The sequence below is a fragment of the Lepidochelys kempii genome, chromosome 2, assembly GCF_965140265.1.
Source record: "Lepidochelys kempii isolate rLepKem1 chromosome 2, rLepKem1.hap2, whole genome shotgun sequence".
Taxonomy (NCBI): Eukaryota; Metazoa; Chordata; order Testudines; family Cheloniidae; genus Lepidochelys; species Lepidochelys kempii.
The window spans coordinates 89,650,044-89,722,132 of NC_133257.1; the positions used below are offsets into that span (position 1 = coordinate 89,650,044).

The 72,089-nt window shown below is 42.2% G+C and overlaps 1 protein-coding gene across 1 annotated transcript; it reads right to left on the reverse strand.

The window, feature by feature from the left end:
- Window positions 1-1,499: 1,499 nt before the first annotated feature.
- APCDD1 (APC down-regulated 1) lies at window positions 1,500-41,430 on the reverse strand. Its single transcript, XM_073331606.1, has 5 exons — window positions 40,899-41,430; window positions 26,425-26,608; window positions 22,356-22,887; window positions 6,760-7,081; window positions 1,500-5,077 (listed from the first exon to the last, which is right to left on the reverse strand). Exons 1-5 carry the CDS (start codon window positions 41,221-41,223, stop codon window positions 4,626-4,628), a joined length of 1,815 nt encoding a protein of 604 aa, XP_073187707.1. The 5' UTR covers window positions 41,224-41,430; the 3' UTR covers window positions 1,500-4,625.
- Between the last annotated feature and the right edge of the window lie 30,659 nt (window positions 41,431-72,089).

Genomic DNA, 72,089 nt, shown 5'->3' on the forward strand with positions numbered 1-72,089 from the left:
GGCCAGACCCCACGAGGAGGCAGGGCGGGAGCACCATTCAGCTTTACTTTGCCCCCCACTCTGCTCTAGCCCTGCCCCCAGCCACATCTGTGGCCCTTGTTCCGCTCCTGTCTCAGGCCTGTCCCTGCGTCTGATTGCAGCTCAGCTGCTGGCCCCTGCTCTTGGCCACTGGCCCCTGGCCCCCTCTCAGCGGCCGGCACCCGGCTTCCAGTCACAGCCCCTAGCCTAGCTGCGACTCTGCTCCTGGCCAGGAGGGAGAGGGGTGCACAGACACATTCTATTACTGGTAAGAGGGGGACACAAGAAGAAAAGTTAGGGGACCACTGGTGTAATGTGTGGTGGTAGGACTTAATTAGTGAATTAATATAAGGCAAGCTGTTACCACTAGATGGCAATATTTTCTTATGCCTATCCACTATTTTGTTTGAGAGAGCTTAATTTCTTCCAGTGAGTTCTAAATTACCTAATGAACTGCTTAAAGATTCTGGTATGGAGATGTCACAAGATCAATTGATTAAGTCTTTAAGATAACTTTAAAGTCACAATACATGTGATAAAACTTTGGGGTCTGTATTTCATTTTGAAGCAAAATATTTGGTATGTGGAGTTTCATGGATCGGAGGTATTATGGTGGCTTATTAACACATTTACTTACTGGAAGATATGACTGAATCTAGAAATATATATTATTATGCAGTTAATCAAATTAAACTAATGCAAATTTACTGTTTTATTGTTTGCCTCCTATAGTCTCCAAAATATTAGTGCTTGTGGTTGAGAGGGAAAAAAATTATTTGGGAATATGGTTAGGATTTAGAGAAATCAGTGAAATGTCTAGAGACATTTAATATATCCATTTTATTCTCTTTCTGGAATTTGTCTAACCTGTGATATATATGGCCTAATGCCATACTGCTTATATAGACAAATCTATTGAATTCCATTCAGTTTGCTTATATAGATTATCTCAGTGTTAATTTGTGCTGCCATTACTTTGCAAACACTTCAAGATGAAAGCCTTTAATGTATTGAATGAAGAAATGATTATCCTGTGCAGTTTTTGCTCTCATTTTTCAGTAGAATTTCTTTTAAATTGCAAAGACCTGACTAGAGCTGGGAAAAGTTTTTCCACACACACTTTTTTTTTTTTTTTGGGGGGGGGGGGTGGGGCGGGGAAGGGAGGGGAGGGGAAGCAAAGGGGGATGCAGATTCAGTGACACCAAAATGTTTCAGAAATTGGTCTTGATTTTGCTCACTCGTTTCAACTGGAAAAACATTCTGAAAAAAGCTAAATGTTTTCTTTCAGCATTTTTGCAATGTTTCATTTTTTGTGTTTGAAAGGACTTTTCATTTCAAAACTTGCTTTGATTAAAAAAAAAATCAAAAACATTTAAAAGTTGTCGAAATCAAAAGAGCACATTTTGTTTGATCCAAAATGAATTTTTCTACCTTTTAATTTGCCAAAATAATTTGACTTCAGAAATAGAGCTCATTTATGAAAATATTTTGTCTCACACCCTTTGTTCTGACTGGATGACTGTACAGTCCTCTTAGGCCAACAGTATCATTCCTTGTTGTGTGCTTTCAGCGCATATTTCAGTCCATTTTATCAAAAGAACCTGAAGAGTTTTAGTTTGAAACTTAAATAATGATACCTGTGTTCATTCATCAGAGCTCTTTCTAACCTCAGCTGAGGTGATCTGAAGCAAAATACTCTTTACTAGATAATAAAATCTGTTTTCTGCAGCTAAATTATTAGATAAAGGGGTTCAATCTAGCTTGGGTGTAATTTACCAAGAGGCTTTTTATCCTTTACAGGTGGAAAGGAGACAAAACACAACCATTACAGATAAGATACTGAGGAATTCTTAGTTCTTCACTGAGTCTTTTATTTCAATCAGTATTTTAACAAGTGCTCAAAGTTCCCTGGCAGTTTAATCTGGAATACTAAATTGGGAAGAAAAATATTTTCTATAACTTTACAAAAATAAAATTATAGTTTTTTTTTAAAATCCTGGGCTTTAAGCTAATGCACTCCACCATTGACAAGGATGACTTTACATCTCAAAATATGGACTCCCGCCATGTTCTGACCTACGACAGCAGGCACAATGTGTAAACTGTAGTAAAACACACAAGGAGTCTTCTGATCACTTTTTTTGTCTTTGTTCCCTTTTGTGCTTTGAGAGAAGTTAGTTTTTAAAAAAAATACGTGTAAAAATGATTTGCACAACGGCTTCTTTCTCTCGTTGGTTATATTCTGGGTTTTTTATTTTGGGTGCAATGACTTCTTCTGGGCCGGAATGTAACAATGTTGCTACAGAACTCCAGTGTCAAGTTGCACGGCTGCGAAAAAACCCTTGTTTTATCCTTTCACTTTTTAAAAGTATTTGAACCTATATGATATACATTACTCCATTCACAGGTCCTCCATTACTGAGCCTTTACACCTTAGGCTGACAGGCTGTGGAGCCACGTGACACAAACTATAGATTGGAATTTATTTGTATTGTGCCATAGGTGTACATGGTGCTATACAACTTAAATGAGTGTGATGAAATTAAAGGATCAATAACTTGTGCAATTCTCAGCTATCTCATTTGCATATGTGACCTAACCGCATACATCTTGTAGAGAACAGAGATGGCATATTTTACTTGTAATTTTGAAGATTTGTTCCTATCTCAGCCATGTAATATTGAAGACAAGCTAATGGGTAACTAATAATAACCATATTTAAAACAATATACATTGTGTATGGACACAGGGAGGCATTTCTTTTTTTCATTTGAAAAAAAAAAAAACACAGCCGATGAATATGCAAAGGACCTTGTTCATAACTATATACCTGGACATTATGTTTCACAGGCAATATTAGAAGTGAACTGGAAAAGTCCCAGATTGAATTCCTATACTAATGCAATATAAAAATGTTCATCTAGTGATTCCTTTTTTAACCATATCTATGGTAGTGAAAATATGAATTGTGCATAGATGTGAATTAAACTTTTGTCACATCAGCAAGTGGTCTAATTAAGAAAACTATGCAAATCCAACTCCTCGCAAACTGGTAATTCAAAGTCTGCCATTATTACTATTATTATTTAATTTAACCACTTTGGTTTCTATTAGATAGTCACATGGAAAGAAGGACCAGATCACCTAATGAGTCTTTCCCACAAAGTTTGTCTTTAAGTGCTGAGACCATGCCTGGAAAACTCGGGTGAAGAGGGGGCAATTCTACAGAAAACATTCTGGGGCCTGTGAAATAGGAGTCAATGGGGGAGTCTGAGCATAACCATCACCCCTGAAATAGGGTTTGTTTCCCTGCTGATACTAGACTCAACTGAATTAGTTCCCCATTTTAAACAGATGCCCTTCACATGATGTTGTGGAGGGGAGCTCTCCCCTGAGTGTGCCCCCTTTCTTCCCAGCCACATCCTCCCAACCCTGTAGAGCCTCAAACTTAATGTGACCCTGTGTAGGGGCTTGTGTACTGAAAGGAAGGGTGGGAGTGCTCTGTATTTGTGAAACCCCATTCCCTCTGGTGAAATTTGCTCCATCTTTTCAAATTTTCTGCTGTTTCTCTGCTCTCTACGTTGAAAGGAGGAAGACATGATTTGGCCCATGGGGGGTATGTTTGCTGCTAGAATCCTTTCTTTACTTCCTACCTACTGCCACTTTACAATTCTTAATCTACTTTAGCAGACGGGTGGTTTTTTTTATGATTTGTGTTATGGTCCCAGCCCCTTCATTATTTTGTCTGCCCCTAACCAAATGAAATTCGAGGCAGGAACATTGCATAGAAAGGGTATAAGGGGTAGCGAGTACAACAGCATGGAGCAATCCACTAATACTTCTGCAACTTACATATACTGTGCATATCTGCTGAAATAATGTTTTCTCTATCTGATTTCGTAACTAGTTAGTAAATACAATGGGAGGGATGAATCGCATACCTAATGTAATTGAATGAGAAAAATACTTACATCCCACTAAACCTTTGGTTGTTTTTACAAGTTAAACAACGATATGTAAAAATAGCTTAAATTACTTTGGATGTTACTTAGGAGAATTTTCCATTTAACTTCTGACAGGAGGATAGTTTTATATATTTTTTTTCTTTTGTGTAAAACCTGTAAGATAGATCCTTGTAGGGTTTCTTTATATATACATATCTACAGCAGAGTCCTAAAGAATAAGACTAAAGCCATTATCACAGTATTAACACAATACTATACAGAGTGATTCCTGATAGTTAAATTCTGATGAGAAACTGAGTACTAGGGGGAACTGAACCACAACAGCAAAATGGCAGAGCCAACCGAAGCAGGAGCTTTAGGTTTACCATAGTAGTTAAAAAGCCAAGTACGTCTGCAGTCGTAAAGTGCAATTACTGTTGTGCAGTCATGTCAGGCCAGGGATCAGACTGGACGAAGTTCAAAGCAAAAACATCAAACGAGTGCCGTTCAGGATTCAAGGAGGGGAAAAAAATAAGGAAAAGAACAACAGTTCTCAGGCATTCCAGTGCATCAAGAAAATAAATGTCCTTTTCTTTCTGAAAAGAAAAACCCTCAGGCATATGGAACCCTAGTTTTATAGTCATGAAAAATAGATTTTTCCTTTCAACTGAGAATGTTCCAATGTGACACAGTACAAATAAACAACATCAGGGTAAGGACAAATACACTGGAGTCCTTTTTTGGTGCCTCACTGCTATAGCGGTCTATTTTGTTCTCCTCTGATGACTCTTCAGGTCTCGGTGCTGATGAAGCACACTGAACTAATGGCATCTGATAAGAAGTGGCTCTCTTCTCTGGTCTGTCTGGACTGGACCCATCACTAGGTCTCTGGCCATTATACAATAAGTAGCTACCCCTGGCATCCTGCTCCATTTTGAAGATTTCATACTCTGTGTGTGGTAGGCGGATCCCCAAAGCAACACAGCCATTGGTATGAGTAACATCCTGTTGTACTCCAACTTGCCATGATCCCTCTGCTCCACACTCATTCCCATTGAAGACATTCAGTAGAGAGGCTGTAGCTATATCCATGGGGGTGACTTTCATGTGATTTACTGTAAAGGAAAAAGAGAAAGCTAAATATCTCTGAGGGACAAAGCAAAAGTCAAGGTGACAGCCCTGAATTCAGAGATGCAACAAAGGGCTTGAGTCTCTCGATTGGTTGGTTTAGCTATAAAGACAGAGGAAGAAGGATACAATAAAACTTTACTCAGAATTTTAATTAATATTAGTTCCACGGGCAACATGAGAATTTTTAAGATAGTCCACAAAGATAATGACCTAACAAATTCCAAATGGACACCTCAAACCTCAGAAAATGTAACAGTTTCACCATCTCTCATAGGCTATCCATACCATCATATGAATTACATCTTTAGGTCTGAATTATAGAGAGATACCCTATCCCATGTCTTAAAAATAACCGCAGTGTATAATTTCAAACATAAGTCTTACAACTTTCTGCAATTCTAGCTATGCTGACCAGATTTCAGTGGAGTTTGGCATGTAAGCGCTGATTTTCATCAGCTCAATTGCAACAGACCTGAAGAAAAGCTAAACTGAATGGGTTTAGGGGAACTTAAATGGAGTTTGCACTACGGATGAATTTGGCCCAGTATGTTACATAAAAAGAGAACTGGGGTTTTCAGTGGATTAGCATTGTCAAACTTCACCAAAAATAAAACAAAATCCTTCACAACCCTCCAGAAATGTAAATTCTGCTGTAGGATATTAGCAACGTATATGTGATTCCAGAATTTTTTTAAAGCAGAACTTCTCAGAATTTTCATGTTGAGATTTTATAACCGTGTATGTGTTTGGGTGGTCTCACGATCCATATTATTTCCCAGGTGCTACACAAAGGTCAACTGAAGAAAACTAACAGTTCATCCTCTTGGTTTTCTAGTGCTGGATTCTCATATGTTCAGCAGCACGTTGAACAATACATTATAAATAAGCAGCATGGGTGAAATGCTGACCTTACTGAAGTTTTCACCCCACGTAATTATTTCCAGGTAACCAACCACGGCTCTGTGTTGCTTTTGTGAGCAGAACCTCTGCCAGACTGGAGCAACCCTTAGGCTCCTTTGGAAATTCTGTCCTAATCTGTTAGTTCCTCCAGTCAGGCTCTTTCCTAAATTGGAGACATAGGAGAGTCTAAAAGGGCATATGAGGCTTCTCAAATGTTATTTCAAGTTAGACCACAGGGGCCTGTGAATCTTGCCAGATCTCAAGCTAAGCAGAAAGGTATAGTCAGTGCTTGGTGGTGATTCCATAGGTGACATTGTCAATGCTGAAGCAATTTTCCAGGGTGATACCAAGGGGGGAGGGATTGTCTTTTTGTCTTAAGATGCTAAAGCTACTGCTCTCTTGCTGTGAAAGATTCTACAGTATTCTTTATAAGAGGAGAGTGCTTTCACCACATTTATCTCACCATTTGGATAACTGAATTCTGCCCATATGCTTCAATAGATATTCTTCACTTAGTGACTGAAGCTGTTTTGTAGTTTTGCTGTGCATTTAAAAGTTACTACATTTTGTCTCAGAAGTTGCTGCATTTCTGTGTGTGTGTGTGTGAGAGAGACGTGACCCCTCTGCATAGTTTGCATATCAGCTTGGGAAGTTCTTGACACTATACCAATTTTGAATTCTTATCATTGGCAACTTTCACCCAGCTACGAACAACCTATCTGCTTTCTCAGTGATGGAACAAAACTGCGCAACGTAGCGGTCGTACCTTTAAACACAAACTCTGTTCCTCCCATCACTTTGGAAGAGTACACTCCCCTGCTGTAGCGCCCTTTGGCATAGATGGTAAAGGTGGGGTGCTTACAGATGGGATCAGAGTAGTGGTAATAATGACCTTCCCAGGTGTTGTTGTTGTCGTGGAAGATGAAGTGCCTGGTGAGAAAGAGGACTTCAGGACGCACCTCACAGCGCTGGCTCACCCATTCTCCATGCAATCCAATAGTCAAATCGGCCTTTGGAGGTAAGATTGGAGGATGATGCTCATCTGACCGGTAAATGATTCTACATGCTATACAGGTATGATCATGATTCTGAAACAAAGTGGAGAAAAACCCTGTTAGACACTCTCCTCAGTGAAGACCATGATGTTTGTGTCATGTTGAAATCAACCTCACATCTAAGGATTTCAAATGTTTGCCTCATTTTACTGTAGATTCCGTACGTCAGAGTGATGTACCTGAAATATGGTGCACACAGCATATTTTGCAGCAGGGAGAAGGTTAAGATATTAATTTCTTCTCATGGGTTTACCTTGAACAAATATTTTATTTCAGGTATTTATTGTTTCCTTCATTTGGAAGGGAAAAAAAACTTTGAATCTATAATGCTGGCAGAATGGCTAACTCATAAGTAGTTGCCTTAAAAACCTGCTCTTCATTTCATTAAAAAGAAATGTTCAGCTCTGACTTTTTATTAATTACCTCTTTTTAATGATTAACTTTAGATGCGGTGGATATGTACATACATCCTCCTAACTTTAATTTGGTTAGCAGTCTGGAAAATTAATATCCTGCTATTTAAACTTTAGGCTTTCGTGTAAAATATCAACGCAAAAATATTTCATTTCCAGGGTACCTGCGTGAAGGGACTCTGTCAATTCTCCTCTCAATGACATGCACGCAACTCCACTCACTTAAATGTAGTTGCATAGGTGTGTGTAAGCAAAGTTTGGCCCTAAACTTAAAAACAGAACATCAACTTTCTCCTGTGTGCTACTAATAAAACACCATTGATGAGTAAACTGTGAGAATGTATTTTTCACAACTGATTTACTTCTTGCTTTTCACTCATTTTGGACAGTCAGTCTCTATGGATAGAAGTTCCATGCTTGAATAGTAAGAGTATAGCTGCAGAAATATACTACCAACCATGTGACCAGGGTGGTCAGGGTGACTGTGAAATGCTCAGGGAGATTAGAGAGGTTACAAAAACAGAAAACACAATAATACCGGGGGATTTCAACTATTCCCATATTGACTGGGTACATGTCACTTCAGCAGCGGATGTAGAGAGAAAATTTTTTGACTCCATTAATGACTGTTTCTTGGAGCAGGTAGTCCTGGAACACTCAAAGGGAGAAGCAATTCTTGATTTAGTCCTAAGCAGAGCACAGGATCTGGTCCAAGAACTGAATAAAGCTGAACCACTCGGTCAGAGCAATCATAATGTAATTAAATTTAACATCCTTGTAGGGGGAAAAATACCGAAGGAAAACACCACAGTAGCATTTAAGTACAAAAAGGGAAACTACACAAAAATGAGGACACTAGTTACACAGAAATTAAAAGGTACAGTGACAAAAATGAAATGCCTGCAAGCTGCCTGGAAACTATTTAAAAACATCACAAATGAACATAGAAGCTCAAATGATATATATACACCCCAAATACAAAAAACTGCAAAAGGACCAGAAAATGCCACCAGAAAACAGGAGACTAAAAGAGGCAAAAAGGCATCCTTTAAAAATTGGAAATCAAATTCTGTTCATTCCCTCTGAAGCATCTGGCATTGGCCACTGTCAGAGGACAGGATACTCCTAGATGGACCATTGGTCTGTTCCAATATGGCCATTCTTATGATCTTATGGCCTACTATGCAGTGTCGTTGTTGTCGTGTTGGTCCCAGGCTATTCGAGAGACAAGGTGGGTGAGGTGACATCTATTATTGGACCACCTTCTATTGGTGAGAGAGACAGGCTTCTGAGGTAACACAGAGCTCTTCTTAAGACGTTGGTCCAATAAAAGATATTACCTCACCCACCTTGTCTCCCTTATGGCCTAGTGTCACTTTTTGGTGCTCATATACTAGACAATGATGTGGTATGTGGGTCGCCGTGTTTACATGCGTCTTCATTGTAATAAAAAGAAAATCAAGAAAACATTTCTAATGGATATTTTAACTCCTACATTCTGGCCCAAGACTACCTGACATATTATCCTTTTTATAATACAAGCACCTAGTTCAGGATGGGCTATGTTTTAGTGCCATTAAAATCAGTGAGAGGTATACAACTGATTTCAATGGAAACACACTTTGGCTTGTTTATCTAGCACAAATCTTGACATTGCAAGGTGTGAAGCACCTCCATTGACCCCCCCCCCCCCAATGGAGATGAGGGCACTCAGCAGGATTCAGCCCTGTATGGACATGTGGGTTGTGATTCTGAGCTGTGGCCCCACCAGGAGCAGCACAGAACTCATTCGGGGGGGGGAGGGGGAGGGCTAAGGTGAGTTTAAGCTATTGGTGCCCTCCCAATCCTGGCCTGCTCCATGACTCCCAGTGTAATTTTGACAGCTTTGGGGGCCAGTGTAAGTTATGGCAGCTGCTCCATAACTGCTCCAGTTGCAGAATCTCCATTGTGCTGTGGCCCCATCCCCTATGTGAGGACGTATGAAGGCGGGGCCTTGGGAGGGCAACCTTAGGCGGTCATCTTCAGTTCCAGTACTGGAGAATCCCCCCCCCCGCCCCTTAAGCCAGCTCCCATGCTTTTAGAGCTTTTTTTGCACTGCTCTGGCCCTTTTACCTGATATGAAGGGGAGCTAGAGCTGGGTTGGTTTAGCATTAGAAATATGCTGTCAGAGGCCCTCCACAGAAACTAAAATGAGTGTGTATGTATGTGGGGGGAGGGGGAGTCTCAGTTCTCTTTCTAATGGATAAGTGTTGACACAATGATCGAACGATTACACATCAGGTGCATTTTGGTATGAGATGCAGTTTGTTGGGTGTGCAGTAACTGAACTAACATGCAGAATGAACCTTCTCTCGCTGTCCAGTTCAAGGTCCCTAGTAGGGAGGAATTCAATTTCCAAGGCTCCCAGTCCTCTAACATCGGAAGTGAAAACTCTAAAGACTTTTATGTAGTTTCTAGCACTGTTTGTGACTTCACAAAGTTTTAGGGTTTTGGGTTTTTTTTTGGCAAGAGAGGGCAGTTTAGCTATTCTGCTTTCAAACTGCAGATTACTCAGCTGCAAGAGAAACTTTTTCTGCTTTTCTAAGCAAACTTTGAACCACAGTTTCTTGAAGGATAAAGTATTATGAAACAAATTCTTTTAGCTAACATGAATTATGTCTATAAATAATTAAATTATGCAGAATAACTAGAGTGCTGTTAGATAAAAGCAAAATTTTCTGCTCTAGCACCTGTTGTGTATTTGCGATATACTGTTTGTTTACATATCGTCTTTGGAGCTGATGGTCGTACTTCTATAAAGGGCTGCTGAAATACAGAATGCGGTGGTTGGTACTTTACACTAGACTGAAAAAACTTCTATAGTTAGAAGGAAACGTACAGAACACACAGTCTTGTGCCTTTCTCCCCTTTCAAGGAACATACCCATATAAAAACAGAAAAATGCCACTGAGTAATTTCACTGATCCAGTGGAGCTACTAGAGATTTGCATGACTGTAACTGAGAACAGAACTTGGTCCTGAATATTTAGCTTACATAAACACTAAAAAAGCACCAATAATATGAGGATTGTGAAAGTGTGGCATTTTCTGAGGCTTGAGGGTTCTATTTGGAGTTTGTTGGTCCAATGGTTCAGTGGTTAGTCTAGAACTCAGGAGACCCAAGGCCAATTCCTGGCTGTGGCACAGGGTGCCTGTGTGATCTTGAGCTAAAACAAAAAAACCAACCAGACTTCTCTGTTTCCCTATCTACAACTTGTGCATTCTCTGCCAAGCACGGATGAAGTGAGAGTAAATACATCAAAGACACTGTGGTGCTCAGATACTATGGTAATAGAGGCAATGGAAGGCATCTAAGATAGACTGGAAGTTAACTGGCTTTGTGTCATCCAGTCTAAGTTAAAAGAACTTGAAGGGCAGTGAGCAGATCTCCACCTCTCATTCAAAAACCTTGCTAGCAGTTTCAGCAGAGGAGCTCAGGATTGAACAGACATGAAGACTGAACTGCACTCTTCCCTATTCGTGGCTGAGGCATATCGGCAAGGGAGAATGGGGGAAACTGCAGAGCAGCTCTCTGAGATGTGCAGTGAGTCTCTAAGCTGTCAGTCCAACACCTTTCACAAGCACTCATTCACTTGATATTCATTTAAAAAAAGTATTAGCCCATGAGCAATTCTGAACCATAAATCTTCAGGAGAAAACTTTCTGATTTACTTGAAGACAGATGAGTTTCATAACTCCCAAGCAAGCCTGGTAAGTTTTTTTATGGTAGAACAGAAGAAGGAGGAAACAAGTTTCATCAGATTTTGTTTTAGGGTTTGTTCATGAGCAGGGCTATAATATAAAGTTTCTAACCTTTCTTTTTACTTATGCTGGCTGCCTTCTAGTGGGAGCTCTACTGAAGACACTGCTCCTTTGTGATTCAGATTATTCCCTCCAATCCCATATAAACCCCTTTCAGATTCATTATAGCTTTGACTGAAAATTGTTTTAAGAGAGCTATGAACTTTTTAATAGCAAGTGTATGCTTATACATTGCTCCAAAATCCATGAAAATGTAGCTTTTGTCCAATTAATGGAAGAAAGACATTTAGTTTTTGTTATAAAGTGAATGGATCTAATTATGGAGTAATTATTTTTGAGGGTGGCTTTTTCTTTTTTCAATGTTGCTTTCATTTGTGAGATCTTTCTTTTCTAGGCCAACTGCTTTTGGCTCTAAATCAGACTGCTTAAGGCCTTGTAAAAATCACTCTTTCCATATGTCTTTAGCAAGGGCAATAGGATCTAGTTTCTAAACACAGACATTTAAAGAAAACCTTAAACAGCATTCTCCAAGCACAACTAAAATAATTTCTAATAAAACACTCGAGCATAAAATAAGCTAAAATGCTTTAAAATGAACTGTGGATAAGATGGATAGCTCTTGCTTTACAAAAAAGTAAGATTGTGTGTGTGAATAAATATTTCTAACAATGGGATCTATCCAGAAGAAACAGCCTCTACCATAGCTGCTGCCAAATGAAAACTCTACACGCTTATCAAGCTATGGAGCTCTAGGGGCTTTTTCCTATTCTGCAGAGGGCTTGTCTTTTGCTAGTAGCTGCATAATGCTGACTCTGTGGTTACCTAAATCTTCTCTGTTCCTGGTGACTTTTCTGAGTCCGATTGTAAAGTCAGTCAGGCAGGCCACATAGACTAAGGCTGGTTCCCTAGCTGACCGTTCTGTTCAGGAGCTCAGGGACAAGAGAGGATCCTAGTGATTTGAAGATTACCACCACTACCACTCTTCATTATTCTCTGCTGCTGCTTCCACTGAAAGGTTGATCGGGAGCCCTTGCCTTCACTTGGGGGAAAACCCCATTGAAACAGCAGTAGGAGTGGGGTTCCTTGGACTTTTTCAAGTTCCCTTGTGATTGCGAGTTCAGAAATAACCTTTCCCCGTACATTTTATTTTTCTTACAAATCCTTTGGCTGCCAGGGACTTGTTATTCTCGGAGCTGGTCATGGTGGTTATGCCAGTGCCAGGGTTATAGACACTCCATCAGGGAGATGGCTGTTTTCTGCACCCCTGAGCGATGGTAAAATCTTAAAAATAAAGCCTAATGTTTCCTCCTTGGAGGGTATTTGCCTGGTCTGAACTGAACACCTTCATACTTCACTCCTACTTTGCAAATTAAAAGCCCTTTAAGCCCTTTTCAGAAAAGCAGAAAATTTTCTTTAAAGTAGAGAGGCAGCTGGAATTCAAGTGGAATCCAACAGCCCTGCCCTCCTTTTTATGGCAATGAGATACATCCTGCAGCTAAGTAGGTTATTACTGATGGTGTTTATTACAGTAGTGTCTAGTGACCAGCCAAGAACAATGACTTGATCCTGAGAACTACATGTCAGACAATGGTGATAGGGGTGCCATAAAAATGTAGTTATTTTTAGGTGCTCAACTAATGCGCTCTCTATTGTGTTAATCATAATGAGCCTATATCTTGAGATAGTATAGAGGGGACAGAACTAAAAACTTCAACTTTTAAAAAACAAACATTCCTTTTTCAAAACAAAGTTTTTCAAGGAAAATGGGAGCTTCTTTTGAAAAAAATTAAGTGAAAAACAAACATTAATTAACATGAAAAATTAAAATATTTCCATGAAAAATTCAGGAAAAAAATTTTTTTGTTCCTTTTGAATATTTTGACAGCATATATTTACCATTTCCTGACCTGCTTTACTCATGCTCTTAATAGGAGTTTATACCGCTCAGGCAGGGGCACATTAAGAGAACAGAAGAATGGGTGGTGAGGATAACGGTGGCATGTAGCTCTCAAAGTCCCATTGTGGAGTTTGGAATCTAGCACTTTATTACAGGAGAGTCTGAATCAGGAGCAAGTGTGCGACTCCAGCTGTTTAGGGCTGATGCTAGCTAAGGCAAGGTGAGACGGATGGTAGGTCTACAATGCAATTAAAAACCTGTGGCTGGCCTGTGCCAGCTGACTCAGGCTGGCAGGGCTCAAGGGCTGTTTAATTGTGGTGTGGAGGTTTAGGGGCTCAGGCTGGAACCCAGGCTCTAGGATCCTGAGTCACCTGGCACAGGCCAGCCACAGGTGTCTAACTGCAGTGTAGATGTACGCTGAGAATTCTGAGGCAGGGGGATCTGTACCTGTGAACACTAGTTTTCTGAGTAGCACTTTTTTAGTTAAAGCCATTAAATCCCTTAAATTTATACTACTCCTTAAACTATACTATAAATGAAAATAAAAACAGGAGCCTAGTGAAAAGACAGTCCATTTCCATTAACTTGGAAAGGGGTTTGGGAAGTCATTCCTCCCTTCACACATGCTAAAGCTGCATGCAACTCCCCTGCCCTCTTTCTCTGGAGCCACAGAATGGTGAACATATCCTCTTTAAATGATAAGGCCAGTAAAATATTCACAAGCATATACTCTGCAAAAGTTCTTTCTGATCCTGCTTGCCTGCCTTTGAACTCTTCCTTACCCTACTCTCTCCTTTCCAGTGACACCAATGAAAAACAAAAACCCAACCCAGAAACTCTTGGCAGAGAGATTGCTTCTTTCTGTAATGCTCCACTTGGGGCCCTAATGCTTTTAACTTTCATTTTTTATTTAAACTCAGCTCAGGGATAGATTTAATGCTTCTGGTTTAAGTTCCCCCTACTTTACCATTGTGGTTTGAGCCAGCTTACCAGCTCTCCTCCTATGCTGCTGTCACCCCTATCTTGCTCAGTTAGAATAACTCACATACTTCATGCACTGTGAAGTCACATACTTTAGATTTTTTATAAAAATACTGGGCTTCATAAAATTATATAGAAACAAAACTGATTCCCAAAATGTCCTGCTCCTACTGCCTTCCACTCCCTTGTCTACTCCAGCACCTTTCATGCAACAGTTTGCTTCAAAAGGGCCAGATCTTTTGCAGATGTAAATTATCACTCCATTAGTCAATGGAGCAACACCGATTCACAAGGCTGTGCCCCAAGAAGCAGGTCCTGTTTAGCTAGTGTCTCAGACAAATTAATAACAGGCAGTTAATTAGTTAGAAATGTCAGAGTTGTGAATCAAGTAACTGAAATCAGCTGGAAGAAAATATTGCCATTGGTGAATGGGTGGGTGCAGGGTGAGGGTGAGATAGGAGAGAAGGGAAAAATAAAATAGGCTCTTACCAATAATCTAGCAAAACTCCACAAAGCTAGTCTGCCAAGGCTAATAGCAGAAAAGGGCATGCCAGGTCACGATTATTACTATAAACACTTCTAAGCAGCTCATCACCTGAGAATCTAGGTGGCAGATCCTAGATCTAGCAACTAAAACGTCCCAAGCTGGAAACACAAATAACCTAAAAAAAAATTCCTTTGGAGCCATTAAATTCACAGGGAGGCTAAAAAGGTCTTAAAATAAAGGCAAAAAGCTGGACTTCATCTTCATGTTGCCAACTAGCTCGGACCACATAAAGGGCACTTTCAAGGCTATGCCATGTTGTTGCACTTGTGTCAGTCCCAGGATATTTTAGTGAGGCAAGGTGGGGGAGGTAATATCTTTTACTGGACCAACTTCTGTGGGTGAGAGAGAAAGCTTACCTCACCCACCTTGTCACTTTCATCGATACTCAGTACAATTTCTCATTCCACTCCTCCACCCTCAAAGATAATTCCAGACCAAGACAATGCTTTAATGACCTCCACCACAAAAGTGGCAACTTGTAGGCTTGCCATGACCTCATATGTGGCCAAGGTGGCTAACATAGAAGGCTGACTGCTGGTCATTGAGCAGTACGGTTGATGCAGTTGTAACTCAGGCTGCCAAATGGGATGAACTTACTCAAAAAGAGAAGATTTAAAAACTTTTTAAAAGTCATGAAATGAATGAAAGATGTTTCATACGGTTGGAAAAAAAAATCAGTAATCCTGCTGCAACATTGCCAGGTTTTTTTTTGGGAATTCAGAGCAGGCAGAAGGGTGGGAAGTGGTGAGATTTGTCTACATATGAATGCCACAAATTTTAGGGCATTGTATGTGTCAAATGCTCCCAGAAGCGGAAGGGCGGGGAAGGAAGCTGAAGGTGCTATAATTGCACCATTGGCAGATATAAATGATTTTAACTGAATTTCACAAGCCCACATAAAATCAAAATAAAGTACGAAAAAGTCTTAAATTGTTGTTCTTCCTGAATTTAAATCCCATCATCTATAGCAGAGGTGGGCAAACTATGGCTGTGAGCCACATCCGGTCTGCAGGACCATCCTGCCTGGCCCTTGAGCTCCTGGCTGGGGAAGCTAGCCCCTCCTCTGCTGTTATGCTGCCATGCGGGCAGTGGGGCTGCAAGCTCCTGCCGCTCTGAGGGGCATGGTAAGGGGTGGCAGTGGTGCGCGTGGCAGGGGTTGGGTAGGGGGTCCAGGGGGCAGTCAGGGGACAGGGAGCGGTTGGATGGGGCGCAGGTTCTGGGGTGTGTGTGTGTGTGTGTAGGGGCTGGGAGGCAGTCACAGGACAGGGTGGGTTGGATAGGGGGTGTGATCTTGGGAGGGGTGGTTTGGGGCGGGGGGTCCTGGGAGGGGGTGGTCAGGGGACAAAGAGCAGGGGGGGTTGGATGGGTCAGGGGTTCTGAGGGGGGCAGTCAGGGGGCAGGAAGTGGGAGGGGGCCAGGCTGTTTGGGAGGGCACAGCCTTCCCTACCTGGCCCTCCATACAGTTTTGCACGCCAATGTGGCTGGCCCTTGGGCCAAAAAGTTTGCCCACTCCTGATCTACAGCAAAAGATGAAATGAGACCCAAAACAGCTTTTTCCTCAGAGGAACATGCCTGCATCTGTCATCTATCCAGCTAAATTGATGCTAATTTATAGTGACAAATCACATATATTTTCGGAAGTAGAAGCAACAAACCATATATATTTTGGGAAGCAGAAGCAACAAACAAGGTCCTGGAAAAAGTGATGCAAGTGATTGATTGAACTTGACTGAACTTGAAGACTCTGGGCATGAACAACTGCAAGAATAAAGCTGCCTGAAAAATGTTAGTTATGCTTTTACAATTGTAAAATAGAACTAATAATTAAATCCACAAAGACAAAATAAAGCACATTTTAAAAATCTTCAAGGTTTATACAAGAGCAAAAGTCATATTTCACCTTGCCAATTTTAAAGAATGGCTTTTCCTCTGAAGAGTAAATAAAGTGTGTTACTTTAAAAGTAAGAAGAAAGAACTTTTAAAAGTAGCATATTCTTTGCAACATTATACCCAGTAGATTTGTAATGTGAAATAAGCCTCAGATAAATGATTGGTTAATTTATCTCTAAAGACAATCCTATACATTCTATTACTCATAATTGTCTTGAAATCATTGAGTTTTTTTAAAAATAGTTTTCTTCTGCTTTCTCCTTTCCCCCCCACCCTATTTCCTTAAGCAACTGTCTTACACAAATACAAAGATGTGAAACCCCTCCATTTACCACTGTATCTAGAACAGACTTTTGCATGTTTTAGTAGCAGTATTTATGGTTTGGCCAATCAAAAAAACACTGTCCTCAGACAATTACATTTCTTGGCTGAGGTAATATTTTACACATCACCTTCTATCTGAGGTATTCAATACACTTAATAGACGTTTATTAATTCATCCTTGGAATTATCCTGGGTACTAGGCAAATAAGTAGTGGTTTCATTTTACAGATGAAGAAACTCAGATTAAGGACCAAATTTTCAAATGTGTCCACTAATTTTGGACACCTCTGGTTTTGGATGCTCAATTAAAACCTGATCTTCCAGACGTCTCTGAGTACCCAGAACTCCACCCACAGTCAATGGTACTTGCAAGTGCTAAGCACTTCTGAAAATCAGACCCCCTCTCCCAAATATTTGCAAGAGAGAAGACAGACACTTAGTATATGGTTTTGAATGAGAATGTTTCTCATTAAAATTGCATATCTCAAATATTTGAGCTAAAAAAAAGTGGTAAATAAGGGTATTCAAACACATTTTTCGGTTCTGAAGACATTACAAAAACTTCTGTCCTAACACTCTAATAGCTATCACGATGTCAGTAGAATAACCTGTTAACATAATCCTCACTCTGATCTTTGTAGCCTGACAGAATAAAGAGGCATCTGGAGTTCAATGTTCAGTAAACAATATTTTAGTGCAAATTATGTGTGCAAGCTGGATGCCAGTACGATTTCCATGCATATTACCTCCATTTTTAGACATATGCATCTTTTCTAAATAGCGCTCTTATTTTCACTAACAGCAGGTCGAGCTCCACACCTGTTCTTGATTTCTCAGACCATTAGGGACTTTATATCTCTCACCACCTCTGCAAACCATGTAATTTCTATGGCTAATGAGAAAGAATCCCTGAAGTCACTCTTGACCTTAGATCTTCCATATGACACAGCACAATATATTGCTACCATTACACCACTAAGGTAGCTCCAACCTTCTTTCTGCCTCTCTCCGTTCTCAGATATTATTTAGAAGGCTGAATCTGCAAGGTGCAGGGCACCTGATCTGAACTCCCAGTGATTTCAACAAAAGCTGAAGATGCTCAGCAACTTTCAGAGTCAGATCTGAATTGATTATCTTCAGCTCCGTCAGCATATTGACCCATCACTGATGCAAACTGCTGAGCTGAATTTATGTACAATATTTTAAAGTAGGAATTTGTGTAGGCTATGCTCTTATCTAAGAGAATTTGTAAGGCCTTAAGAGATTACAAATTAGATACTTTTTTAAAGCTCCCCAATTTCATATGTACACTTGAGTTAAGATATGGGCATTTGTGAATTTACTTAGATTAGTAGCGTGGCTTAAAGCGGTCTGGTTTTTGGACAGCCCCTTTGATTTACCATCCTGTGGCTAAATCAGTGCAGGAATTTGGAAAAGGCCCAACTCTATTTGTTTAAAGTCTGATCATGTGGCTTTAGCATTTCTAACTGATCCAGCAGCCATTTGCTTTTAATTACCATTTGCTTCAACTGCACAAGTAATGAATGTGGTGGCTATCATAGCCAACTTTTAGGCTATGTAAATTTATAAGCTGGGTGGAGCGATCATCTTCATGGAGGCCTAATTATAAATTTAATTCAGACAGTGAATCTTCTTAAAAACTAATTTTAGCCAAGTCCTTATATATTAAAAAATAATAAGGAAATAAAAACGAAATGAAACAAGTCATATGTGAAAGATTCCATACAACACACCTGATTCAGTTCAATGGCCATTTCCTCACCTCCCCAGTCTTGCTGCATGACTGTAGAAAGCTGTATAAGTTGATTTAATGTTTCTATTTATTTAAGGTGTCCAGTTTCCAGAGGAGTCTGTGACTAGTGGTTTTAAACTCAATTTAGCATTTAAACTCATTTTCAGCTGGGTCCCTGTGGACCAGCAATTAGAAAAGGAAAGGAGTTCAAAGAAGAAGGGTTATAACCTTTCAATGGTATGTTTGTGTGGTCTTTCAAAAAAAGCAAGCAAACAAGCAAACAAGCAAACACACATCTTCTGTTACCATTCTTCCTACATTCAAAAAAACACTGCAGCCCAAAGCCAGGTGAACAGCCTGCTGGTACAGAGGACTTCATGGGTAGGTACACATCCAAAACCAGCAGCCTTTTATGATGGCTAATGAGAGTATACACTTTTTTTCCCTACTGCTAACTATCATAGTGAAAGTGTATTGTCTCAATGCCCAAATTTCCTATTTTAAAAAAAAAGTCACAAGTATCTGAACAAGATGCACAAAACTAAAAATAAAGAATCTTCTTTTTTTGCATATTCAGGAGTTGTATAGGTCCAATTAATTGCTTTGTTACAGTTACTGGGTCCAACTAAGATTGGGACCCCACTGGCTAGGACTGTACAAGCACACAGTGGGAGACAGTTCCTACCCTGAAGAGCTTTCAGTCCAAACAGATTATATAGACAAAGGATGGAGGAGAAGCAGAGGTGAAGTGACTTCGGTTCAACGACAGAACAGAGAATAAAGCCAGATCTCCTGACTCGCTGCTCTATCCACTAAACTACACTGTTTTTTTTATTACCCAGTACTTGCATCTGCTGCACTTTTGGGTACCTTGAGAATACTCTGAATTAGCTTGCCTGCCATGTAGTAATGTCATTCTCTGTTGTCAGTGATACTTATGTGAATGATGTTCCAACGCCATTAATTCAGCCTCAGGACTTGGACTCTGCCTATATGCTGACAGATAAGCCTATGATTGAATACACTGAGCTCCCCAAATATTGATCTTTCAAGATATTTTTTTTCTTCCACTAGTTCTGGTAAACATATAGGACCAAAATCTGTCTAGAATCCATACAGTAGACTCCTACTGATTTCAATGGGAGTTGTGCACATGCCTCTGAAGGCAGAATCTGGCCCGTCAAAGAGACTATAAGATAGGTATATAAACTTCTTATACATGATGAGGCAGATTGATTACCCCTTTCCTGCCACAACCTGGTCCTAAGCCCAGATGAAAATTGTCGGGTTCTTCAAAAACAAACAAAAAAAACCACCAGAGTTGTTTGTCCTGGTCTACAATATGTAGGCATGACCAACTCAAAACAAAATAGTGCATTTTGTTTTGCATTGTGGTCTCTGAGAGACAAATCCTGGGAGTGAAGATGATGCGGGTTACATTCTTTTAGCTATTCTCAATATTGGGTGTGGTTTCTGGGCTCCTGGCAAATTTCCAGTGTGGCCTGAAATTAGTTACCCTGCTTTAAATATTTTGGGATATCTATAAAGTCCTTTAGCTTATCCATTATATTTCTTCAGCTTACATTTTACAGAATGATATGTGGAACAGTGTATAAATATTGTTTTCAGCTAAACTTTACTAGACCCAGCTTGTGCTGATGATATGTTAATAGTCAGACTTCACATGGCAGGAATATTGGTCTAACAGAGAGACTTGTTTTGCAAGATTTATTCTTTTTAACTAGAGCATTGCATTTTAGATCTCAGCAGTCTAGCAATGCCATTGCAACACAGAGACAAGGCAGCTGAATGGTGACCAGTATGTATCAAGGTGACAGTAGAACTGAAAATCCTGGTTTCTGTATAGCCAGCTGAGCAGTAAAGCCGACCATTCTAACATTGAACCTCTAGTAAAGTTCTCTAAAATGAAGTGCAGACATTTTTACCATGTCATTTAACTGCCAATATCAGGATAACCAAGTTTGGTGGGACTGTCCCAGAGTCTTAGCTGTTGTACTGAAATCAGAGTTTTGTCTCCTTTTCAACGGTTCTGAAAACACCTACAAAATTTGCTAGTATAGCTACAACATACATTAGTGTACTTTTGTACTTAAGGATCCCTTTCAAACAAAGGCCCTCACTCAAAAATAAGTAAAGAGAAAAATCTAAAATAGAAAGTTATTTTAGTTAATCAAATGAAATAGACAAACTAAAATTGTTTTGAACTCAGGTGTTTTGATTATGGGGTGTGTGTGTGTTCCAGCTAGAATCTGTCTATTTTGGGAAGATGTAGGGTTTAAAAAGAAAATGAAAAAAAGTTGTTCCAGGCCCACTTGAGGTGAGCTAAGACGACAAAAATAATGGCCAGGGTTGCATAGCCTCACACAAGATTGTGGCTTTTAACCAACACCACCAATCTAGAAGTGTCTTACTATTGGGATTTCAGTGAGGGAAGAGGACAGAAGCAACCCTGGGAAGGTGGAAGGGTTATGTAAATGAAAGAAGCACCCAAACCCACTCTCCCCAAATTGCTCTCTTCCCCGGTTGTGTCTCCTCTCACACTCGGCATGTTGTGGTCAATTTTTGTAATAGTTATAGTGAAAGTTAAAAATTGTGATAACCCATTAACTGGACATGACTGTCTGGAAGTTATTAATGGCAACTGAAGTCTCAACTGTGGCTCCAATCATAGGTGCTGACTCCATGGGTGCTCAGCATCCACCAGCAACAGCTGTGTGGCAGCACCCCGATTAGCTGATCGGGGCACCACCAAGCAGCTGATTGGAGGCATTACCAAACAGCTGATTAAAGTCTGGGGGAGAAGTTGGGGGAGGGCGGAGAGCAGTGAGCAGGCAGAGAGGGGACAGGAGAGGTGGAGAAAAGGTGGGGCCTCGAGGGACAGGGTGGAGCACCTCCAGGGAAAAGAAGAAACTCAGTGCCTATGGTTCCAGTTGCTACATTTCTTTGAGATGTCATCAGAAAAGATGTACAGACAGACCCACTGCAAATGTACACCACTGCACACTCTCTTCTCTGATTTTTTTTTTAAACTCACGAGGGTTTGATCAGCTCACACTGAAGCTGAGGGCAGACTGAAAATGGAATCCTAAAAATGGAATTATAGCCTCAGATTCAAGAGGTTCCTGTTTTTCATTTCAAATAATGTATGCATTGGAGTCTGGACCCATGACCTGCACAGTCTAACAATTGCTCCCTCCTTATATGCGCACACAATTTTATTTCCCTCTTCACTACTGCTGCCTTTGCACCACCTTCCACCCTCTGCTACTACCTTCCCCTTCTCTCTCCCAATTTCTGCCTCAAACCTTGAATTGTCTCTCCTTTTTGATGCTGACTTTCATCAAAGTCCATGGACTTTGTCCATTTCTATAGCAGTTCTCATCTCCCCATTCTGGGAATCGGTTCTATCCCAGAGTGGCGCTCTCTTTGTGCTCAAGCAGCCCAACCACCTGTTGGCCCAAACTTATAATGCATTTAATGCAATTTCATAATCTACAAATGGGATACTACTCCCATGAATTATCACTTAAAAAATTGATCGAATTGCATTGTCTGTAACCCTGCAATCCATCTCAGATTCTAGAACAGTGGGATTTTAGGTTATTCAGGGATTTTAGGTTCATTAATAAAAGATCCTGAATTTGGTTGGCTTCTTTTGTCAAAATATAAAGTGAATGTACCTTTGCATTTTGAAGAGGAGGTTGGTAACTAGAAGGCCGATAGTACATCCTTTGAGTAGCATCAGTGTGGATGTCTCCAAGAAATAGCTCCTCCACTAGGTGATCTAAATTATGATGTAGATACTGCTTCTCTACTCGGATCAGTTGAAGTTCATGCATGGCAAAATTAAGAGCTCTGGTGCATTCACATCCATTCTCTTCTCTCCATAAATTGTAGCTCACATCCTGCTCCCAGGGATTGTTGTCTGGTACAAATCCAGGACACGTACGGTTCACCAACTCACGTAGTTTTTCGGCTACTGCTTCGCTGTGGCAGATGATCTGAATGTTATGTAACTGGTAATCGGCTTCAGTTCCCCCTCGGATGATCCAGGATGCTTGACGAAGACGAATTTTACCACGGATAACTAAGGTGTAGGTAGGGTTTGTGCAGCGGTTACCTCCGTAATAAAATTGGTAGGCCTTGAATGTGTTGTTGTGGTAGAATCTATAGGATCTTGTGATAAACTCTGGGCCTGATCTAACTTCACAGCTGTAGGAGGATTGAAAATAATATAAAACAAAATTGTAGAGATCTACACCACACTATCATGCTACAATTAATAAGATGGCCAAATTCTTATAGTGTGCACTAGTATATTAGTACTGCACTAGTACTGTAGAAACCTCTTAAATACATTATCTTTTTATACCACTCAACTACCTATAGTATCTACATAGCAACTATGACTAGTATCTGAGCTCCTCACAGTCTTTAATATAATTTATCCTCACAATGCCCTCATGAGTAGGGCCCTATCTAATTCATGGCCATGAAAAATGAAAACGGGCCTTCCCCTGTGAAATCTGGTCTTGTGTGCTTTTACCCTGTACTATATACAGATTTCATGGGGGAGACCAATGTTTCTCAAATTGGGGGTCCTGACCCAAAAGGGAGATGCAGGGCGGGGGGTCACAAGGTTATTTTACAGGGGTTGCGGTATTGCCACCCTTATTTTTGTGCTGCCTTCAGAGCTCGGTGGCTGGGGAGCGGCAGCTGTTGACCAGATGCCCAGCTCTGAAGGCAGTGCCCCGCCAGCAGCAGCGCAGAAGTAAGTGCATACCATACCATGACACCCTTATTTCTGCGCTGCTGCCTTAAAAGCTGGGTGGCCAGAGTGTGTCAGCTGCTGAATGATGGCCCAGCTCTGCAGGCAGCAGCGCAGAAGTAAGGGTGGCAGTACCATATCATGCCATCCTTACTTGTGCACTGCTGCTGGCGGCAACTCTGCCTTCAGAGCTGGGCTCCTGGCCAGCAGCCGCTGCTCTCCAGCTCTGAAGGCAGTGTTGCCATCAGCAGCCGCGCAGAAGTAAGGGTAGCGGTACCGCAACACCCCCTACAATAAACCTTGCAACCCCCCCCCCCCCAAACTCCTTTTTGGATTAGGACCCCTTCAATTACAACACTGTGCAATTGCAGATTTAAATAGCTGAAATAATAAAATTTATGATTTTTAAAATCCTCTGTCCATGAAATTGACCAAAATGGACTGTGAATTTGGTAGGGCCCAACCCATGAGGTAAGGAAGTACTATCACCTTCATTTTACAGATGGAGAACTCAGGCACAGAAGCAATTAAATGAATCGCCCAAAGTAACAAAGAAAGTCTGTGACTGAGGAGGGAACTGAACTTGGGTTTTCCCAAGTCCCAGGTTCCTATGTTAATCTCTGGGCAGCCCTTCCTCTTCCTCCTTTTTTATCACTCGCACAACTGGAATAATGAGCTCTTATGTCCTCTCTTTAGCTAACACTGCTTTAAATTGGAAGGAAAAAAAAAGTGTAGTTTTATGTATAGTTGCTCCTAGGAAAAAATTTACCCCCAATCTGTCATTTTATCAAATATATTTTCTTTCTAGGATTACATGATTATTAAATATGAAGCTTAATTTTGACCATATTAGTTTGAATGTTTAATCTTCTCCTTTTTAAAAAAAAATGTTTATATTTTCAGTTTTGTCTCAGGACTGTCATGTAAAGCAGTTCTTCCTCAGAGGAAGTGGCTACAAAACAAATAAATATTTCCTTTAAAAAAAAAAATAGTGAATTTAGAGAAAAGACAAGAGCACTGAACTATGAAGCACCTTAACTGACCACAGAACAGGTACAGTATTGGTAGCAGCTGTGCAAACTTCCCAAACACTTAGTGTAAATTTATATATTATATATAGAGAGTAATGTGATACCAGCTCAGCAGAGTTTGGACTCAAACTACCAACTCACAGGCTACTGAACAGCCATCAGATGGTAATGCTTTTTTGCCACCTGAATGTGTGACCTAGAGGTGAGAGGCTAAATTGTTAATCTTGGGGAAGATTTTCAAAGGCACAAAGGGGGCGAGGCTCCCAGCTCACATGCATCTGATGAAGTGAGCTGTAGCTCACGAAAGCTCATGCTCAAATAAATTTGTTCGTCTCTAGGGTGCCACAAGTACTCCTTTTCTTTTTGCGAAGCTCCCCTTTGTGTCTTTGAAAAAACTCTCTTGGGTGTCATCCAGGCTGCTTAACAAATATTTTTCAAAAATAGTAAATTTAATAAGAATTATAAGCTCAGAAGATTATACTTTTCAGGTCAATTTTCAATTCATTTTTCATTTAGTGTGTTGAGAACTTATTCTTTACACAGACATATTGCTATGATCATAGGAAAAAACTATTTTAGAAGAATGTTGTTTAGGTTTCAAAGTCAAGCTGCTGAAAATTAGTAAGTACCAGAATTTAGGTTGCCCATGCAAACCTTGATTCATCACCCTTGCGCGTACGTGTTATGATAAAGGCTTCAGTTGCATGATCACATACTGCCTTCTTTCACAAGACCCCTGAAAAGTGCTAGGTAACCTAAATAGAGGGGTTGCTCCCCTTATAATAAGATAATAGTTTTAGGGTTTCAGGGCCTAGTCTAAAGTCTACTGAAATAAATGGAAAAACTCCCACTGACTTTAATGGGCTTTGGATCAGGACCTCACTTTTTTGGTGTATATCTATACATGTGTGTGGAAAATGTATTCTTTGGTCAGTCATTTAAGTGGTTCCACTCTACTAATAAGAAAGTGTAGGCAAAAAACTATTAAGGAACTCTTGCTACACATTTCACAGGAGAGCATTAAATCCCATCCAAAAAGGGTTTCATTAAACATAAAATAACTTACTGACTTATTTATTAGACTAAAGGTCACATAACTTTTCCATTAAGAAAGTGTATTAGCTACTGTGAACATGCTGTAGCTTTGGGTTTGTTATAAAACAGTGAATATAAAGTACAGTAACTGAAAAAGTTACAATAGTAATAGAAGTAAAGTTTGCAGCTTGTCTGTTTAAACCCTTTGTGGCTTATCTGCTTAGGATAGTCAGAAAAGATTCTATCGTTATCCTGCAATTGCTCCACACGCAGAGCTCCCACTGAAATCTATAGGAGTTTTCAGGAATAATTTCAGGAACAGGCCAAATCCAGCAGTCATTACTCAGGAACCACGTTCATTGAGTTCTGTTGTAGCTTTGTCTGAGTAACGATTACAGGATTGGGCCCCATAAACATCTTAAAACCCCCAAAACAGTCTAAGAAAATCATTTAAAATAAGTTGATGAATATTACAGCTGAGACACTGGAAATGAAATCTCAGTCTGACTGAATGTCATCATGATGTACAGATAAGAAACTTGCACATGCTTGGGCTGATGAAAGAAAGTTTCTTAATTTAATTTGCTAATGAAATTTGTTCATGCAAAAGCTCTTAAAAACAAGGATCCATTCATTAGATATACTGTACAAAGACTTGTAATACAGTGCAATATTCAGATAAGCAGGTTTTAACAATACTTTGTTCTTTCTAAATAAAAAAAGGTTTAGAAAACATTGCATTCCTTACTGTTTAAGACGCAGACTGCTAAGTGGTGTATAACAAGGTAGCTTTACAGCATGCTATTCTGTCATACAACTAAAATATCTATCATTCTAAGTATCTATGAAAAATGCTTTTACATTTGTAGATATTTCCCCCCCAAGTCACTCAAGCATCTTTTTTGTTATCCTTACCTAGTAGAGACCCAATGTCCTTCAATGGTGGGAGGCATTTGCACAGTGATTCGGGCTCCATTGTGAAGATGTTTCAGCATGTGAGGACACTGTGATTCCTTGAAAGCCCTCCATGCACTCTTCTCTAAAGATCGAGGGTGGGATCTGCTGTCTGGATGAAGAAGGGCAGAACCCTCTCCCAGCCCTGGGAAATAAAAGTGTAAGTTACCACGGGATTCTGGCAAGGATGACTGATAGACACACACAGTAAAGCAGGTTGAGTAACAGTGCTAACACATCACTCGCTTAGCAATATTATGTGCTTGGGGAAAGAATCGATTATATTACTTGTTCCATGTGGGGGGAAAAAAGAAAAAAAAAAGATATTATTGGAAGATATCCCTTTCTGCCAACAAATTACAAATCCTGATTAGATTTCACTAGTGTTGTAAAATGAGAACAGAACCAGAACCAAAACTCTGGATTCAAATACCTCTGAAGTGTGGATCTGGATTTGAACTTCACAACTGGTTCTTATGTCTGTCTTTCAGACAGAGGACAACCCCAAATCCTGGACCCAAGCACCTCTGTAACTGTGGGAAAGCTGGATCCAGATGTGATCTTTGCAGCTTGGGCCCACCTCTAATTTGAATGGTTCTATAATAAACTTGCAAATAAAGGCCACGTTTTAAAGTCAAAGGAAAACAGATATTCAAAAACACAGCCTCTACACAGGAAGCCTCTGTGATGATTGAGGTGGTCAATTAAAGGCGGATTCTGCTATTTTCAGGGAAAAAGGAATTTCTAAAGCTAATTTTATCTCTAGCACTCAGTAATTTTGGTTTCTAGTAATACTTACATAGGAAGCTCACCAGCAATCTTTCTACACAAAATTAATCAAACAAAATGAATATGTAGTGTAAGAAAGAATGCTTCTTGCACTCCTTTAGGCTGCATGCTATATAAGGTGTAGGAAACTATGGGTCAAGAGAAAAGCACATCTCGGATTAACAGATGAACAAATATGAATCTTAGATTACTGATTAGAAGACGGCCACTGTTTTATTAAAATGACTACCCATTACTGCTTTAACAGCTATGCAGATGAACCACAGTTGAAAACAACTATGTGAAGATCAGAAATATGTAATTAATAATTCAGCAACACTTGCAATATGTCTAGTGATTTTATAATAAATTCTACATTGCTCAGCATTGGGTTGTTAGCATTTTATACCTTAACTTTCCCATATTGTGTCAAAACACAGTCTCATCTATTGGTTCTGCATATGGACAAGTTACAAATCTCACTGCTCCAACCATCCCATCTAATCAGCACAATAATAAGTGTCTCAGTGCTTGGACCTTTCTGCATCTTTGTACGTGTCATTGTTCAAAAGTACCCAGATGTGGGATCATACTTCCTCTTTAGATCACCTTAAGATCAGATACATTTGTCAAACATTGTTCCCTTTTGGCTCTCCATCCCAGCCTTTGACACATCAGTAAATGGCCTGGTAAACAACCATGCCACTGCCTTTACTCATCTGTCCTTCCTGGATATAACCTAAATGTGCTTGTTCCCATTCCTGGATGCTGTCAGAGGCTTGAAAGAGTATGATATAGTATGGACATGGGTAGGATACAAGATCCCCTTTGAGCACCATTTATCTCCTTGTATGCTTTTCTACACACAGAGGGAAGTTTTGCAGCAGTATGTTTTCCTTCTCCTCCTCCTTCTGCAGTGAGAATCCATAGGTTAAGGATACTCTGAAGGTAATGACACATTCTAAATAAACAAAAACAAAAAATCCGCCTGGTGCATTTTCATTAAGGAAAAAGGGATCCATGATTCAAATTGCATAAAGAGCAAATGTGTTGATGAAATACATTATTCATTTATTTATTCAGCTTTGACATTTTCCTTGGTGCTGTACAGCACACAAAAATATATTTAGATATTGCTGCTAGATCACAGCAACGAGGCTTAGCATTTGAAGGCTTAATGGAAGGAGTGGGTTTTCATGAGCAATTTAAAAGAAGAGAGTTGGAGCATGGCACACTGGGATAGGCAAGTAATTATTTGCTTTGAAAAATATACCATCCTAATTTACAAGGAAAAAAAAACAACACATGATTATTGGATTTTAGGATTACTTTGGTGTATTAAGGTATGTTGCAGTACAACATGTAAAATAGTCTTTTAAAATGCTTTTTAGGCAAAGCACTTAAGGATGTGTTCAGCTTTAAGCAGTGAGTAATCCCATTAACTTCATAGTATTCCTTTGGTTGATATAAAATGGAAAGATGTTGGCAGCCTCATGGTTAACTGTGCTTTTGTGAAATTGAAAAATGTGGAAGTTAATTTAAAAGACCACTTTTAAACAACATTGGAGACCAAAACATAATTTCTGTATACTTAGAGCTTTGGCTTTCATTGAAAGGGATCCAAATGTGCTACTTTCTACAACAGAGGCAAATAAGGGGGTTTCACAATCTATACATATGTCTGTTGCAAGATAGCTAAGGAAATGATAAACAATGAAAGGGGCATGTAAGTAATTTAGACTCTGGATTTGACTTACCTTAAACTTATTATAAATTAGGAATTATCTTCTGGATCTGATACGTTTCTTTTTTTAAAAAACAAAACAAAACACAAAAATTACCAATTATCAGAGGGGTAATTACCAATCTGTTCCTGAGATATTTGAAAGATTTCAAACAAGATCCACATTTTAAATATGACCCACAAAAATAATGCCATAAAAACTTCTTTTGGCTTTGTAGTTTCAGTTATCTAATGAACACTAGTTACAAAGATGGCATCACTCATCACGTTGGTACGTAAACAAGACAGTAAGTCAAAAAGTAAAATAAGAAACTCATAATAATTGCAGCTCCATGAGAAACTCAAGTAGAAAAAATAGCCAGTATTTTCTAGATGAAGAAAGGAAAACAAGTTATTTTCAAGTTCTTAAGCAATCAACTGAGAGTAAAATAATTTTTTTTACAAGTATTAAGATGTTGGCAGTATATTCAGTTGGATAACAGTATTAGGTCCAAAGGCTGGTAAGAAAAAGTATTCTATGAGCAATTTTGCAGAAAGTCTTCTATTATTACATATTCAATTTCAGTTTTCAGTGAATAAATATTAATATGAGATACATTTGCAACAAAAATAGGGAAGTGGTAGATATGGTGTATCTTGACTTTAGTAAGGCTTTTGATAAGTCTCGCATGACTTTCTCATAAACAAATTAGGGAAATAGGACTTAGATGGAGCTACTATAAGGTGGGTGCATAACTGGTTGGAAAGCCATTCCCAGAGAGTAGTTAGCAGTGGTTCACAGTCAAGCTGGAAGAGGATATCAAGTGGGGTCCTGCAGGGATCAGCTCTGGATTCGGTTCTGTTCAATATCTTCATCAATGATTTAGATAATGGAATAGAAAGTACAATTCTAAAGTTTGCAGATGATACCAAGCCAGGAGGGGTTGTGAGTGCTTTGGAGGATAGGATTAAAATTCAAAATGATCTGAACAAACTGGAGAAATAGTCTGAAGTAAATAGGATGAAATTCAATAAGAAGGACAAATGCAAAGTACTCCACTTAAGAAGGAGCCATCAGTTGCACACATACAAAACGGGAAATGATTGCCTAGGAAAGGATCTGGGGGTCATAGTGGATCACAAGCTAAATAGGAGTCAAAAGTGTAACACCATTGCAAAAAAAAGCAAACATCATTCTAGGATATATTAGCAGGAGCGTTGTAACCAAGACACAAGTAATTCTTCTGCTCTACTCAGTGCTGGTTAGGCCTTATCAGAGTTCTCTCCCCACTCTGAACTCTAGGGTACAGATCATAGCATCATAGAATATCAGGACTGGAAGGTACCTCAGGAGGTCATCTAGTCCAACCCTCTGCTCAAAGCAGGGCCAATCCCCAACTAAATCATCCCAGCCAGGGCTTTGTCAAGCCTGACCTTAAAAACTTCTAAGGAAGGAGATTCCACCACCTGCCTAGGTAACACATTCCAGTGTTTCACCACCCTCCTAGTGAAAAAGTTTTTCCTAATATCCAACCTAAACCTCCCCCACTGCAACTTGAGACCATTACTCCTCATTCTGTCATCTGCTACCACTGAGAACAGTCTAGATCCATCCTCTTTGGAACCACCTTTCAGGTAGTTGAAAGCAGCTATCAAATCCCCCCTCATTCTTCTCTTCCACAGACTAAACAATCCCAGTTCCCTCAGCCTCTCCTCATAAGTCATGTGTTCCAGTCCCCTAATCATTTTTGTTACCCTCCGCTGGACATTTTCCAATTTTTCCACATCCTTCTTGTAGTGTGGGGCTCAAAACTGGACACAGTACTCCAGATGAGGCCTCACCGATGTCAAATAGAGGGGAACAATCACTGCCCTGGCTGGGATGATTTAGTTGGGGATTGGCCCTGCTTTGAGCAGGGGGTTGGACTAGATGACCTCCTGAGGTACCTTCCAGTCCTGATATTCTATGATGCTATGATCTGTACCCTAGAGTTCAGAGTGGGGCGAGAACTCTGATAAGGCCTAACCAGTCCCTCGATCTGCTGACAATGCCTCTAGTTATACATCCCAAAATGCCATTGGCCTTTTTGGCAACAAGGGCACACTGTTGACTCATATCCAGCTTTTCGTCCACTGTAATCCCTAGGTCCTTTTCTGCAGAACTGCTCCCTAGACATTCAGTCCCTAGTCTGTAGCAGTGCATGAGATTCTTCTGTCCGAAGTGCAGGACTCTGCACTTGGCTTTGTTGAACCTCATCAGATTTCTTTTGGCCCAATCCTCCAATTTGTCTAGGTCCCTCTGTATCCTATCCCTATCCTCCAGCATATCTACCTCTCAGCCCAGTTTAGTGTCATCTGCAAACTTGCTGAGGGTGCAATCCACACCATCCTCCAGATCATTAATGAAGATATTGAACAAAACCGGCCCTAGGACCGACCCTTGGGGCACTCCACTTGATACCGGCTGCCATCTAGACATGGAGCCATTGATCACTACCCGTTGAGCCCAACAATCTAGCCAGCTTTCTATCCACCTTATAGTCCATTCATCCAGCCCATACTTCTTTAACTTGCTGGCAAGAATACTGTGGGAGACCGTGTCAAAAGCTTTCCTAAAGTCAAGGAACAAACACGTCCACTGCTTTCCCCTCATCCACAGAGCCTGTTACTCATCACAGAAGGCAATTAGATTAGTCAGGCATGACTTGCCCTTGGTGAATCCATGCTGACTGTTCCCGATCACTTTCCTCTAAGTGCTTCAGAAGTGATTCCTTGAGGACCTGCTCCATGATTTTTCTGGGGACTGAGGTGAGGCTGACAGGCCTGTAGTTCCCAGGATCCTCCTCCTTCCCTTTTTTAAAGATTGGCACTACATTAGCCTTTTTCCAGTTGTCCGGGACCTCTTCCGATCGCTATGAGTTTTCAAAGATAATGGCCAATGGCTCTGCAATCACATCCGCCAACTCCGTTAGCACTCTCGGATGCAGCGCATCCGGCCCCATGGACTTGTGCTCGTCCAGCTTTTCTAAATAGTCCCAAACCACTACTTTCTCCACAGAGGGCCTGTCATCTCCTCCCCATGCTGAGCTGCCCAGTCAGGAGTCTGGGAGCTGATCTTGTTCGTGAAGACAGAGGCAAAAAAAGCATTGAGTACATTAGCTTTTTCCACATCCTCGGTCACTAGGTTGCCTCCCTCATTCAGTAAAGGGGCCCACGCTTTCCTTGACTTTCTTCTTGTTGCTCACATACCTGAAGAAACCCTTCTTGTTACTCTTAAGATCTCTTGCTAGCTACAACTCCAGGTGTGATTTGGCCTTCCTGATTTCAGGGCCTTCCTGCATGCCCGAGCAATATTTTTGGTCATTTGTCCAATCTTCCACTTCTTGTAAGCTTCTTTTTTGTGTTTAAGATCAGCAAGGATTTCACTGTGAAGCCAAGCTGGTCGCCTGCCATGTTTACTATTCTTTCTATACATCGGGATGGTTTGTCCCTGTAACCTCAATCAGGATTCTTTAAAATACAGCCAGCTCTCCTGGACTCCTTTCCCCTTCATGTTATTCTCCCAGGGGATCCTGCCCATCAGTTCCCTGAGGTTGTCAAAGTCTGCTTTTCTGAAGTCCAGGGTCCGTATTCTGCTGCTCTCCTTTCTTCCTTGTGTCAGGATCCTGAACTCAACCATCTCATGGTCACTGCCTCCCAGGTTCCCATCCACTTTTGCTTTCCCTACTAATTCTTCCTGGTTTGTGAGCAGGAGGTCAAGAAGAGCTCTGCCCCTAGTTGGTTCCTCCAGCACTTGCACCAGGAAATTGTCCCCTACACTTCCCAAAAACTTCCTGGATTGTCTGTGCACTGCTGTATTGCTCTCCCAGCAGATATCAGGGTGACTGAAGTCTCCAACGAGAACCAGGGCCTGCGATCTAGTAACTTCCGTTAGTTGCCGGAAGAAAGCCTTGTCCACCTCATCCCCCTGGTTCGGTGGTCTGTAGCAGACTCCCACCACGACATCACCCTTGTTGCTCACACTTCTAAACTTAATGCAGAGACTCAGGTTTTTCTGCAGTTTTATACCGGAGCTCTGAGCAGTCATACTGCTCTCTTACATACAAAGCAACTCCCCCACCTTTTCTGCCCTGCCTGTCCTTCCTGAACAGTTTATATCCATCCATGACAGTACTCCAGTCATATGAGTTATCCCACCAAGTCTCTGTTATTCCAATCACATCATAATTCCTTGACTGTGCCAGGACTTCCAGTTCTCCCTGCTTGTTTCCCAGGCTTCTTGCATTTGTGTATAGGCACTTGAGATAACTTGCTGTTTGTCCTGCTTTCTTAGTATGAGGCAGGAGCCCTCCTCTCTCGTGCTCTCCTGCTTGTGCTTCCTCCTGGTATCCCACGTCCCCACTTACCTCAGGGCTTTGGTCTCCTTCCCCCAGTGAACCTAGTTTAAAGCCCTCCTCACTAGGTTAGCCAGCCTGCTTGTGAAGATGCTCTTCCCTCTCTTCGTTAGGTGGAGCCTGTCTCTGCCAAGCACTCTTCCTTTTTGGAACACCATCCCATGGTCAAAGAATCGAAAGCCTTCTCTCCGACACCACCTGCGCAGCCGTTCGTTGACATCCATGATTCGACGGTCTCTACCCAGGCCTTTTCCTTCCACGGGGAGGATGGACAAGAACACCACTTGTGCCTCAAACTCCTTTATCCTTCTTCCCAGAGCCATGTAGGGGACCCGCATGAAAGACCCCCTAAGCTTATTTCTACCAGCTTAGGGTAAAACTTCCCCACGGCATAAACTTTTTGCCCTTGGAGGGTACGCAGCCACCACCAAGTGATTTAACAAAGAATCAGGGAAAGGACCACTTGGAGTTCCTATTCCCCCAAGCCCTTACACCCCCATTCCTGGGGAGGCCTGAGAATAATATCCTAACCAACTGGTTATAAAGTGATCACAGACCCAAACCCCTGGGTCTTAGGACAATAGAGAAATCAGTCAGGCTCTTAAAAGAAACAGAACTTTATTAGAAAGAAAAAAGGTAAAAGAAGCACCTCTCTAAATTAGAAGGGAAGCTAATCTCACAAGGCAATCAGATTTAAAACACAGAGGATTTCCCCCTGGGCAAAAACTTTAAAGTTACAAAAAGAAAACCAGGAATACACCTTCCTCTCAGCACAGAGAAAATCACAAGCCAAAACAAAAGTAAACTAACGCATTTCCTTGCTAGTACTTACTAATTCAAATGGAGTTGGATTGCTTGCTTTCTTGATCTCTCTCCGGCAAGCACACAGGACAGACAGACAAAAGCCTTCCACCTACCCCCCAAGATTTGAAAGTATCTTGTCTCCTTATTGGTCCTTTTGGTCAGGTGCCAGCCAGGTTACTTGAGCTTCTTAACTCTTTACAGGTAAAAGGATATTGTGCCTCTGGCCAGGAGGGATTTTATAGTACTGTATACAGGAAGGTTGTTACCCTTCCTTTCATATTTATGACAGGCCTCAACTGGAGTCTCATGACCTATGAGAGAAGATTTAAAAAACTGGGTTTGTTTAGTCTGGAGAAGAGAAGATTGAGAGGGGACATGTAATTGTTTTCAAGTACATAAAAGGTTGTTACAAGGAGGAGGGAGAAAAATCATTCTCCTTAACCTCTGAGGATAGGACAAGCTTCAATTTAAGCCCATTGCTTCAAGGACAGTTTAGGTTGGACATTAGGAAAAACTTCCTGTCAGGATGGTTAAGCATTGGAATAAATTGTCTAGGGAGGTGTGGAATGGAGATTTTTATCATTGGATATTTTTAAGAGTTAGACAAACACCTGTCAGGGATGGTCTAGATAACACTTAGTCCTGCCATGAGCACAGGAGACTGGACTAGACGACCTCTTGAGTCCCTTCAAGTCCTACGACTATGATTCTACAACTAGAGTTTTGCTCAAACTCAAAGGATCTAGATCTGAATTCTTAGACCAAATTTTGCTCTCAATTACACCAGATTTACACTAGAGTAACTCTTTCAAAATCCATTAAATAGCTATGGATTTAAACCGGATTTAAGTGTAACTGACAGCAAACTCTGGACCAATATATCTATAATGAGCTGCATCAAAACTTTGGCTTCAAACACTTGAAGTTTCAAAATTGAGACCCTGAATTTCTCATGTTCAGATTTCAAATGTGGCCTATTAGACAGTTAAATTGGAACGGCAAACAAGATTCAAACCTAGATCTGGATTGGCGTGTCTGATAACTGGGAAGTTCCTAATTTATATCAGTTGAGACACATAGGGCCAAACTCTTTCTTCATTCACACCAGTGTAAATCCAGTATAGCTTCCTTTTAGCTCGTTCTCACATAAACAACCTCACGTGGAAGCTGAATTGCTATTATTTCTGAGCATTACATCCTTGGAGGGAATCACATTTAATACTAGTATTTTATTTCTGCAGCAAACTATTTTCAAGTTGGAACTTGTCTGAAATTATAAAAATCTTTCAAACAGATGAAGAATAATTGACTAGTTAACTATTTAGTTTTTACTTTTTTTACTTTTACTTATCTTGTCAATTGCCCTGCATAATTAAATAAATATACATTAGAGAACAAAAAGAAAAGGAGTACTTGTGGCACGTTAGAGACTAACATTAGAGAACAGTTATCTCTTGATGTGGGAAAGTGCTAGATAACCTCTATGACAGCTTTTTAATTACAGTACAAACTTGTGTAATTACAATGGAGAATATAATGTTCCATTGGCAAACAAATTCGTCTGTGTTTACTTTCCATGTTTTTCTCCATTATTGCTTTATACTTCAAAGGACCCTTACAGGATTGGGATTTAAATTAGACATACCATAGCAAGGGATTACAAACAAAGGATTGGGGGCAGAGAAGGTTGAAGTTTACAACTGTAAAAGATAACAAGATGTGCTTTTGTTTCATATGTACCTATTACCTTTCTTGTGTATGTACATAGTTTTTAGATATAGGTCTGCAAACAGACCTGTAGTTTATAGGAGGGAAATGCCAGTTTATAATGGTGAAGTTACTGAATAGAGATACAAAACAAGGATTTTAAGATGTAACAATTAGAAACTCCATCAAAGCTGACTGGCCCAGAATTAGATCTTCTGTTATTTTATGGTGCAAATCCTGAGGTCCTTACTCGACGCCCAGTACCGAAATAGGCTGAGAATCTCTTAGGAGAGGCTGAACAACTTCAAAACCTAGCGAAATCAGTTCACTCAGCACCTGGGAGAGTTAGGCCTTCAGTGCTTACTCTTCCAAAACACCTGTTTCAGTCAACAATTGAGTAATGTCAGTAAGAACTTGAGGCCCCTATAACTTTTCACACAGGTAATCTACTGAAATTCTTTTACTTTAATTTTTAAGTAGATGCATTTGTGCTCTCTACTTTAAAACAGAATCAGTGTCCTCAGATCTGTATTCCTTGTGAGCCACTTCACAACAAAGTAGGTATGCATGGTGGAAGAGTGAATGGATTTGGTAAGGAGAAAAGTTTACAACTCTTTAGAGTTATGCTTTCAAGGCATTGTTATAAAATACTGTATAACAAATTAATTTAAATATCATGATAAATTCATTGAGAGTGCCCTTTAATTTCACTTAAGCACCATCTACCAAAAGGCACACAGGTGCTGTACATAAAAAAAAATAAAAAATATAGCAATCAAGCCTGAGTCCAATGGCACAACGATAAATTCCCACCAGTGTATGAGTGTAGGATAATTGTGGGTTCATAGAGTTTTCACATTCTGTTGTTTCATATAAAACTTTTTAAGCGGTTTTATAAAATAATGAGCTCTGTAATGTTGAATTAAATTTTGTACTAGAATGGACCACCATCACTGAATGAAGAAAAAGCGGTGGTATCTCTAGTGTGTATTTCTGTGAACCGTTAAGGGTTCAAGTCTGCTTCCACTAAGGTCAATGGGAGCTTAGCTATTGACCGCCAGGCGGGAAAATTGGACCCTAAATGCAACACAATACGTAAAGTAGAGTGACTTTGCCCTTTTTCAAGCAAATGTATGTGAATCTATACCACAGATGTCTGCAAAATTCAGATCCATGCACATCTATTCTATACTATAGGTGCTGGAACTAGAGGTACTGCTGCACCCCCTGGCTTGAAGGGGTTTCCTTTATATACAGGATTTACAGTTCAGTTAAATGGCTCTCAGCACCCCCACTATAAAAATTGTTCCTGCACCACTGTTCTATTCTACATACAAATTTAGTGAAAAACTCAAGCAAAACTACCACTAAACTTATTGGAGTTTGAGTAAATACTATAGGACAGGATCCTATACCAAAGTAATCATGCAATCTATGCTTAGGAAGCATACACTACAAATATAACTACTGTACAAAAGTTGCGTTAATAACAAAGTATTACTCTTGTCTTGAATACCTGAAAATTTTATTTCTGCATCATTCATTGATTTATTTTTAAGTTTACGGACACACTCTCTCTATTTCAAAATGTTCTATGTATATACACATAGCACAAAATCCAGCTCTGTTGCACCAATGTAAATTTATTATAAATCCACTGAAAGTCAATAGAGTTACTTTGGATTTACATTTTATTTTAACTGAAAGTGGAGTTCAGACCACAACTGCTTATTTTTTTCTCTCTCTCTTCATCTACCTCCATGCTTGATATAGTACGCACTGAACAGAGGGAACTCTCTTTCGGATTTCTCCTCTCCTAAATCCTAACTGAATTCAGTTATTTTACTAAAGGGAACATACATCCCACAGCTCACACCCATGCCTTGCCCATCCCTATGTATATGGGGACATATTTTCTTATAAATTTCCTTGTATTTTAATGAATTTGAGGCAAGAAAGGAAATAAAACACTTCTATCCAACCAATTTCAGTGACACTATTGGAGCACTTTTATGTATTAATTTAGTTTTACATAAACAATGAATTCTGCCACGAAAACTCTAACAGTCCTGACTGAATAAATGTAATTAAAACTGAATATTTTAGTGGGGGATGTTATCATATAAGGAACCAATTATTAAATTTTTTAACATGTTACTTTAACAATCACATATTCAGAAATAATCTATGGTAATTTCCTCACATTTGTAACATAAATTAGTCATTTGCAAAATAAATTAGCCATTTTGTTTTGAATCCACTTTAGTATAGGTCTGATTAATCAATTTTTCTGGATCTGAATGTTTGCAGCATTTGACATCTGAAACTTTTGTGGCTTTTCATAGAAGCAAAGAAATACTGATAATGGACAACTTCCAGCTGCAAATCTCTTTTGACATTCTACAGGTTTCATTTTGACTAATGAGTACAAATTTTTCAAAATGTTAACTCAATAATATTAGGAGTTATGTTGCAATGAAAATATGAGCTTGAGTCTTATACTGCATTTACATTGTTAATTTAATGGAAGTAAAACTAACAGCACTTTGATTTAAAAAGGGAAAACAAAAGCTTTAATTCTTATTTCTATACACACACATACTTAATTGACTCTTGGATTTCCAAGCGCAATCCAGTTGACTGGAAGACAGTTATGTGATCTAAAAGACCTTTGGAAAAAAGCCCAGGGTGGTGCAATACATTTAGAATGTTTAGAGATTATTATCAAACACAGAATGGGCAAAGACTAGATTAGGCTAAACTACATCTTTGGGCATTGTATCCCACTGTTTGTTTCTATCTCAGCCCAAGGGGGCAATATTTTTCCACAATAAATCTTCGCTTCAGTCCCTATGTTACTTATATATATATGTTTACGAACAGGTTTTCAAGTTATTTCTTTCTAAACAGTATTTGACTAAGTATATTTTGTTTTGTGATACATAACTGCAGATGGAAAAAATAGATGATTTTCCTGTTTCATCTTCTTTCGGCAGCTGTTATTTTGATCTGATCATAGGCCCTGATTTGTTTCTCATTTCAGTCAAAGTTTAAAACTGCTCTGTAATTCCAAGCAGATGAGGCTGGTAGTCAACCCTATAATTATAACTTCTCTCTTTACTCTCTAACTTCAAACCTTCCATTTTGACTTTTAGATTCCCAGATCACAGAGTTTTAAGGTACACCTTGGCGTCCAGGCAGGTCTGGCTCAACTAGACTTGTTTACATAGTCTATATATTTTGGAGGTGAGCTGTGAGAAGTGAGCAAATGCTCGCTCTATAAAAATAAAACACACAAACTTATTGAGCACCGTCTGTTTAGCTTAAAACTATACAAACATAAAGAAAGACAATCCCCACTTCAAAACAGACAATTTTAAGCAGCACTTTAAAGTTCTGACTCCGGTCCCCTATTCTAAGGCTGGATCCAGTGGGATGCACAGTTTTAGTATACTTGAAAGAGGCACCTCCTTTTAAAAGTAGATTTTGGGACCTGAGGAAGTTTATTGAAGAAGGCTGGATGCTGCAGAATACTTCAGTATTAGGTACAGTCCTCAAAATGCTGATGTAACTGAGTAAGTTGAAAGAAAAGGAGTACTTGTGGCACCTTAGAGACTAAAATTTATTTGAGCAAAAGCTTTCATGAGCTACAGCTCGGCTGTAGCTCACAAAAGCTTATGCTCAGATAAATTGGTTAGTCTCTAAGGTGCCACAAGTGCTCCTTTTCTTTTTGCAAATACAGACTAACACGGCTGCTACTCTGAAACCTGAATAAGTTGAGACACTCTTTCAGAGGAATATCTCACCAAAATTTTCAAACATGGGTGCATAAAGGGAGGCCTGTAAATATTTATTTAGGCACCGAATTAAATAGCCTAATTTTCACTGGTGTTGAGCACCCTCAAATGCCTTTAAAAAAACTGAAACTGTGGTGCTCAGCACTTCTGAAAATTGGATGCCTAAATGTGGCTTTATGCACCCAGCCTTGACCATTCTGTCCCATACCACTTAAAATTAACCCTGTGTTCCCACCACAATGCTGTTTTGGAAGACTTTTACTCTCGTGATATGTTTAGGTAGTGTCAAAGTAGAAGTGGGCATATTTTAAAGTACCAGGTCCAAAGAGCCTTTGCATTCTAAATCAAATTATTATGAGCACTAAACCCAGTACTAACATATTCTGTTATCCAAGCTTTCTCAATAAATGTCTCAATAAATACTCCCAAATCCAAAGAACATCTCTTAGGAAAAGCCTGCAGGTGAAATCCTGGCCCTATTGAACTCCATAGCAAAGCTCTGGTTGAATTCATTAGGGGTAGCATTTTACTCAGAGCCTCTTAAAGCGGCATTGGATTGAGCCCCCAGATGGGATGCAGTGCTGGAGCTGGTACAGACATCAATTTTAAATTACCATAATGAACAAGAACTTCATAGGTAACTGGTGGGGCACCTTCCACGTGATCCTGTTTGTAGAATTTGTCGAAATGTTTTATTAAGAAAGATTCTCAGCAATGAGGGTTTAAGCAAGGTAACTGAAATCATTGTATGCTTTGACTTTATAGATCGATATACTTCCCCTCTGACACAACAAGAAAACTTAACCATGTGGACTAACTATCCACTTCCAAGAAAGGCAGGTGTAAACATACACGAAACTTTCCCCCAGATGAGCCTAGCGTAGTCCTTCATAACCTCCTACCATTTTTGGCCGCATCAAGAGTCACCCAACGGGCTCTGGAACGCTCCTGAGACCGACCACAATTTAGGTTTGGGATTTTTAAAAAGCCTCTCTCAGGATACCGTTTGGAAATCCGACAGGGCGTGGGGGAGGGAGAGAGCTCTTCTGAGGGTCGATCTTGGAAACGAATCACACGACTCCCCGCCCTGGAAAACTCCATCGTATTCAACTCCTGCGTTGACGCCAGCAGCACCCTGCTGCACTGCCTCCCCTCCCTTGCAGCCATCCTGGGAGAAGGGAGCCTCCAACAGTCTCGTAAGAGACATTAACCCCAAGGGCAAATCTCCCCTCGGGCACTCACCGTGCAGGAGCAGGGCTGGGAACAGGTATCTAACCAGGCTGCCACAGGGAAGGGACATTGCCAGCTCTCCACCGCCTCCTCCTCTCCTTCCTCGCCTTCTCGGGCTCCCTCCAGCTCCCAGCAACCCGGCTGGTGGGTGGCAGGCGAACGGTCCCGTGCTCCGCGCGGAGCTGCCGGCCAGGCGGGCAGGAGAGGCGCCGCGCGGCTCGGAAGGAGGCGAGCCGGGGGCGCCGCCACTGGCCCAGGCAGAAGGTGCGGCCGGATCCTCCGGCCGGGGGAGCGCTCCCGCCACTCCGCCAAGCCCCCGCCGCCCGCCCGCGCTCATGGGGGGACGGTGGGTCCCATCGCTGGGCGCTGCTGGCGGGTCGGCCGTGCTCCCTCCCGGGGAGGTGCCGCGAGCTCCGGCTGTCACGCCTCGGGCAGCCTCCCTTGCCCAGCCGGGCTGCTCCGTGCGCTGGCTCCCGTGCGCCCCTGCCCGTCCCCGGCAACTCGTCTGCTCGCTCGGCAGCGGCAGCCGCGGCGGCTCCTCTTCATATCCCCCTTCCCGCGGCGGGGGCGGGGCCGGGCCGCGGGGGCTCCGCGCCGCCAGAAACCAGACACCCGGGCACGGGAGGAGATCAGAGGCCGCGGGCTCCCGGCCCCGCCCGCTTCTGGCGGCTGCCCCCCGTACCCCAGCTGTGTGGGGGCGGGGGCGCTAGCCAGCCGGCACCGTGAGCCTGGGGGCCACTCTGCCCTCCAGCCCCTTCCCGTGCAGCCATCAGCGTGTGCCCCTCCTGCCTCCCAGCCCCCTCTCACGGCCAGCCGCATCCTGGCAAGGGGGGCGCACAGCTCCCTCCAGGGAGCTAGGGGAGCGGTGGCAGAGGAGAGGGAGTGAGTCTCAGCTGGGGTCCCCCTGCCCCGGCATTCCAGGCCTGGAGCCACCCCCAGGTGCTGGAACCAGGGGCGCTCAGGGTGCTGCTGTTGCCCCCCCCCCCCCCGCTTGAAGTGGTTTCCATCATAGACAGGGTTTACAGTTTGGTTCAGTGGCTCTCAGCACCCCCCACTATACAAATTGTTCCTGCACCCCTGGAATCACTATGGGAAATAGTAGGGGAAATTATTTGCCAGTACAAATAACATTGTATTTGTAAATAATGTGCCGGGGCAAATGGGATCTAACCATCTGTAAAGTTGGAAAAACAACCGGGAATAGTTATTCATCAGTTGGCTGGGAAAATCAAAATCAGCCAGACTATTGGCAAATACTGTTTGACCAGCTGTACTGGAAAGGAATGAGTCTTGCCAGCAGTGTTTCACTCTACTGTATATAAATAACATTTTCAGACAGGTATACAAATACAGATAGGCCTGAACTGCAAGGGTGTCTTAAGACATACATTGATTTAAATAAAAAAACAAACTATGAACTTTTGCCTGAAAGGCCTTAGGCAACATACATGTGAGGGAACTGTTAGAAATCCCAGTGTAAATTAGGCGTGTTTTAACAAAAAAGAAACGTTTATGCTCCCTTCTTTGGAGTTCCATTCTGCTGCTTGCATTCCTCCATGTCTGTTGTTGATTAGTTTTGCTTTGAGTCTAGCTTTAGTCCCCAGTCATGCAAACACTTATGCATGTGCTTAACTTTATGCAGGTGAAATCAGTGGAACTGCTCAGGGGCCTAAGGCTAAATACATGCATGTTTTCGGGATCCAGGGCCTTATTTTGTAGTAGCCTCTGGCCAGAAACTTCCCCTTTCCATTTTTCCTTGTGTTCGGTTCCTGGACCTCATTGCCAGAAATGTGTGACAAATTGGAGAGAGTTCCGGGGAGAGCAACATAACTAGTTAGAGTTCTGTATAGATGAACTAAGTAGCAATTAGCACTTTCATAGTACTTGAAATGTTCAAAGGGATGTACAGACATTAATTAGCTAATCCTTCCATGTGAGATATGTATTAATATGCCCATTTTTACCACGGGGGTGGGGAACTGAGACATACCCTAAGAGAGAGTCAAGATTAGAACTCAGGAGTTTCTGATTCTCAACCCTTGCTCATTCCTTTACACAAGTGTTTCCCAAACTGTGGAGCATGGTTTGCAGAGCACTTACTGGAGATATGTACTGTATCAGCTGGTGTTGGCCGTCCTCCATATTGCCTGCTAAGTGAGATAAAATGAAGAGCAACTCTTGTTTTTGTTTTTAAACAGGCGAACATGCTTCTCACATTAAAGACAGTTAAAAATATACAAGTATGTACCCAGTGTAACTTTTCCACATTCAACTAATTGTTGTAGTAGCCACAGGGATGCTTCACAATCCTGTATGGGAAAGGAGATAATTCTTGGCACGATATCTCATTTACGATGCTGTACACACTATGAATGCGTTTGGAAACCCTGCTTTACAGCATGCTGCCTTATGAGGAAAGACAAAAAGAACGAAATATGTGTAGTTTGTCAAAACAATAAGTGAGGATGGACCGAAGTCTGCAAATACTTAAAGGATGTGAACTAGGAGAGAAACAATTTAGGATAACAGAACGGATCACAGAGTAACTAGAAATATTGGAATTAAATGAAGAAAGAAGAAAATTAGGGATAATATCCAGAAAACTTTTCTGAAGGTGCTATCTGTTTGACTGGGGAAATGGTGGATGTCCGATCAGTAGACTGTACAAAGTACTACTACTGCTACCAACAATCCTGTTTTGGTAGGAAGAGGTACCAGTAGTTCTCTTTTCTCTGTAGATTTGTGATTGAGTTAATGGATAGCTTCACAAAAAGAAAAGGAGTACTTGTGGCACCTTAGAGACTAACCAATTTATTTGAGCATGGAAGCATCAGATAAACAATGAAAAGGCAATGTTTATTTAAATATGGTAAAAGCATCTGCATTTATGGTTTCTGAGGACCTGACACCCAACAGAGCAGATGTAACCCCAACAATGAGCTATGATATGAGACATCCCTGTCCTTCCGAGCAACGAGGTACTGCACTGCGGGCAAAGAGACAGTATAAGTACAAAAGAAGGATGGTGTGCATAAAACACAATGTGCAACTGTCGAACATGGGGACAAGATTTTTAAGGACAGGTTACACAGGTTAGGAGTAAGCCATATTGTAAGAGTCACACACCTTTGGCACAGATACAGATTGTGGTAGTATGCAGTGTGTGGGAGAAGGCTCTGCTTGTATCAATTACCTACTCCTGCCACTTAATGAATGCATGTCACTTCAGAGCCCAATGAGGCTTCTTACTGTTGCTACCTTGTCTCATCCAGCATATTACCACACCCCAAAGAAGCAAGGAGTCCCAAGACAAAACAGCTTGGGGCTGGAATGTGAAAGATAGACTTGACTCAGTCATTACAACAGAAGTGAAGGACTAGCAATCACTGAGCATAACAGATAAAATTCCTGCAATGACAAGATTCAATCAAGGGTGCAGTGCAACCTTGCTATACACACTCAAAAATCAAATGCAAACTAGTGAACAGATAAAATCATCAGTAGGTAACCAGTTCATCCAACAAGTTAACAGTGTCTTCTGGGAATTAGTTATTAATGATACTGCCATGGAGGTAACTATGTACTTATGTAAAAAAATTAAAAGGAACCGCAATGGCTTTATTACTGCATTGAACAACTTTGTAAATTAGGCTCCATTTGTGATTTACTATCAATGTAGTTTCAAATGTGGTCATGAAATAAAATGAAATCAGTACCTAATGCGATTAGACACTACAGAACTTTCCAAAAACAACACAGATTGTATTTTGTCTTTTATGTCTCTTCTTAAATTTGTATGATTTCAAGGATATGTGACTCTGTACATCAGAGGTGGGCAATAATTTTCACAGAGGGGCCACTCCATGAATTTTGGTAAGTCGTCATGGGCCTCACATTTTTCCTATATTAATGGAGTGTGGGGTCTGGGAGAGAGTTTGGGTGCAGAAGGGAGCTCCAGGCTGGTGCAGAGTGTTGGGGTGCAGGAGAGGGTGAGCAGGGTGGGCTCTGGGAGGAAGTTTGGTGCAGGAGGGGGCTCTGGGCTGGGGCAGGGGATTGGGATGCAGGAGGGGGTGCAGGGTCTGGGAGGGAGTTTGGGTGCAGGCAGTTGGGGTGCGGGAGGGGGTGTGAGGTGCAGGCTCTGGCTGGGAGGCGCTTATCACAGGCGGTTTCCGGCCCGTGGCACAGCAGGGCTCAGGCAGGCTGCCTGCATGCCGTGGCCCCACGCCGCTCCCAGAAGTGGCTGTGGCTGGCTGCTGCTGGCAAAGCTCTGCGCGCCCCTTGTGGGTAGGGGGCAGTGAGTCTCCATGCTCTGCCTACACCTGCAAGCACCACCCCTGCAGTTCCCATTGGCCGGTTTCTGGGTCCCCGATGCAGGATATATGCCTAAACACATATATAATGTAATCTTCTTGAAATCCACCCCTTGGTTGTGTTTCTTATAAATAGCATGGGGTCAGAAACATTTAAAGAAGGAAGTAAGGAGGTCAGCTGAAGTTTGAGTATGCCAGCAGCCATTTTGAATAATAATTTTACAGGGGATGCATCTTAGGGCTGAAGCTATGCATGCAAAAGAATTAAGTTGAGAAAAAAGCTAACTGATTGGACTTGTAGTCTGACTCTTCAAAGCAGGGCTGGATTAAACTTTTGTGGGCTTGGCGCCAAACATATTTGTAGGCCCCCATGAAGGCAATGGAGCATGGTGTGGGGAGGTCAGTCCCCGGAGTGAGGGGCCAGCCAGAGGCAATGGGGCATGGCATGGCAGATGCAGCTCCACTCTGCCCAGCCCAGTGCGAGGGCACTATTTATAAACTGGCAGTTGCCAGAGACACAGTGGTCCGCCCAGCCCTGTGCTACCAGCATGCCCCTTCCCCTTGGGGCATGCTGGCAGTACGCAGTTCGGGCCACTCAGCCCCCCTACCCAACCCCCCCCAACTTCCTATGACCAGAGCCCCCCTTGACTATGACCAGCACCCCCCCAGGACCCTCGCCACAAATGCACAGCACCTTGCACAACACCATCCCTGCCCACAGCCCCAGCACAACTGCCTGGCACCCCACACAGAACCCCCACTCCTAGTGCTCCAACACACACATCTTCCCTGCCCCTTACAGCCCAACACCCCAAGAAACTCCCCCACGCTCTGCCTCCTGGCCGCACTCACTGACCCTGCTGGGAGGCGACTGTGGCACGATCAGCTAGACCAGGGCCTGCCCTGGCCGAGCTCCCTCAAGACCCACTTGCGTAGAGGGACCCAGTTAAGCCCCCCACACTGTCCTGTTCTTCCCCCCGTCCCCCAGCTAAGACTGGCCAGGCTTCTACACCAGTCCCAGGTGGCTCAGCTCCAGGGAGACAGGCGGGGCCCCACAGGTGGTGGGAAGCAGAGACTTCCTGGAGCTGGATGTGCACTGGGGTCCAGCCAGGGGGCAGAGAGAAGCAGAGGAGTGGGGCCAGGGGGCAGAGAGGAGCCCTTGGCCAGCCAGCGGGCAGGCCAAGAGGAGCAATTGGTGGGTGGGGGGGAGTGGGGTGCAGTGCAGTGCAGGCTGGGGCCTCTTCAGAGCCTGGGCCTGGCTCCATGGAGCCACTGGCGCCATTGTAAACCTGGCACTGCTTCAAAGAACTAAGCATATCAGCATCACACTTGTCAAGATAAAGTTCAGGCAGGCTGGCTGGCTGGCAGCCAATGCCAATCTCACCATGAGGGGTATTTTTAAAAAAAAACATATTGGAAGAGAAAGGAAGGTTGGGACAATATGGACACTGTAGTCTTTTTGGGAAGGATAGGACATTAGTCTTGAGCTCAGTAATGCTCTGCCAATGCTACATACGGTACTATGATTGGCTAATTACATCTTTTTTTAAAAAGATACTGTTTTGAATAACAAATGTAGTTTGAAAAGAGCAGGATGTAAAGATTTATTAGAAGGAGATCCAAAGCTCATTAAAATCAGCATGAGTCTTTCCTTCGACTTCAGTGGGTTTTGGATCAGGCTTTAGCTGAACATTCACCCTTAAATTCACTTTGCACTAGGATTTTTGTGACTCAAGCTTGAGCACTCATATGTTTGCAGAAAGTGAACACAAAAGAGTTGTGAACACAGTCAAATTGAAATTGTTTTGAATTTGAATGAATATTTATTGAAAAGTGTAGTGGGGCAATTACCCCTCTCCTAGGGAAAAAGGTAGGCTAATTGGGGAAGCGGTCACAGCTGTGGCCACACCCAATCAGGCTACAGCTGGCCCTGATATAAGGGCTACGGGAAGAGCTGAGTCAGTCTCACTTCAGCTTTGGAGTAGGAAGGATGTAGCTGCCTAGAGTCCAGCTCCAGCCTTGTTAAGGCCCAAGGAGGTACTGGAGGTGCAGCCTGGGGATAGGCAGAGGTAGCTGATCCAACCCCCTTGCCAATGAGTAGCCATCACAGACTGCAGTTTGCCTTAGAGAAAGGAGGCTAGATGATGACTGGCAGTAGTCACTGAAGGAAGGTGGGCATAGGGGGAGGGGGTTCCTCTGGGAAGGGAGGCCCAGAGTGTGGGGGTGCTGCTGTGGGCAGAACCCCAAGGTAAGGGGCAGTGGGATCTGGGAGGGATGTGGTGGGGGGGGGGGCTGAGGCTAATTCCCAATGCAACCAGTAGAAGGTGCTATGGCGGTGAGTGCTCAATCTGCTACAAAAAGTTTTCCTACTATTTGTTCAGCTCTAGTTAGAGTGCTCAAAACAAGTCTAGTTCTGTCTGATACATAGAAAAATACATTGTATTACATCTTGCTTTGGCTAGTTGAGGGGGAAATTACACTGTTCACACAGTGTAGAACAAGTTACAATTGCTTTATTTCTCCATACAAATGTGGCTGAAAAGCTTTAGTGCATCTAATGTAGCAGGGTTTCTCAGCCAGGCTCACAGTACTGTTCTTGCTGAATCCATCATTTTGACTTCTGCTGTCTTCAGAAAAGAACTAATCTTCAATTTTTAGAATGACACATAAATTGGTTGGTGTATGTGGGTTTTTTTTTTTTTTTTAAATTTCCTTGGCAACAAAAGTGACTGACGAACCGTTGGGTAACGTTCTCTAGGTGTCAGGTGCACAAACCTACACAATATTTCTATTACCACTGATTTCTCTTTTAGCTATTTGCAAACCCACTAGGGACTTGATTTTGCACCCAGTGAATTTAATGGAGTTTCCTGATTATTTTAAACAGGAGCAAAATCTGGCCTTAGCTGAGTTTTAAGTCACTAAAAACATCACACAAGTTAATACTTTCTTTTCCTGCATACGGTTTTACTGATCATGTCCTGGGTCTGTGAGGTGGTACAGGTGACCACATGAGCTATTCTTGCTCCCTCCCCTCTGCTTGTTAACCACTAGTCTGAAAAAGCACAATTTAACATTGAACTTTAAGTTTTGTAAGCCACAGTGAATATTCATGCACGCACACATGCTCTGAAACATTGCTACTTTGCAACAATTTTGGTACACAAATCACCAGGTATGGAAAATATAGATTCAACCCAGGTTAGGATGTAAGTCCTGTTTTTTTACCAGTAGGACACTCACATCCCAGCTTCTCCTGCTGGAGGAGAGAGTGAGAAGCAGTGTTGGAAAATAGTTTTTCAGTCCTTGCAGGGGACTCAGCAGTATGAAAATGAGAAGGAAAGACTATAAATCAATGCGAGGAAAAGAGAAGACTCCTGCAGAATTAAACAACCCTGGCCAAAAAACAAAGCCAAAAGCTCCCTCTCCCCCACATCTTCATTTGTTTCTAGTATTTAAAATGTTCCAATGGTTGTTCAGAGTTGAAGTGAAACGGCTTTGTTTGAAATCATCACTTAACCATGGGCCCTGACAATTTGCAGGGTACTGCCACTGCAAGTAAAGCTCTAAGGTGCTGACTCAATGCCCAGTGAACTCAGTGGAGATCTTTCCATTGACTGCATTGACAGCTGGATCAGGCCCTAGTTGAGGTTGTTAGGAATGCCAGGTGGACCAGATATTGCTGTTAGCACACAAAATGCACTAAACTGGAAGCAAGGAAAACTGAGACTAAAGGTATCTTCTAATCCAGTATGTGCAGCAGCCATTTTAACCGTCTCCAATGTTACTGTTGGTTTCATATATTCATTTATAGTAGTCAAATATTATGAAGATGAGTGTGGTAAAAATGCCTATAAAGGTATTGAGTCCATCTTCTACTGGTTTTACATTGATTTTCTGATGTTTTGACCAAAAATACAAAGCCACAGTTGAAAATGGGTATCAGTCTGGGCAAAACTGCTGTGCATATAACTTATATTTCTGCAGAATTATGCAACTGGAGAAATGTCTGTTTCCATTACTGAAGACAAAGAAATGTTCTGGAACAATTTAAACACACATGCAGTGCTTTTCACATTCAAGCTGTTGTCCTAGCCAAGTTCCATTCCAGGACATTCCATCAGCGTAAATCCCTCTGCAATTTCAACTGGACATAGTATTGTCATCCATCTGGTGAGCAGTAGCAGGCCTTGTAGGTTGTTTTCCTGTTGAAGGAGAAATCAGTGACACAGTGTCTAGGTATTTTTTTTTTTTTTTAGTGTAACTTGTTTTGTCTACACACACATATAAGTCCATGAACCCAATATCCTATTTCAAGGACTATGGTTCACCCTCCAAGTCACCCTACCATTTCTGAGCACCTCAGTCTTTAACACATTTATCCTCACATCATCTCTGTGAGGTAGGGAAGTACTATTATCCCCATTTTACAGATCTGAGGTACAGAGAGACTAAGGCCAGGTCTACACTACAAACTTAAATTGGTATAATTACATTGCTCATGGGGTATGAAAAATCCACCTACCACCCAATGTAGACACTGCTATGTCAATGGGAGAGCTTCTCCCATCAACATAGCTCCCGCCTCCCAGGGAGGTGGATTAACTGTACTGATGGGAGAGCTTCTCCTGTCAGTGTAGGGTAGCATCTTCACTGAAGTGCTACAGTGGCGTCGCTGCAGTGTTGCATATGAAGATAAACTCTTACAGTGTACGTCTACACTGTAGTCACAGGGTGTGACTGCTGTTGATGTAGACACGCACAAGCTAGCTTTAATCTATCTAGCTCAGTTACTGTGCAGCAGGCAAGCTGACCGAGTAATTACCCAGGGTTCTGGGTGGGTTTGTACAGCCCATGCTATTGCAACTTCACCGCTAGCGAGCGTGAAGCTAGCTTGGGTATGCCTACAAGAGTTTACATACCCCAAGCGATTAACAAAGGAAGTCTTCAGCACAATAGAGAATTGAACAGAAGTCTCCGAAGTCCTAGACTAGTGCCCCTTACTATTGGAACATTGTTCCTACCATCTGTCAGTTACCAAACTTGCCAAGAACGCTGATGTACACTTGTTCACCTGTCCCTAGCAGTGTGTTTGTGGTTGATATTACTTATTTTTATAGCTGGTTGCAAAAATTTGATGAAACCATTTTCCAGCAGAAAATGCGGTTATGTCAAAATTTCACCAAAATGTTTAGGAAAAAAATGAGGGTGAAAAAGTTCTGACTATGTCATAACATTTTTGGAATGAAACATTTAGGTTTTTTGTTTAGAAATGACTGTTTCAAAATCTGTACATTTTCTCTTATATATTCTACATTACACTGCAACATAAAAAGTCAAAATTGAAATGAAACATTTTGATTTTGTTGTAACAAAACGTTTCAATTGACTCAATGATTTACAAACATTCTTTAGTGGAGAACATTTAAATTTTTGGGTGTCATGCTGAAACGGAATGAAAACAATTGTCAAAATACTTCACGAAGCCAAATTTCCATCCTCCGTGCAGCTCTGCTCATTATCTTTCTTCTGCTTGGTCAAATTCTGCAGCACATGGCAAGTTGAACCTCCTTATGCCAGCAAGACTGCTTGTGCTATAGAAAAGAGTGACTCCTTAGAGATGCAAGCAGCGTTACTTCCACCCTCCCCAGAGGTTAGCCAGAAGAGGGCTACGTTCCATCAGGGGATCTCTGAAGCAGACCTTGCAGTGGAGTCCGCAGTAAGAAAGTGCAGAATCAGCACATCCCAGCCCAGCTCTAGGGCTGTATTGGCCTCCTGTGGGCCCCTTTTGTAGACAAGAAGCTGTAGGTGTTTTCTGCCATTGCATGTTCATGCACAAATCAGTTTTCTCAAATATTTTTCCATAAGGAAATCAGGGCTAAACGCCACATCATCTATTTCAGAAAAATAAAATACCCTTGGCAGCCTGCACATATGCTGCTCAGGGAGTGAGATGCAGGTCTTCACCCAAGAGAGGCAACAGTTGAGGAGCTGGAAGCCTGGGAGTGGGTACCTTTGCTGAACCTCTGAGGGGAAATACCGATGCAAATTCCTTGACCTGTAACAGATAGCAAGGCATTACAGTAAAAGCGTTGTTATCTGGCATGTTGTGGGAATGGGGACTGCCAATAAGTAAAAGAATTCCGGTTAACTAAGAGGGAGGGAGTTTAGGTGTGGGAGGGGGCTCAGGGCTGGGGATTGGGGTGCAGAAGTGGGTACATGGCATAGGGTCTGGGAGGGAGTTTGGGGAAGGGGGTTAGGGTATGGGAAGGGGCTTGGGGTGCCGGCTCTGTGCGGCACTCACCTCGGGCAGTTCCCCACAAGCAGCGACATGTCCCTGCTGCTCCTAGCTGGAGGTGCGGCCAGGCATCTCTGCGTGCTGCCCCTGCCCAGCCCAGCCCCAAGAACGTAAATGTAGATACAGAAAAGAAAAATGGCCAGCTAAATCCTAGGGGCCAGGGCTTGCTTATCTCTCTCTCTCTGTTCATGTGCTTGGTACAAGAACAGATGGTTGCAGGAGCAGCAAAGATGGTTTCAAGATACTTCTATGCTTCCTGAATTCGGGGTGGTCTGGGGAACTGTCAGGTCCCTGACATAAAACTTCAGGTATTGGCTACAACAACACTGCAGACTGTTAGTCCCAGAACAACCTCCCTCAGAACACCCTCCTTCCCCCCCACCTAAATGTTACTTCCCTACACCCAACATCCCTCACAATGATGGCATTGCTGCCTGCCTCAGATATCTACAAGACAATGGACAATCCCCAGAGAGCTAAACCAAACTCATCCATTTCATTCTCACCCATAACAATTTTACATTCAACAACACTCTGTCCAAACCATGGCAATAGCCAGGAGTACTAGGATGGCTCCCCAATATGCCAATCTCTACATACAACTATATACAAGAAACCCCTGGATCATCACACCTACCTTCACAGATCCAGTAACCACCCCAAATGCACCAAGAAATGTTATCTACAGCCCAACACTCAGATACCATAGAATGTGCTCCAAGGACCAAGTCCAGATACATACCTTATCACACTTAAAACTGCCTTCACCAAGCAAGGACACTCTACAAGAGAAGTAGATTGCATCATGGAATGGGCCACCTGAATACCCCAAGAAAATCTGCTTCAATATGGAAATAAAACCCTTTCTGACTGCACATCCCTAGTTGTCACAACCTATACTGGAACTCATAATGGGTATCATTAAATAATTACAACCAAGACTTGATAGAGACTATATCCTGAAAGAAATCTTTCCTAAACCCCCTCTTCTGGCCATCAAACAACCCCCCAACCTCTCCAAGCTCATCATCAGAAGCAAGCTCCCGCAGACCAAGACATACCATCTCAAAACTGCACCAGACCCAACAGATGCAAAACCTGCAGACATATTTCCACAGCTACAATGATCAACATTCCCCAAAACACACCTTATAAGATTCCTGGGTCCTATGTATACCTATCACAAAATGTGGTGTACCTCATCCAGTGCACTTAATGCCCCAATAACCATTTGACTGAAATGATAAAATCACTATGCTCTCAAATGAACTCACACAGGGTACTTTTGTCTTTTATCATTTTTCTATCACAAAGCAATCATTTTATAGCTGACCTGTCGGTTCACATCTTCAAAGTAAACCTGCACAGCACCTTCAAAAGGCAAGCCTGGGGGCTTAAAATCATAACTATGTTAAACACTAAACATCATGAACTGAATAGACACATTGGGTGTATGAGTTATTGCAACAATCTATAACCCACTCTGCCCCCACCCCAGTTTTTGTTTTCTCCTCCCCCCCCATGACTAGAGAGGTGTTAATGGGCCACTTCACCTTGAATGTTCCCTTGAAATATGTGTTAACAACTTATGCTAAACAATAAAAAGAAAAGGATTACTTGTGGCACCTAAGAGTCTAACAGAGCTGTAGCTTACGAAAGCTTATGCTCAAATAAATTTGTTAGTCTCTAAGGTGCCACAAGTACTCCTTTTCTTTTTGTGCATCCAGACTAACACAGCTGCTACTCTGAAACCTATGCTAAACAATGTGTTCCACCTTATATTTAGCTGTGACACACTGAGTACGTTTCCCAGACCTGAGGAAGAACTCTGGGTAAGCTCGAAACCTTGTCTCCTCACCAACAGAAGTTGGTCCAATAAAAGATATTACCTCACACACCCTGACTCTCATAAAGCCTCAGGCTCAGTTTAACTCACACACCCCAGAAAATGTACACTGGCAGTTGAGAATAGCTGGATCGCAACGTGCTCGGGCCATGACCTTTCCCTCCACCTCTTTGCCTGCAATATTTCCCTACAATGGGGGCTTCTCAGCGGTGGCGTAGAGTTGTTTCATGGCCACTGTGCCAAGCAGGGAAACCCCCTAGACCACCAGATATTTCCTGGGACCAAGTTCTGCCTGCTATATGGCCTTTTATGCTGTGTGGCAGGTGCATGGAGAATTAGGCACCATATCTTCCCCTAATGCAAATTTTTGGGTAGAAGGGACATTCTTACATTCACACTTACATTAAAATACATAGAGTACAATATATCAAGAAAGCTGTTCTACTTTTCCCTCTGTTGTGGGAAGGATTAATGGTGAGGTAGAAAGTATAAGGGACGTGACCTGCCAGCTGCATGAAGTTTGAGGATCCATGAGGAATCCCAGATTCTGGGTCATCACCATGAAGAGGGAGTCCCTCTATGTGCCCTCCTGGCCTCCGCACACGCAGCAGCATAGACAGCTGGATGGCTCTACTGCTACTGGTTTCCCGTCTTCAGTGCAGGTTCTGGGACCCCAAGCCATGCAATTACCTTTCCCTCTGGAAGTGGGAGTGGAAACCACCCACTGGAAGCAAAAATATACACGGCATTTTGTTGTGTAGATCAGAGAAAGTTTGCATAGGAGCATGCAGTGCAGAGTGGGTTTTCCACAGTTTACCCTCTTCTGGCTAGCTGTCCTCTAGCCAAAACATGTGTATTCTGAATCATGCGTTGATTCTGTGGTGATGCTGTTGCCCCATGGGGGATTTTAATGGCCTAACCTCTCCATTCTGCTCCCCAGCTCAATTTCTACCTCTCTTTGTGCCCTTTATGATCTGCAGTGGTGGGGAACATATGACCCTTTATGGTTACCAAAGCATCTAGGCACAAATGATCTATTAGCACTGCCATAGTATTGTGTGGATTCCCTGTGTGTGATACTTAACTCTAGAAAGTTGAACCTCCTTATGCCAGACTATTAGAAAAAAAAATAGAGGAAAAAATTGATCAAGGACATGTATCACACATGGGACCTCAAAGGAATATTGATCTTTGTACCCCTCTTTTCTCTATCAAACACACACACAGAGCCTAGATAAATATTTGTTTGGATAAACTTAGCAGCTACAATTATAGCCATTCTTGTGTGTGGCTTACCACTGGCAGATACATGGGTGATCTGAAAACTAGCATGTTACTAAAAATATCCACTGCAGCCTATTGCGCTGTTAGGAAACCTTTTCTCAATATGTTGGATAAAGAACAAGTACATTTGTAAGTAATTTGCCTCAACTAAGAAGTCTACACAGAAAGTCTTAGAACCACAAGAACATGTGGCTGACTTTGTGCAATATTTTTTATCTACCAAAATAGAGTTCCATATAGGTTTCCACTATTGTCAACTAAAAGAAGACTCAGACTGGTGATTGGTTTCAGAGTACCAGCCGTGTTAGTCTGTATTCGCAAAAAGAAAAGGAGGACTTGTGGCACCTTAGAGACTAACCCATTTATTTGAGACTGGTGATTGTTTTCACATTATGAAATGAGCCATTTGTTTTATTTACTCTTACAGTTTTGGAAGGAGTGGTGCCAGAGTTAACAGTGATAGATTGTTTTTGTAGTTCTGCAGTAACATGAACACTGACCCTCTTACCTAGCTATGCTGTATTCCTAGTATTGTGCAATATGACTGGAGGATATAAAACACTTACATATTTTGACAAAACATGGAATTTATTCTTTCTCTCTTGAAATCAAAAACTCTAAAAAAAATGCATTCTAGCAGTTTACATGCTTTTGTGGTCACACATTACCAATATATCATTATTCTTTTTCTGTTTACAGGAACTGAGTTCTGTCTTCAGTGCAGGTTCTGGGTGCCCAAGGAATGTAGGATTGGACTCTTTATAGCCATACAATTCTTATTCATTTATGAATGTAAGCAGTGTCAGGATGAGCTCCACCCTGACATCTGGTGGTGAGGTGTGGCAAGTTGTGGAAAAGAACTTCAGGGGCCGATCTCATTTGCATAGGCACACCCACCATGCCTAGAATGAGACCATAGCTGCCCAAATGGTCACTTTGGCTGCTGTGGGATCCCCAGTGTCTCTGTTATTGGGGCAGGAAGAATAAATTGTTATTACCCTGATTATGGGAACTGTGCTTGGAACTGTACGTGGCCTTTTGTTATGATGGAGGGATTCACCATCAACTAAGTAGCACTCGCTAGGCAAGGGTCATGGGTTCCAAAACTGTGTGAAGGGAGAGAGGCTGGGGACAAGTAGTAATACTTGGTGGCATGGGCCCCTTGGTGAGGGCCTTACATGCTAATTGCACTTCCTCCTCTCTCCACTGTGGAATATCAGAGCTAATTTTGATTTCATTAGAAGTCTAGTTATAGGCTGCTGAGCTCACTTTGGGCTGACAGTGCACCAGCACTGGGGCTCCCCTACTACAAGCTGAATTCACTGAGTGTTGTGTTAAGTAGTGGGGGAGCCTGAAGATATATTGTGGAGCAGTTTGCGGGACGGCTGGTGAAGCAGTTCGACGCGGAGCAGTGTGTGGATGGCAGGAGCTGCTTGTGGGCCGTGGAGCTGAGCGAAGGAGTTCGTGGGGCGGCTGGCGGAGCGGAGCACAGCTGAGCGAAGGAGCTTGTGGGGCGGCTGGCGGAGCGGAGCGCAGCTGAGCGAAGGAGTTCGTGGGGCGGCTGGCGGAGCGGAGCGCAGCTGAGCGAAGGAGTTCGTGGGGCGGCTGGCAGAGCGGAGCGCCGCTATGGAGCTATGGGGCGGTCAGCTTCAGATCACGTAAGGTGCCTCTTACCCCCGTCCTATTTCCACCCAGGTTGGGAGGTAAAGCTCCGCCGATAAACTTTCGAACTCTGGGGCTGCCCTGACCAGGGACAGAGACTTTTGGGGCATTGGACTTTTGGGACTTTGGGTGATTTGGGGTTGCTGGACTCAAGAACCAAAGGGAAAAGGGCATGCCCCAATTTGCCTGGGGTGGGTTTTTTGCTCATGGGTTGTGTTATGAATCCTGTTGGTGGTGTTTCCCCAACATAATGCCACATTGTTTCTCTCTGTTATTAAAAGGCTTTTGCTACACTCAGACTATGTGCTTGCGAGAGGGGAAGTATTGCCTCTTGGAGGCGCCCAGCGGGGGTGGTATATATTTGTCCCAGGTCACTGGGTGGGGGCTCGAGCCGGTTTGCATTGTGTTATTGGAATGGAACCCCTAGATATTGAACCCGGCCCTTGTTGCTGCCAACTCTGACGGGCAGAAGGGTTACATGAAGTATACTCTGTGTAAGTACTGCATATGATTTAGGGTCTGCCATCCATGGTAGCTTATGTCTCAGGAATAGAGGTGCGCAATTCTTAAACAAATGTTCACAATTCTCATGTCAGGTCAGGTACTGATGATAAACTCACTTCTTACTTCCTTTATTCACTTCTTCAGGTTCTATGACATCTCTTTCATTAATTAAATTGATTAAGGTTTCTTCCAGGTTTATAGCCCAAACCTGTTTTATTGCAGTCAATAGGAGTTTTACCATTCCATTGGCTTCAACAGAATCAGAATTGTGTCCATAGCTATTAACAAACCATCTGATGGCTCTTTATGAATATGAGTGCAAACAACTTAAATGGCGAAAAATAGGTAAATTTGCATTTTGAAACTCGCATCGCATGAATATACCTGGACTCCCATTCTTACCAACATATGGGTAATATTTGTGAAGGCAAAATGCAAAGAATATATTATACTCTATTTCTTTGAAAATAAGTTGCCCAATTCACCCCAGCTTCACTTCAGTGGAGTTACACCCCCTTATGCCAGTGATTACTTTGGTCTGGACCACTTTCTTGTGAGAGTCCAAGATGTCGGTCTTTCCCACATCAATACAATCTAATGGTCACATCAAAGAGCTGAGACTCGGGACTCCTAGTTTCCACTACCAGCTTAAGCATCAACTGGTATAACTTTGGGTGAGTCCCTTAATCCCTCTAGGTCTCAGTTTAATCAGTATAGATGTAAGCAGAGACAGGGTGGGCTCCACCCTGACATCTGGTGGTGAGGTGTGGCAAGTTGTGGAAAAGAATTTCAGGGGCTGATCTCATTTGCATAGGCACACCCACCCCGCCTAGAATGAGGCCATAACTGCCCAAATGGTCACTTTGGCTGCTGTGGGATCCCCAGTGTCTCTGTTATTGGGGCGGGAAGAATAAATTGTTAGTACCCTGATTATGGGAACTGTGCTTGGAACTGTACTTGGCCTTTTTGTTATGATGGAGGACTCACCATCAACTGAGTAGCACTCACTAGGCAAGGGACATGGGTTCCAAAACTCTGTGAATGGAGAGAGACTTGAGACAGGTATTAGTGCCTGGTGGTGTAGGCCCCTTTGTGAGGGCCTGAAGCACCAGTTGCACCTCTGTCTCTCTCCACTGTGGAATGTCAGAGCTAATTTTGGGTCTATTAAGAGTTTTTTTATTGGTACTGTGCTGAATTCACTTCAGCCTTATGGTGCACCAGCACTAAGGCTCCCACTACTATGAGCTGAAATCACTGAGCACTGTGTCAAGTAGTGGGGAGCCGGAAGATCTAGTGTGCAGCGGAGCTATTTGTGAGACGGCGGGGTGAGCAGAGCTGTTTGTGAGACAGCGGTGTGTTCGTGAGACGGCGAGCTGAGCGGAGCCGGTCGTGAGACAGCGGTGTGTTCGTGAGACGGCGAGCTGTGCAGAGCGGAGCCGGTCGTGGTGGAGCAGAGCCGAGCCCTGTGGGGCAGTCAGCTTCAGGACACGTAAGGTGCCCCTTACCTCATTCCCCCACACCCAGGCACATTTTAGCCAGACTGGGGAGTAACACTCTGCAGATGAACTTTTGAACTCCGGGGCTGGACTTTTTTTGGACTTTGGGTGATTTGTGGATTGCTGGACTCGAGACGTTTGGGTTCTGGGACTCAAGAGCCTGAGGGAAAGGATGTGGCCCAATTTTTCTGGGGTGGGTCGGTGTTCATGGTTTGGTTAATGAACACTAGTTGTGGTGTTTCCCCAATTTAATGCTGATGTTGTTTGCCTCATGTTATTAAAGATTCTCTAGCACACCGAGATGCCGTGCTTGCTAGAGGGGAAGTATTGCCTCCTTGAGGCGCCCAGGGGGTGTGTAAGATTTTCCCAGGTCACTGGGTGGGGGCTCGAGCCAGTTTTGCATTTGCTTTAATGAGAGGGAACCCCTGTGTACTGAACCCGGCCCTTGCTGCTATCAACTTGGCCTGGCAGAAGGGTTACATAATGTAAACATAAAACCTCACAGAGGGGCCTTAACTTTTATAAAACGCTTTCAGAACCTCATCTGAAAGATATTACTTATGTAAGAGTTAAAATTACACCATATGAAAGTAACATTTTGGAGGTAAAATAATGGGACAACAAACACAAAAAAGGGAGATTTATTTTCTGTCTGAAGCTGTTGTGGAAACTTTTGAGCTGGTATAATTTGTTGGAACAGCAAAGAAATATTCTTGATTTTATCTGCAACAAGAAGAGGTTCCAGAAAGATGAATGTAATCTGGAGCAGCTGCAGAGAAGAGCTACTAGGATGATCAGGGGAATGAAGAGTCTATCTTATGAGGGGAGACTATAAGAATGTGACAGGTTTCAGAGGAACAGCCGTGTTAGTCTGTATTCGCAAAAAGAAAAGGAGTACTTGTGGCACCTTAGAGACTAACCAATTTATTTGAGCATGAGCTTTCGTGAGCTACAGCTCACTTCATCAGATGTTTACCGTGGAAACTGCAGCAGACTTTATATACACACAGAGATCATGAAACAATACCTCCTCCCACCCCACTGTCCTGCTGGTAATAGCTTATCTAAAGTGATCAACAGGTGGGCCATTTCCAGCACAAATCCAGGTTTTCTCACCCTCCACCCCCCCACACAAATTCACTCTCCTGCTGGTGCTAGCCCATCCAAAGTGACAACTCTTTACATAATCAAGTCGGGCTATTTGTTGGTTTGTTTAGAATGTGGTTTGTTTAGGCTAGCAAAAAGAAGGCCGAGAGGGGATATGATATGATTGCTGTCTATAAATACATTAGGGGATAAACACCAGGAAGGGTGAAGAGCTATTTAAGCTAAAGGTCAATGTTAGCTCAAGAAAAAATGGATATAATCTGGCCACGAACGAATTCAGATTGGAAATTAGAAGAAGGGTTCTAACCATCAGATAGATGAGGTTCTTGAACAACTTCCCAATAGGAGTTGTGGGGGAAAACAACTTAATTCGTTTCATGAGAGAGCTGATTTATGCGTGTGATTGTATGGTGGGGTTGCTTGTGTTAGTGGAGGTTAGGACTTAGTAGACCTGGGTTTCACTTCCAGTTTACCTCTTGTGTGCCTATGGGCTCATTCTTCAGGGTTTCAGCCAGCCACCAGCAGAGGTATGGAAGGGATTCCAGTGTATTCTGTGTTGTTTTTTTTTAAATCTTCTTCCTCTGAATCATCAGGGATGAGCATGGCTGGAAACTGGATGGGGTGAGTAAGTGCTCTGAGGTGGCACCGAGCTAGGGTAATCAGGTGTCTGGTTTTTGACCAGAACACCTGGTCAAAAAGGGACCCTGGCAGCTCCGGTCAGCATCGCTGACCGTGCCATTAAAAATGCAGTTGGCGGCGCTGCAGTGCTAAGGCAGGCTAGTACCTACCTGTCCTAGCTCCACGCTGCACCCTGGAAGGTTCAGCTTCTACGTGGGAGGGCCATGGGGCTCTGCGTGCTGCCCCTGCCCCGAGCACTGGCTCTGCACTCCCATTGGCCGGGAACCGTGGCCAATGGGAACTGTGGGGGCAGGGCCTGCAGGCAAGAGTAGCGACATGTGCAGAGCTGCCTGCCACACCCTGAACCCATCTGCTCTGCCCCCCAGCCTGCAGCCCCCTCCTGCACCCCAAACCCCTCATCCCTGTCCCTACCCCAGAGCCTGCACCCCTGGATGGAGCCCTCCCCCTGCACCCCAGCTGGAGCCCCCTCCCGCACCCTGAACCCCTCATTTCTGGCCCCACCGTAGAGCCCGCAGCCCCAGTTAGAGCCTGCACCCCAGCGCAGTGAAAGTGAGGGAGGGTGGGGGAGAGCGAGCCACCGAGGGAGGGGGAATGTAGTGAGCAGAGAGCAGGGCCTTGGGGAAGGGGCAGTGCTCAGGTGTTCTGTTTTGTGCAGTTAGAAAGTTGGCAACCCTACACCAAGCATTCTCTCTCTCAGGTGTTTGGCTGGCTGGTTCTTGCTCACATACTCAGGGTCTAACTGATTGTCATATATGGAGTTGGGAAAGAGTTTTCCCTCATGTCAGATTGGCAGTGACCTTGGGATTTTTCACCTTCCTCTGCAGCATATGGGTGTGGGTCACTTGCCAGGATTATCTGGGTATATCTCACTTAATCATTTCCCTGCCATTTTGGGGTCTTGAGCACTGGTGCTCCTTGATTCCTACTATTCTCTGCCTGTGGCATACAATAGTCGAGTCTCCTGTGGGCTGTAATACTCGGGTCTAATTTTGGTTGTTGGTTTTAGTGTGCAGGTGCTGGGTGATGTTGGTGGCCTGTGATATACAGGAGGTCAGAGTAGATGATCTGGTGAACCCTTCTGGATTTCAAATTTATGACTCTAAGTTCCTTTGTTCAACTTTCTCTATTTTTTTTGTTTTTTGTTTTCAAAATCAACCTACTCTTTGTTTTTTGGTACTCTGGGCCGACTTCAGTTGGAGGAGAAATAGCAACCATTTGGGATGTGAACTAGGCTGCATTTGGTTATTTGTTCCTACGGACCCATGGGTTTCAGTTGAGAAGCATTTGGGAGTGTTTCAAAGGTGGCTTTAGCCAGACCTGGTCAAAAAATAGTAAGTCTTTTTCACAAGAAGTTTTCAATTTTTTTCCCCAAAATTGTCTGCAATTTTTTTTTGAAAACCAAATATTTTTGGGTTTTTGAAAACCGAAAATTTTTCATTTTCCCCCTATTTCTCTCCCTTTTCCCTTTCCCCTCACCCCCTTTGTTCATTTTGCCCCTGGAAAAGGCAGAAACAGGAAAGGGAACCAAAATGTTTTGCTTTTTAAAAGCCGGAAAAATGTAGAAAGCAACAAAAATGTTCTGCACAAAGTTTAGTTTAGAAAAAAGGTCAATTTTTGTCCAAAATATTTTTGATTGACATTTTTTGATGAGTTCTAGTTTTTACCCACCTTTGTACCCCACCTCCCTCGATTCTGGGGCTGATCTTATGTTAGGCTGGACCTCTGGCAAAAGTTAGAGCAGCCCTCAGGTGTCCCTGGCAGAAGTCAGGCATTACAGGGCACAGGCATACCTTGGCTATGCCTCCGTTCCCCCATTCATGCACCCTGTACGGGGTAGCCATGAGATGGGCAGCGTTGGAACCACTATGGAAGCTAAAAGAAAAGGAGTACTTGTGGCATCTTAGAGACTAACAAATTTATTTGAGCATAAGCTTTCATGAGCTAAAGCTCACTTCATCGGATACATTCAGTGGAAAATACAGTGCGGAGATTTATATACACAGAGAACATGAAACAATGGGTGTTACCATACACACTGTAACGAGAGTGATCAGGTAAGGTGAGCTATTACCAGCAGGAGAACAGGGGGGATGGGACCTTTTGTAGTGATAATCAAGGTGGGCCATTTCCAGCAGTTGACAAGAATGTCTGAGGAACAGTGTGGAGTGGGGGAGAGGGGGGGCATAAACATGGGGAAATAGTTTTACTTTGTGTATTGACCCATCCACTCCCAGTCTTTATTCAAGCCTAAGTTAATTGTATCCAGTTTGCAAAATAATTCCAATTCAGCAGTCTCTCGTTGGAGTCTGTTTTTGAAGTTTTTTTGGTTGAAGTATTGCCACTTTTAGGTCTGTAATCGAGTGACCAGAGAGACTGAAGTGTTCTCCAACTGGTTTTTGAATGTTATAATTCTTGACGTCTGATTTGTGTCCATTTATTCTTTTACGTAGAGACTGTCCAGTTTGGCCAATGTACATGGCAGAGGGGCATTGCTGACACATGATGGCACATATCACATTGGTAGATGTGCAGGTGAACGAGCCTCTGATAGTGTGGCTGATGTGATTAGGCCCTATGATGGTGTCCCCGAATAGATATGTGGACACAGTTGGCAACGGGCTTTGTTGCAAGGATAGGTTCCTGGGTTAGTGTTTTTGTTGTGTGGTGTGTGGTTGCTTGTGAGTATTTGCTTCAGGTTGGGGGGCTGTCTGTAAGCAAGGACTGGCCTGTCTCCCAAGATCTGTGAGAGTGATGGGTCGTCCTTCAGGATAGGTTGTAGATCCTTGATGATGCGTTGGAGAGGTTTTAGTTGGGGGCTGAAGGTGATGGCTAGTGGCGTTCTGTTATTTTCTTTGTTGGGCCTGTCCTGTAGTAAGTGATTTCTGGGTACTCTTCTGGCTCTGTCAATTTGTTTCTTCACTTCAGCAGGTGGGTACTGTAGTTGTAAGAATGCTTGATAGAGATCTTGTAGGTGTTTGTCTCTGTCTGAGGGGTTGGAGCAAATGCGGTTGTATCGTAGAGCTTGACTGTAGACAATGGATCGTGTTGTGTGGTCTGGATGTAAGCTGGAGGCATGTAGGTAGGAACAGCGGTCAGTAGGTTTCTGGTATAGGGTGGTATTTATGTGACCATTGCTTATTAGCACCGTAGTGTCCAGGAAGTGGATCTCTTGTGTGGACTGGTCCAGGCTGAGGTTGATGGTGGGATGGAAATTGTTGAAATCATGGTGGAATTCCTCAAGGGCTTCTTTTCCATGGGTCCAGATGATGAAGATGTCATCAGTGTAGCGCAAGTAGAGTAGGGGCATTAGGGGATGAGAGCTGAGGAAGCGTTGTTCTAAGTCAGCCATAAAAATGTTGGCATACTGTGGGGCCATGCGGGTACCCATAGCAGTGCCGCTGATTTGAAGGTATATATTGTCCCCAAATGTGAAATAGTTATGGGTGAGGACAAAGTCACAAAGTTCAGCCACCAGGTTTGCCGTGACATTATCGGGGATACTGTTGCTGATGGCTTGTAGTCCATCTTTGTGTGGAATGTTGGTGTAGAGGGCTTCTACATCCATAGTGGCCAGGATGGTGTTATCAGGAAGATCACTGATGGATTGTAGTTTCCTCAGGAAGTCAGTGGTGTCTCGAAGATAGCTGGGAGTGCTGGTAGCATAGGGCCTGAGGAGGGAGTCTACATAGCCAGACAATCCTGCTGTCAGGGTGCCAATGCCTGAGATGATGGGGTGTCCAGGATTTCCAGGTTTATGGATCTTGGGTAGCAGATAGAATATCCGAGGTCGGGGTTCCAGGCGTGTGTCTGTGTGGATTTGTTCTTGTGCCTTTTCAGGGAGTTTCTTGAGCAAATGCTGTAGTTTCTTTTGGTAACCATCAGTGGGATCAGAGGGTAATGGCTTGTAGAAAGTGGTGTTGGAGAGCTGTCTAGCAGCCTCTTGTTCATATTCCGACCTATTCATGATGATGACACACCTCCTTTGTCAGCCTTTTTGATTATGATGTCAGAGTTGTTTCTGAGGCTGTGGATGGCATTGTGTTCTGCACGGCTGAGGTTATGGGGCAAGTGATGCTGCTTTTACACAATTTCAGCCCGTGCACGTCGGCGGAAGCACTCTATGTAGAAGTCCAGTCTGTTGTTTCGACCTTCAGGAGGAGTCCACCCAGAATCCTTCTTTTTGTACTCTTGGTAGGAAGCTCTCTGTGGGTTAGTATGTTGTTCAGAGGTGTGTTGGAAATATTCCTTGAGTCAGAGGCGTCGAAAATAGGATTCTAGGTCACCACAGAACTGTATCATGGGGTGGAGGGGCAGAAGGAGAGGCCCCGAGATAGGACAGATTCTTCTGCTGGGTTAAGAGTATAGTTGGACAGATTAACAATATTGCTGGCTGGGCTAAGGGAACCACTGTTGTGGCCCCTTGTGGCATGTAGTAGTTTAGATAGTTTAGTGTCCTTTTTCTTTTGTAGAGAAGCAAAGTGTGTGTTGTAAATGGCTTGTGTAGTTTTTGTAAAGTCCAGCCACGAGGAAGTTTGTGTGGAAGGTTGGTTTTTATGAGAGTATCCAGTTCTGAGAGCTCATTCTTAATCTTTCCCTGTTTGCTGTAGAGGATGTTGATCAGGTGGTTCTGCAGTTTCTTTGAGAGCGTGTGGCACAAGCTGTCAGCATAGTCTGTGTGGTATGTAGATTGTAATGGATTTTTTACCTTCAGTCCTTTTGGTATGATGTCCATCTGTTTGCATTTGGAAAGGAAGATGATGTATTCCATCTGAGCATTTCCCTGCGTTCAGGTGGCGTATCCTCCGCAGGGATGGAACAGCTCATTGGGGCCTGATCCAAAGCCTATCGAAGTCAGTAGGCATCTTGCCACTGACTTCAGTGGGCTTTGGATGAGATCCTTGGAGCAGTACAGAGAAACTCCATCATACTCAAGGGTTCGAAGCTGCACTTTAAAATACATAGATTGTGATCATCTAGTCTAGTGGTTCTCAATCTTTTTCATACCATCATCCCATGTTACAAAACCAAATTTTTTTTGGAGGGGGAGACCCCTTCTACTGTTCATTCATAAAGAAAGGGAGTGTGGTCATGATTCCAGATTGAAAACCCATGATCTAGCCTGACTTCTTGCATAACCAAGCCATATAATTTTACGCCAGTAATTCCTACATTTGGCCCAGTGACTTGCGGCTGAACTTGCCAAAGCCATGGATTAGTCTAAAGTAGATGGACAGAACAGAGAAAATTAAAAAGAAATAAACATCTAATTAAAAAAGTAGTAAAAAAATGTTTCATCAAATTGACACAATGATGTAATGCTCTTAGAGATATAACAATTAAAACTTTTAGAGATGTGCTGGCAAGTAAAGTTTGATAAGGATTTTTATAGAGGCATATTTATCTGCTGATGAAGGACACTTGGTAAATGGTTACAGCTGAAGAATACCTAGTTTTGTTTGAATTTATAATGCCGTTTAGATTATATTTTCCTGTGAGTGTTTTTACATTGACATGCTATGCACATGAAGAAGAGAAATATTAAATATACTATATCTATATATGTATCAGAGCCAAATTCTTTTATTTCAAACTGTAGATCGTGTCACAAGATTACACAGCATGGTTTTGTAAAAGTAAAATTAAACATCTGTTTGGAAATACCATGCACAGTAAGAAATTGTTAGACTGTATCTGCATTTAATGAACTTTAGATGCACCAGTGTTTTAATTATTTCAACTCACATGATTGCCTCACAAACATTCATAAACCAGAGGCTGAAAGAAATATTGAATTAGTGAGTGTTTGTCATGATCTTCTGTAGTTAAGACTGCATAATGATTTCCATAAGAACCCCCTGTTTTCAGTTGCTTATGACTTTCTGAAATGTTTTGGACTGAAAGTTTTCAGGCTTTGTCCCTGCCTGAATGTGAATTCTGTTTTTGCAAAGTTTGATTTAAAATGGTTGGGCCATTTTTGAATACGAGGAGAGTAGAAAAAGGTTTACTTTTCTTTTAAGACATTAAATTCTTGTGACCCTTTCATCATGTGGCCCTACAGCTGTAGCAACTTGGGGTTGAAAGTTGAAACGTTATGGAAATAGCCCTTACTGAGGAGCAGCATCTTGCCTAGTTCCAGAAGAAATGAGTTTGATTTAATAGTTATGGACCTTTAAAACTCACATATTGAACATGTGGAAGAGATGACTCAGTCATCCAAAATCAGGGGACACTTTTTAAAACCATAGAATAAATGACTTGTCCAAAGTCACATAATCAGCTGGAGACAGATCTGGGAAATGGAACCTAGATTTCTGATGTCAATGTCCGTGAGACTTCATCGCCTCTCAGAAAAATGCATTCAAGACTCTGCTCAGTCGATGCTTTCTGTTAAATGGAAGCTTCTAATTTATGTCCACCTTTGTCAAGCGCTTCATGATCTATGAATGAAAAGCACCCAGTAAAAGCAAAGTATTAGGCCCATTTGTAGAAACAAGCTTTAATGACTTGCCTGGTCAGCACTAATGAGTAGTGGGCGAAGCCTACCCCTGTGAGTGCTGAATTACTCCACACCAGTCTCCAACCACAGCACACGAAGTGGCATGGACTTGTCACTGTCCCAGTGAAAAAGTAGGGAAAGAGTTTTTAAAGTTTAAAACATGAGAAAATGTTTTCCCCCCTCACATTTGCTCACTTTAAAAACTTTTTCCCAATGTTTCCCAGTGGAAAAAAGGAGGAGAAAATAAAAAGTACCATTTCAAATAAAAAAAAATTAAAAAGAAATAAACTTTCATTTAAATTTTTTCAAAAATCTAAACATTTAATTCAATACTTATTTTGGGTAAAACAATGAAACTTCATTTTTCAATAAAAAATTTGAAACCAGCCCTATAGCCTATGTTACACAGTGATAGTGCCAGGAATTAAACCCAGCAGTCCTGCTTCTTAGTACTAACAGCTAGGTGACATTTCTCTTTCCTTCTCTCCCCAGAAACCTGGTTCTGTGACAGAATTCTCCATGGCAAGGACGTCCTATTTCAAAACCTACCTTAAAGCTGAAAATTTGGACTTTGGGACAACTGCAGAACATGTATGATTCTTTTAGGCTGAGAACATATCAAACAATTTTCAGAGGATTTTTTGATCTGATTGTAGCACAGCTTTAGAAATTCAGGATTACGGTTGGATTTTTATTTTGCTGCCATATTAGTATTTTATATTCTCAAGGTATGATCTGTTTTTTGTTTTTTAAACAACTTCAAATTCAACTTCTGTTTTTAACAAGCAGGGAAAATGTTTACATGTAAATAAACCAGACAAAATGTTCAGTGCATAGGCTTTGAAGTTTGAAGTACATTCAGGTGAGTTTTAAAATATAGTTCACATCAGTCTAATATATTTGCCTCTTTCCCCCAGAAAGTCTAATGTATTGGCCCATAGAGGATGATTCTTTTTGGGAATGATTAAACTCTAATGTAGACATGAATGGCTCCAATGCAGTTCTTGAAATATAGAGTAGATAGGCACTTAAAATTACCACTACACTTGTCAAGGCTGATTCCTCACTCTGGCACTTCAAGTGCAGAAGGTGGGGCCCACAAGGACTCTAAAAATTTATACTGGCCACTCCAGGCTTGTATTAAACTCCCACGGTTAGAGCTTTTCTCTGACCTTGGATGGGTAGATGCTACCACCACCCAAGTGCAGAACCCCTTTGAGAGACCAGGAAGGTCATAGAATCATAGAGTCTATGATTCTATGAAGGCACACTTGGGAATGCCTTCCAGGAGGGTACCCTAAAGCCCTTTTATTCCCCCCACCGGGGAAGAGCTGTGAAAGGGAAAGAAAAGAAAAGAAATCAGCTGTTGCTACCAGCTAATAAAAAAACCAGGTGCACAAACCTCTTAAGACACTCCAATCTGTTTTTTAAAAAGGTAAATTTCATTTAAAAAAAGAAAATGCATCTGGAAACTCAGGCAACTGCTAGATTTTAAAAGAACAAATACAAGGATTAAGCATCAAGAATAGTTTTCTTGAAGTCTTGCTTAAAGGTTACAAACAAAACAAAAGCACCTGGGGTTAGCACAGAGGAATCCACAAGCCATAAAGAAATAAAAGAGATAAACCTAATTGCATCTTCCTAGACATTTCCTGGTCTACTTACATATCTGGGGTTTCCAATGCATAGTTTCTAGGTATGATCTGATGATTTTTCATACCTGGCCCAAGCTTTTTACAGCATAACTGCTGCCCTATCCGCCTCTCCCCCAGAGAACAACCACAGACAGACAAAGGCAAGTAGAGAACAGCTACTAAGAGGGATTTTATAGCTAACTGGGTGTCCATAAAAGGGGAGCTCCCCCTCCCTTCGTTTATCACAACACCACTGCCAACAAAACAGATTTTCTTTCTGGCTAATTTTGTAACAAATGCATTTCAGTTTAACTTTAAACTTAAAGCTGGAGGCCAGCCTTTTCCTGTGCACTCCCCTGTCCGGATCCTGCATTCTGTCTGGACTAAAAAGTCCCACTGATTTCAAGCATGCAAGGAATGGAGAACTGGACCATTTGTAGATTATTTTATCTATCTGTTTTGTGATAAACCTCTTATTAGCTACAGGATAAGGACCAAATTCTGCTTGTAGACATGCACATATAATTCTCAATGGCTTCAGTGGGAGTTGGCTGCCATAACAATTGGTAGAAATTCACCTTAAATATATTTAGGTAATATTATTTACCTACTTCCCCAGAGAGGGCCTGATCTCAGACATGATCCTTTCTGATAATAATGATAAAGTACTATCAAAAATTCATGTGTCAGAAGAAGTGCTGAAACTAACTGATAATTTAAAAAGCAATAAATCTCCAGGCCCAGATGCTAAACATCCAGGAGTTCTGAAGGTTGTTAAGTATAAAGAGGCGGAGATGCTAGCAAAATAAGCAAGCTCTCACTGAAAATAGCTACTATATTGGAAGACTGGATGGTAATAAATGTTTTACCTATTTTTTAAAAAATGCTCTAGAGGTGATTCAGGGAATTACGGACCAATAAGCCTTATTTCTGTACCTCGTTAACTGGCTGAAACAATAATTAAAATTAATAAAACACTTGGAAGATCATGATATGCTAGGGTCTAACCAGCATGGTTTTTGCAAAGGAAAAATGTGACTTGCTAAACTCTTAGGATTCTTTCGAATGTGTCAAAGTAATGGATAAAGGAGAACCAGTTGCCATAATTTATTTAGACTTTCAATAGACCTTTGACAAAGTCCTTCACAAGAGGTTATTAAAGAAACTAAGTAATCGTTCAGTGAGAGGCTTTGTCATGGATCAAAAGCTGGCTAAGAGACAGGAAACAAAGACTATGTCTACCAGTGTCAGCAGTGCATTGGGTATGCAGCTAAAGTCGCATTGAAAAGTAAGCTGAGTTCACATTGCAGTATGTAGCTACATGTGTCAGTGAAAGTCTCTGGCAGGGATGCAGTGGGAAAAGGCTCCAGCAGCTCCTCTGCCAGAGCCTTTCCCCACCGCCAAAGTCTTGCCTGATGGTGGGGAGCGTCCAGCAGCAGGGAGGCAGTGGGATACTACTACTCTGTGAAAAATAGCAATGTAGAAAGAGTGGGCACTGCTTGGGTGAGTAGCAAGGCCTGGAGGGTACAGGTCCATGGGCTTTAGGCATGTCTTTACTTGCCTAAGCCATGCTTCACTGTCTAAACTGCAGTTTATACCCATGCTAGGGGAGCTACCCGTGTATGTACTCTACACGCTACCAAAAGAAGTGTGCAGAGTAGACATCCCTAAAGAGTAGGAATAAATGGTCAATTTTCATTATGGCAAAAGATTAACAGTAGTGTGTTATCTAGGTTCCGTATTAGGTCCAGTGTTGTTTCTCTCACACACACATGCACACACATATATAAATGGTCTGGAAACGGGTGAGCAGTGAGGTAGCAAATTTGCAGATGACACAAAGTAATTTAGGTTAGTTAAATAAGACAAGACTGTGAGGAACTTCAGAGGGACTTAACCAAACTAGATCAATGAGCAACAAGATAGCAAACGAAGTTCAATGTTGCCAGGTGGAATGTATGGAAATTGAAGGGGAAACGTTTATACTATTCATATATATTAGATAGTCCTAAATTAACTGTGTCAATTCAGGAAAGGGACCAGGGGTATCATTGTGGACAGCTCAGAGCTCAATGAAAACCTCTGCTCAATGTGCAGCTGTGGTCAGAAAAGCAAATAAGATGTTCGGATGCATAAAGAACAGGATGAAGAATAACATGGAAACAATTTAAATGTGATTATATAAATCAATGGTATGGTCTCATCTGTAATACTGTGTTCAGTACTGGTGCAGTGATGCTAAAGTATGCCATTAACCCTGGGATATGGTTTTTCTGCATGAGTACAGTGTGGATCAAAGCTTCCAACCAACCTCCAACTTGTCCTTCTGTAAATCCGTCCACAACACTCCTCTGTTGTAATACACATAGAAATCTGATAAGGTCTAGGTTGGTGGTGAGTTGTAATTACTTCTTCATTTCACTTTGCTGCAGTATTCCTGTATCCAGTTCTACGACAGGTAGTTTATGAACTGGGCTATGGTTTATCCAGCCAAGGCGTGGAAATTTCTCCAGCAGGTCAGATCACTGCTTCCATCAACATCATTTTACAAATAGAACACTCATCAGCAGTGAATTCTGCAGGATGTGGTATGTTTACAACTGACAGAATAGTGTTCTGATTGGCCAATAACCTCAACTGCTAAATTATGTTAAATGTGAGTAGCTTTAGCTACACATCAAACATCATAAAGGCAGTTGTATCTTTTGCTGTACTTACACAAATATTGATCATTTATAAAATCATATGAAAGTTACAAATGAAGTCCTCCTTGCACAATTCATCTACATGGAGAAGTTCTCACATCACTGGCTCTGCTCAGTTAAGTCACATGGTTTTGTTCGGTTTCTTGATTGTCTGAGTGAAGTTCTCATCATATTTCTTGTGCAAAATCTGAGTAACAAATTTAAAAGTCAGTTGCCATGTTTATATAAACCTGTGTTGTAATTTACTTTCTACAAATACTTGAGCTAGTAAAACTTTATAGCATAAATATTCAACAAAAAGCAAATATAAAACATGGCTGAAGAACATTTGTTTAAAGATGTGAATGAATATTTGCAAATCAGTTTTTGCAGTACTCACTCAACTCTTAGGTATAGAGACAGATCTATCTATCTCTATCTATAATTTTCACCCCAAAAATTCCAGAGCCCTTTCTACGGATGTAAAAAGCTGATATACAAACCTTTCACAGAGGTTACTGAAATGCAGACACATGTGGAGTGAAATAGCAACTGTGGAACAATGTAGAGCAGCACTTCCCTAGAGTTTTGACAGCAAATGAATACCACATCAGGCTGAAAATGGAGGGTTAACATAGATAGGCAGAAACAAACTACCAGAAGTGGACTCTGGTCAGCATACTTGAATTAACCACTCCACTTTAATGAAGAGCAGCATTGGATCTATAGGGTATGTCTACACAGCATTTTGGAGTAAGTGGTAGTGAGCCCCCCAGCCTGGACCAAAAAGATCTGGGCTAATGGGGTTTGCAGCGAGCACTCTAAAAATAGCTGCATAGACAGTACTTTGAAGATGCTGCTTGGACTGGAGTTCAGGCACTGACAACTTTTCCCCCTTCCCAGGCTTCAGAGCCTGAGCTGTAACTTCAAAGTGCTGTCTTTCCAGCTATTTTTAGAGCACTAGTGTGAGCCCTGTTAGCCTGAGTCAGTTGACCCCAGCTGAGATGCTCACTCCCACTCGTACCAAAATTCGATGTCGACAAACCCTTAGTGACCCCAAGTTGCTAGGAATTTGGTATTACATCTCATCCCCAGACTGGCAACTCCAGAAGAACAACGCTCCCACCAGGCTTGAGGGTTGGTTCGTTACCCATCCAGAGAGAAGAGTGCCATCTCCTAAATCCATATTATGCAGGACCTGGGTGTTCCTGAAAGTCTTGCATCCAAGTACAGACCTGACACA

What these genes read in the sequence shown, in the direction of transcription:
- APCDD1 (XM_073331606.1), bottom strand. Translation starts at nt 41,223, where the DNA reads ATGAGCGCGGGCGGGCGGCGGGGGCTTGGCGGAGTGGCGGGAGCGCTC. An exon ending in CTCCTCTTCAAAATGCAAAG is followed by an intron (nt 7,082 to 22,355) that starts GTACATTCACTT and finishes ACTTTGTTTCAG; the next exon opens with AATCATGATCATACCTGTAT. An exon ending in AACAGAGTTTGTGTTTAAAG is followed by an intron (nt 5,078 to 6,759) that starts GTACGACCGCTA and finishes TTTCCTTTACAG; the next exon opens with TAAATCACATGAAAGTCACC.